The sequence below is a fragment of the Lissotriton vulgaris genome, chromosome 9, assembly GCF_964263255.1.
Source record: "Lissotriton vulgaris chromosome 9, aLisVul1.2, whole genome shotgun sequence".
NCBI classification, from domain to species: Eukaryota; Metazoa; Chordata; class Amphibia; order Caudata; family Salamandridae; genus Lissotriton; species Lissotriton vulgaris.
In genome coordinates, this window is record NC_141697.1 from 130,837,077 (window position 1) to 130,909,165 (window position 72,089).

Genomic DNA, 72,089 nt, shown 5'->3' on the forward strand with positions numbered 1-72,089 from the left:
TACTTGTTGTAAAGTAAAGTGCGTACAGTAAAAGGAGTATTATGAAATAATACTGAAAAAGCATTGAAATGGTTTCTGAGCCATATGATACTTAAAATGTATAAAATATATACAGTTACATACAAGGATAAAAGTTTGACAAAACGTACTCAACTGGTGCTTCTAAATACGTCCACCCCGGTGTACCTAACCTGAGCCTAGTACGTGGGAAGGAGTAGATGAGTTGCAGTTTAAGTTAAGTTAGTTTTGCCAAGTATCGGAGCCAAGAATTCTCTAAGGATCTAATCAGCTCCGTACCTTGGTTTCAGAATGAAGAAGGTCTTGTATCTCGCTTTAAGGACTTGATCTCCCAGTAACCCGCAAGGGTGACTGGAAACACCGGAGCTGGATTTTTTCGCAGGAGAAAAAGACAGTGTCTTTCTCAGTGCGTCAAATGGGAGGGACGGCTTCCTTCGGCACTCGCATCAGCTGGGCTTCGGATAAGTAGATAGCCGCTCTGCTCCACACCACCGTGTGTTGCTTAAGGTAGACGCTGGTATATTTATACCTGGAAGGTGCCGTGTTTGACGTAAGGTTGGACATAAGACGTCAATAAGAAGATGTCACTAAGGACTGGCTGTTCTTTCAGTGCTTGCAGGAGTTCTAGGACAAATCAAAACAAAAGCACGGGGAATTCCCAGGTTGCTGGAGGTTTGGTATGTTGAAAGAACTCGTTGTGCTTTCTAGGAGTCTAAGGAAGTAGCCTTGCCGTCTTTGGTTTGCATTGGCTATTACTAAATATGAAATATTTAATTAGGGTCCTAGATAAAACCACAACAGTACAAAGGTCTACTGCCTATACTAGTGATTAGAGTTATCCCTATCTATATATATATATATATATATATATATATATACATACATAGTAGATTTCCTAAGGTAGAGTTCCATTAAGTGGGGTCGGAGAGGGGACGTAGTCACAACACCAAGGGAGGGTGGGAGGGATTCAGGGGTATGGAGAAAAATCAAAACAGAGAGGGGAAGAAACATTTGAGGATCCTCAAGGGGGAAAAGAGGGAAAAGGGTAAAAGACGAGGGAATGGACAAGATGACGGGTCGGGGATCAGAGAAAAATGCCAGAGAGCAGTAGCAAAATGGCAGGCAGGACAAGAGGAAAAGTAAAGAAGTCCATGAGAGACTGTGGTCAACAATTGCAGTGCCTCAGGTGTATCCCGTACCGGGAGCTGTAATTATGGTCATACGATTCTCCAAAGCGTCTTATAGGAGTGCCCCTAGTCAAAAAAGGTGCCCTGTCCAGCCTGGTGCCTGCTTGTAAAGGTGCACTCTGGTGCTACATGGAGTCGAGCACATCATGTGTGGTCTCGGCCATCTAGGAAACAGGCGGACCTCGTGTCATCTGCCTTTGAGCGTCTGGAGTCCCCCCTTGCTGTCCTTTGTCATTCCTCAGGGTGACGACCGGAGCGGGCTCCCTGGATGCTCCGAGCTGTGCGTGGCCTCCGCTTCAATCAGTATTCAGCCCAAGGGTGCCTTTGTTGCGATGTCAGCCGTCGCCCGCCATCGTAAAGTCAGGCACTGTGTGGGGGCACTACTCCTGTGCCCCAGGCCGCCCCGCAACTGCCCTCCAAGTCTGGCTCACCGCTGCAGCTGGTGTGCGCTCCGTTCCATTTGCTGCGCTGCTGTGGGCCTTATCAGTTGTGCAGGACTGCCACGCCGTTCGATGGCTCCGGGGGGGGGGGGTGCTTCACGTTTGTCTGTGGGCGCCGCGACCCCAACACTAGAATCAGACATTCCCTTCCAGGCTGGTCTGCACCCCAGTAACCGCTGCACAGCTCCGCTTCTAACACCCCTGCAGGGGGTAAGGGGGGCCCCGCCAACCCAGTAGGGCTCCCCTCCATCTTAATCGGGTCGTTCTTGGCCACCGCTCACCTCCTCTCCCTGCAGCGGCGGGCTTCCACTTTCAACCTCGCTGCTAATTTCCACGATTGTCAGGCAGGTCCTCAAGGTCACCGGCTGCAGCTGATCCTGTCCTGGAGCCTCCCACTGCTGCCACGCCAGTCACGGTACCGGGCGATCACGGCTGTTCCCACTTCACAGCACCATCCAGGTTTCCGGTGCTCCAACTCGATCACCAGAGTCCTCAGAAGCCCCTGGTCGCCATCTTGGATACCTTCCGGCTCGGGTTTGTCACGCCGCTCGGCCCCATGTCGCCTGACGAGCTCCAAGTTTTGCCCGCGTCTGCTCCAGCCGCTCTCCAGGTTAGTTTGCCCGTTCCCTGGGCTCCAGCAGTATTTTTGGCTCAATGTTGGAGGAGTATTCATGGGGTCGGCGCGGAGCTCTCAGCTCGCGCGACCGACCCCCACCCTTCACCATTCGATGACCATAAGCAAGTCACGCAATCCCTCGTCCTATCTAGATTAGACTATGGAATCGCCACCCTCATAGGCAAGGCTAAACTACACCTCTCAGAACAACCCTTAATGCAGCAGCCAGAATGGTGACGGGAGTAAAGAAATACAAACACATCTCCCCCGCTCTGAAAGAACTTGAGTGGCTCCCAATAGAAATGCGGGCTAACTTCAGAACTGCTTGTCTCACACACAAAGCTCTGCACAATGGTAAACCCACCTATCTAGCTGCCAAACTCAAGAAAGCGGGACAAACAAGAAACCTCAGAAGCACCAACACTCTGCTACTCATCCCCCCGAAAACCTGCAAACAAAAGACCTTATCTAGGCTCTTCTCCGGAAACGCACCCAGAATTTGGAACGCCATCCCTAAACATATCAGGACAAACCCTTCCTTCAAAGTATCCACAAGCCAGCTCAAAGTGCTCTTCCTCAATCGAGCCCTCACGAAGTGACAACGAACCCACAAGAATATTCCGCCACAAACCAGAGGACCCAGTGACTATGAAAAGACCATTCCTTACAACACCTTCCTTCTGACCCGCACAGTACTCCCTCCTACTTTTACCACGAACTTTACAACTCTGCATTGAATGCTACTTGACTTATACTGATTAATGAACCACCTTTGAACACTGTGTTTACTCTGACACTCTTTGTATACTGGTCTATTACTGACTAATATTGTAAAGCGCTCCGATACCTCCAGGTCTGGCTAGCGCTATATTAAAACTCCAAAATAAAAATAAAATAATAAATGTATGCCTGTATATGTGCGTGTGTATAGTATATATATATATATATATATATATATCTATATGACCGCAAACGCCCGCTCTGAATTCGGTGCGGGCTCCGACACAGCTTTTTTTTGTTCTACTATCTTTATTAGTTTGAGAGAAGAAATATAATCGATTAAAATACCATAATAAGCAATACAACCAAAAAGAGAGTTACACAATAAATAAATAGATAAATAAGCATTCATCAGTATAGATATGTTAGAAGGGGCGATCCCAGAGGCCGGGTTATGTCTACCCGACTCCTCCGTGACCCACCTCTCCCACCAATAATGCTGAGCCTTATGAGGGATCTCCACCGGGGAAGACCTCAAGTAGCGAATTGTACACACAAGGACCACACCACACTTATGAACAGACACAACACCGAAGGGTTCGTTATCAACTTCTTTATAATCACGAAGAAAAGTATTATCACACTTATGTACAATGATCGAGGGATCGCAGAGAGTCTCAAGTCTTTAGGGAGGGGGTAGCGGGGCAGTCTTACAGCCAGATTCATCAAAGACCCGTTTTGCAAGTCTTTAATAGCGATTCATAAGGAATCGCTATTACAGACTCGCAAAACGGGATTCATGTAGGAATCACAAAATAAAATGCGATTCCTACACATTCCTTATTTGCGATTAGCAAATTGCTAATCGCAAATAAGGAATAACTCCCCATTCATTCCTATGGGCCAAAAGGCCCATAGGAATGAATGGGGAGTATTCCTTATTTGCGATTAGCTATTTGCTAATTGCAAATAAGATAGCGATTTGAAGGGTGCCAGGGGTGTCCAAAGGACACCCTGTAGCACCCCTTAAATGCAAATTTAAACAGGAGTTGCGCACACACATGTCCAAAGGACATGTGTGTGTGTGTAACATGCAAAAGAAATAAATGCACTAAAGTGCTTTTTACTCTTTTTTTGCAATTTACCACGAAGTCAGACTTTGTGGTAAATTGCGACCAAATATTGCGAATTCGCAATTTCTAATTGGTTGATGAATTGCATTTAAGGAATCTCTATTAGAGATTACTTAAATCCAATTCCTCGCAAATTTGCGATTTCGCTAATAGCGATTTTTGCATTTGGGATGATGAATCCCAAATGCAAAAATTGCACTCGCAAAGGACCAGATTCTCAGAATCTGTCCCTTTGCGAGCGCGTTTTCGCTTGATGAATCGGGCTGTTAGTCTCGTAGGCCAGTATGTAGCGTACCCTGCGCACAGCTCTCAATCCTCGAGCCGGGGGGATACGGAAGGTGGGAGTCGCACTGGTGATCCTACTCACTTGAGGATGGTTCTCTCGGGTTGCTAGCTTCGATAGTCCAGCCGGACTAGAATATTCCTCGAGCCGCGACAACGTCAGCAGGGCTCGCTCTGGAGGAAGTTCAGGAGGAGCCGCGACCACGTCAGCAGGGCTCAGAAGGTTCGGTAGAGGTCTTCAAGATTCAAGCTCGAGCCGCGACGAGGTCAGCAGGGCTCCAATGGTTCAGTTCCAAGAATGAGCCGCGACAGCGTCAGCAGGGCTCAAAGAGTTCACGAGGTTCAGTTCAGCCGCGATCAGATCATCAGGGCTTTCTTGTCCAAGATACAACTGCCCGCTAGTTCAGGGGTGGCCCTTGATATAGTCCAGTGACCCTTTGATGTCTGGACCCTCGCAGGCGGAGGTCCGAGGCTGTGGGGGCGGTCCGTTGGTGAGGTCCGGCGGTTGGTTCTTTGATCCCTTTGAGGATGCGTCCGGGAATTCCCAGACGCCCAGCAGGTCTGGAGCCAGCGCTCGGGGAGGCCAGAGGTGCAGTCGAAACGGGCCCTCAGGGGGAAGACCAGAGGTGTGATTGAAACCAGTCTCTCAGAGGAGGCCGGAGGTGCCATCGAAACTCCTCGTCTTCTTCACTAGGGTAGCCCTCAACCTCCCAACGGGGGCTGGCGCGTCTGGAGCCTACGCTGCGCTGGGGCTGGGGTCATGCTAGGCCCACGGCATCAGGGATCTCGGGAAGGGAAAATGGCTGCCGATGGGCCTATGGGGCCTTGCGGGTTTGGGGCGGGCGGGCTGGGAAGGTGGACAGGCCGATGCAGGCCATGGGCGTTTGGTCGGACATGAGCAGGGCAGCTAGGGGTTTCTAGGTATGGAGCTGGGCTAACGGGGAGCTGAGTAGCGGGGGGGAACCACGCCACGAGGCCGGGTCCAACAAGATATAATCAATGTCATATATATCACCAACACATCAATTAGTATGGTGGAAAAAAGCAATAAAGAAGCAATACAAGAGAATCAGTTGTATCACTTTTATAAATCAATCAGCAAGATAAAGAGAGAAAGGAAGAAAAAAAGAGAGAAGAAAGTATTGAGGAAGAGAAATAGAAGTAAAAATAAAGCAAACAAGAGAGAGAGGGACAGATCGAGACCCCTGCTACAATATGGAAGGTAAGTTAAGAAGACACAAAGGGATATTGCGCCACCAGGCCTTGTGAGGCTAAGTTCATATATCTATCAAGAGATCTACAGACCCCCCTAGAAACAAAGGGTGTATAGTGTTTCTCCTCCACAGAAGTATGAGCCCCTCGGAGAAAAGATACCCAAGCCCACCATGTATGATAGGATATGGACTGAAAGGATTTCCATTCTGTTAATATAATCTTGACCGCAATTGACAGCAACAAGTCTAGCAATTGCATATCAAGAGGATCCAAAGGCAATGGCGATGTTGTAGCCCATGGGCCCAACAAAATTAGAGGTAACGAGAGCTCAAATTGAATATTGAAAATTAGCCGGAGATGGTTCTGAACCAGCTCCCAAAAGGATTGGAGTAAAGAGCATTCAAAGAACATATGTTGATATGTACCAGCAGCTAAATTACAACTCCAACAGAGATCATTATCCTTGAATTTGAGGGTATACAAACGAGCCAGGGTCCAATGTAAAAGATTGAGAGAGAAACATTTAGCTTGAATAAGAGAAGGAACTATTTTATTTCGTAGAGAAAATTTCCCAATATGTTGCCAGATTTCTGGTGAAATATGTTTAAAAAGGTCATGTTCAAAATGATGTAGCCATTTCTGATGTGTAACTGTAGTTTGCAAAGGCGGCGTGGTGGATAAAAATGTATATATTTTAGAGGCAACATGTCCTGCTTTATACCACATAGACAGAAGGGAAACAGTATGGGAATCCGGGTAAAAGTGGACCTTAGCTAAGGCAACCTTTATTTTTTAAAACGTATAGAAATCCAAATTACTGAGAGTATACTGCCGAGCTAGGGAAGAGAAAGGCAAGGTATCATGATTTGAATCATAAAGGTACTTAACCAATGTGATACCTTTGCTAGTCCAGTATGCCAATGTTGCAGAGTCAATATCAAGTCTAATTTTAGAATTGTGCCACAAAGAAGACCACCAAGACTTATGGGTTGGCTTAAAAACTTTTTTATCTATAACCTTCAAGGCAGCGATGGTATCTAAGATAATACGTTGAGAAAAAGGTACAGTCAATGTGGGCGCAGTTAAAAAAGAAGAGGTAGATAAAGGAGAAGACAATTCCCGCTCAATAGACAATTACGGCGGAATATGTCGAGAGTCTGTAGAGAACCAAAGAGCACCTTGAGAGGCTAAGAATGCCACTTGGTGCAAATTCCAATCTGGTAAATTACATCCTCCTATGTCATAAGGTTTCCTCAGAGGTTTATAGGCTATTCTTGCTCGCTTATCACTCCATAGGAATTTTGAAGTAAGGGCGTCGATCTCATGAAAGAAAGATGAAGACAACTTGATAGGGAGCATTGAAGACAGAAAATTAACAATGAGAGTTATCATCATCTTCAAAGTTTGACGACGTCCCCATCAAGATATATATTTAGGTGACCATGTATCCAACAACTGTTTAATCTTAGCTATAGTTTGAGATTCATTATATAAGACAGTTTCTATTAAATTGTTACAGAACCAAATCCCTAGGTACTTAATGCGCTTTCAGTGCCATTTAAAGCCAACATCCCCCATGTGGGAAGGAAAAAAAACGCGTTGAGAGGAAACATTTCCGTCTTATCCTTCTTCAGAGCATACCCTGAAACATGAGAAAATTCTTTAATATTATCGGAAATGGCAGGAATTGCATTACCTATATCTTCAGAAAAGAAGTGCACTAAGCATGGGCGTAAAATCCGCTCAGCTCGCGGATTTTGCGAATTTTCGGTAAATTCGCAATCCGCGAACTCTCGCGAATTTACCGAAAATCCGCAAATTCGCACTGATTTTTTTTCTTGGTGATACAATATTGCAGCGTGCGGCGTTCACTTACCATCATTCAGCATTTGCCGAGTTGTTTTTCTCGATATTTTGCGAGTGCTGCGCCATTTTGGATCTTGCTGCGGGATCCCGCGGGAGTTTGGCGACCGCGATTACGTAATCGCGGTTTGCCACCTTGCACAGCACGCATCGCGAGAGTTCGCAATTGCGAACACGTAGATGCGGTGGGCAGCAACAATCTCGCACTCACGAAATTACAAAATTTGAAATTCTGCACAAGAAATCCACCAGCAAGCAGCATAAACCTTCTGAAAATGATGATTTTTATGGTATGGAGCTGGGCTAACGGGGAGCTGAGTAGCGGGGGGGGGGGGCCACGCCACGAGGCCGGGTCCAACAAGATATAATCAATGTCATATATATCACCAACATATCAATTAATATGGTGGAAAAAAGCAATAAAGAAGCAATACAAGAGAATCAGTTGTATCGCTTGTATAAATCAATCAGCAAGATAAAGAGAGAAAGGAAGAAAAAAAGAGAGAAGAAAGTATTGAGGAAGAGAAATAGAAGTAAAAATAAAGCAAACAAGAGAGAGAGGGAGAGATCGAGACCACAATATGGAAGGTAAGTTAAGAAGACACAAAGGGATATTGCGCCACCAGGCCTTGTGAGGCTAAGTTCATATATCTATCAAGAGATCTACAGACCCCACTAGAAACAAAGGGTGTATAGTGTTTCTCCTCCACAGAAGTATGAGCCCCTCGGAGAAAAGATACCCAAGCCCACCATGTATGATAGGATATGGACTGAAAGGATTTCCATTCTGTTAATATAATCTTGACCGCAATTGACAGCAACAAGTCTAGCAATTGCATATCAAGAGGATCCAAAGGCAATGGCGATGTTGTAGCCCATGGGCCCAACAAAATTAGAGGTAACGAGAGCTCAAATTGAATATTGAAAATTAGCCGGCGATGGTTCTGAACCAGCTCCCAAAAGGATTGGAGTAAAGAGCATTCAAAGAACATATGTTGATATGTACCAGCAGCTAAATTACAACTCCAACAGAGATCATTATCCTTGAGTTTGAGGGTATACAAACAAGCCAGGGTCCAATGTAAAAGATTGAGAGAGAAACATTTAGCTTGAATAAGAGAAGGAACTATTTTATTTCGTAGAGAAAATTTCCCAATATGTTGCCAGATTTCTGGTGAAATATGTTTAAAAAGGTCATGTTCAAAATGATGTAGCCATTTCTGATGTGTAACCGTAGTTTGCAAAGGCGGCGTGGTGGATAAAAATGTATATATTTTAGAGGCAACATGTCCTGCTTTATACCACATAGACAGAAGGGAAACAGTATGGGAATCCGGGTGAAAGTGGACCTTAGCTAAGGCAACCTTTATTTTTTTAAATGTATAGAAATCCAAATTACTCAGAGTATACTGCCGAGCTAGGGAAGAGAAAGGCAAGGTATCATGATTTGAATCATAAAGGTACTTAACCAATGTGATACCTTTGCTAGTCCAGTATGCCAATGTTGCAGAGTCAATATCAAGTCTAATTTTAGAATTGTGCCACAAAGAAGACCACCAAGACTTATGGGTTGGCTTAAAAACTTTTTTATCTATAGCCTTCAAGGCAGCGATGGTATCTAAGATAATACGTTGAGAAAAAGGTACAGTCAATGTGGGCGCAGTTAAAAAAGAAGAGGTAGATAAAGATTAATGCATAATGTTAGCCTCCGTGTCTTTAATGAAATCCAGATTCTCTGGTCATGTTAATAGGAGAATCGCAATTCCCGCTCAATAGACAATTACGGCGGAATATGTCGAGAGTCTGTAGAGAACCAAAGAGCACCTTGAGAGGCTAAGAATGCCACTTGGTGCAAATTCCAATCTGGGAAATTACATCCTCCTATATCATAAGGTTTCCTCAGAGGTTTATAGGCTATTCTTGCTCGCTTATCACTCCATAGGAATTTTGAAGTAAGGGCGTCGATCTCATGAAAGAAAGATGAAGACAACTTGATAGGGAGCATTGAAGACAGAAAATTAACAATGAGAGTTATCATCATCTTCAAAGTTTGACGACGTCCCCATCAAGATATATATTTAGGTGACCATGTATCCAACAACTGTTTAATCTTAGCTATAGTTTGAGATTCATTATATAAGACAGTTTCTATTAAATTGTTACAGAACCAAATCCCTAGGTACTTAATGCGCTTTCAGTGCCATTTAAAGCCAACATCCCCCATGTGGGAAGGAAAAAAAACGCGTTGAGAGGAAACATTTCCGTCTTATCCTTCTTCAGCGCATACCCTGAAACATGAGAAAATTCTTTAATATTATCGGAAATGGCAGGAATTGCATTACCTATATCTTCAGAAAAGAAGAGCACTAAGCATGGGCGTAAAATCCGTTCCGCTCGCGGATTTTGCGAATTTTCGGTAAATTCGCAATCCGCGAACTCTCGCGAATTTACCGAAAATCCGCAAATTCGCACGGATTTTTTTTCTTGGTGATACAATATTGCAGCGTGCGGCGTTCACTTACCATCATTCAGCATTTGCCGAGTTGTTTTTCTCGATATTTTGCGAGAGCTGCGCCATTTTGGATCTTGCTGCGGGATCCCGCGGGAGTTTGGCGACTGCGATTACTTAATCGCGGTTTGCCACCTTGCACAGCACGCATCGTGAGAGTTCGCAATTGCGAACACGTAGATGCGGTGGGCAGCAACAATCTCGCACTCGCGAAATTACAAAATTCTGCACAAGAAATCCACCAGCAAGCAGCATAAACCTTCTGAAAATGATGATTTTTATCAGAATAACTCCTCAGGTTGACATTTGCCTGTACTTTTTTTTGCAAGGAGTCAATTTTTTTGGGGGTGGGGGTGGGAGGAAGGAAGTGCCCCACAGTCTCCAACTTCCTGTTCCTGTCCAGCAGGCTCCGCCCAGTGCTTTCTTCATGTGCTGGTCACTTTCATTCGGATTCTTGACCTGGAAGGATTACTTTTTGTGGATGCTGCTGGATATTTGGATTTGAGGCCTTTTTGACTTTCTTTGGATCACTTTTGGATTAGAAATTTCACAAGTAAGTTTGTTTGGGGCATTACAGTTGCTGCAACTACAATTTTAGAATTTTCGATTTTTGGGCTGTTGTTGGGGCCTTTTGACCAGGGGTAGTGAGTGGTGCATGGGCCTAGTCTTTCTGTGGGGTGTCTTGAATTTAAACATCATGGAGGGCATGGATGGCATGGGATTGTGCTGATTTTTCTGTGTTTTTCGATTTTTGGGCTGTTGTTGGGGCCTTTTGACCAGGGGTACTGAGTGGTGCATGGGCCTAGTCTTTCTGTGGGGTGTCTTGAATTTAAACATCTTGGAGGGCATGGATGGCATGGGATTGTGCTGATTTTTCTGTGTTTTTCCATTTTTTGGGGTGTTCATGGGGACAGGCCATGTGGGTGGGGGCCATTTTGAGTGCTGGTACAGGCAGGCCCTGGCCATGTGCTGGGAGGCAAGGGGCCATTTTGAATGCAGGCAGTGATCTTAGGCCTGCAACCATTTTGCCTAGCTTTCAACCATTATGCTCAGGGGTAGTGAGTGGTGCATGGGCCTAGTCTTTCTGTGGGGTGTCTTGAATTTAAACATCATGGAGGGCATGGATGGCATGGGATTGTGCTGATTTTTCTGTGTTTTTCGATTTTTGGGCTGTTGTTGTGGCCTTTTGACCAGGGGTAGTGAGTGGTGCATGGGCCTAGTCTTTCTGTGGGGTGTCTTGAATTTAAACATCATGGAGGGCATGGATGGCATGGGATTGTGCTAATTTTTCTGTGTTTTTCGATTTTTTGGGGTGTTGTTGTGGCCTTTTGACTAGGGGTAGTGAGTGGTGCAAGGGCCTAGTCTTTCTGTGGGGTGTCTTGAATTTAAACATCATGGAGGGCATGGATGACATGGGATTGTGCTGATTTTTCTGTGTTTTTCGATTTTTTGGGGTGTTCATTGGGACAGGCCATGTGGGTGGGGGCCATTTTGAGTGCTGGTACAGGCAGGCCCTGGCCATGTGCTGGGAGGCAAGGTGCCATTTTGAATGCAGGCAGTGTTCTTAGGCCTGCAACCATTTTGCCTAGCTTTCAACCATTATGCCTAGGGGTAGTGAGTGGTGCATGGGCCTAGTCTTTCTGTGGGGTGTCTTGAATTTAAACATCATGGAGGGCATGGATGGCATGGGATTGTGCTGATTTTTCTGTGTTTTTCGATTTTTGGGCTGTTGTTGTGGCCTTTTGACCAGGGGTAGTGAGTGGTGCATGGGCCTAGTCTTTCTGTGGGGTGTCTTGAATTTAAACATCATGGAGGGCATGGATGGCATGGGATTGTGCTGATTTTTCTGTGTTTTTCGATTTTTTGGGGTGTTCATGGGGACCGGCCATGTGGGTGGGGGCCATTTTGAGTGCTGGTACAGGCAGGCCCGGGCCATGTGCTGGGAGGCAAGGGGCCATTTTGAATGCAGGCAGTGTTCTTAGGCCTGCAACCATTTTGCCTAGCTTTCAACCATTATGCCCAGGGGTAGTGAGTGGTGCATGGGCCTAGTCTTTCTGTGGGGTGTCTTGAATTTAAACATCATGGAGGGCATGGATGGCATGGGATTGTGCTGATTTTTCTGTGTTTTTCGATTTTTGGGCTGTTGTTGTGGCCTTTTGACCAGGGGTAGTGAGTGGTGCATGGGCCTAGTCTTTCTGTGGGGTGTCTTGAATTTAAACATCATGGAGGGCATGGATGGCATGGGATTGTGCTGATTTTTCTGTGGTTTTCGAGTTTTTGGGGTGTATAACTAAACTGATGTTCCTCTGTTTTCCATTGCTTTTAGGTGCACAAGACTCAAGAGAACCACCAGTGCCAGGAAGAAGTCCTGCAGCGGTGTGTGTGTGCAGCATAACGTCACGCGACGGCACATCTGGCCACAGATAACTCTGCAATTTGTGCAACTGCGGCCTGCTATTCTGACCTCTGAAAAAGATGGCCCCAAAAAAAGTTCCCCGTAGCTCCTCTAGCAAGAAAGTTGCCAGTAAGGAGCAGAAGAAGCAAGTTACCAAGGAGACTGGTGTGCCGCCCGCCATATTTTTTCGGAGTAAAAAAAAAAGTACGCCTGCAGCAGCAGCGGGATCTGCTGGGTACCAAGCTGGGAGCAGCACCCCCGCACCATTGGGCTCAGTGCCACCACCACCACGCCAACGTAAGTCCAAGCCCTTGAGTGCTGCAGAGGCACTTAGTCTAGTTGTTCAATCATTATCGACCAGTGATGTTGGCTCATCGCAAGAAAGTAGCAGCAATGTCCCTTAATCAACACAGGTTGTTGTAACTCATCTGACGAGTGTTGAACAACCACAGCCGCAACAACAACCACATGTGCAAGTACAAGCCCAAGTACATGTGGAAGGAGAGGCAGCGCAAGGAGATGCGCAAGCAGAGGTGCATGGAGGGTCACAAGTGCCCAGAATAGTTGTTCCTCCCGAAGTAGGGGCACATCAGGAAATCGACAATGAAGCCGAGGTATCATTTGAGGAAGCCACTCCTCCTGATGATTCATTGTCTTCCAGAAGATCCCTAGCAAGGAAAAGATCAAGGGTGGTGTCTACATCTTCTTCAAGCCCACCTCCTTCTGATGATACGGAACAAAATTGGGAACCAGCACCACTGCCGTCTGAGAGTGAGGCACACCATGATCTGACAAAGGTAGTTAAGCGTAAAAGGAAGGTCGTCGAAAGTCTCATAGTTATGGAGTGTGATGAGGCTCAACAAGAAGTGGCGGATACCCCTGCTGATGAAGACTCTGCCGACGACGACCCAGTAATCATAAAGGTCACTGCAGCCCCAGCAGGAATGCAGCAAACAGACATTTTGTCCCTAGCCCGAGAAGCTGCTGAGCGTGATGATGTTGTCGACGAGGAGGCAATGGAAACACCACAATCATTGGAGTTAACTAGTACACCAACACCTACCGCTTCCATATTTCTTCCTCACCAGAAGGGACCTCCATCCACCTCGACCTCAATTAGTGGTGGTGAAAATGCACAACGTAGTAAAGTTCGGCAATCCACATCCTCCACTTCATCTGGCATTAGCAGCATGACCACCACCAGTATTGCCGCCTCCTCCGGCCCCCACAGACATTTAAAGTCCGCAGTTTGGGACTTCTTTAGTGTTTGCCCAAAAAAGGAAAACTTCGCCATTTGTAGTATTTGTAAGCATGCAGTTAGTCGTGGTAAATTTGGTACCAACTATGGTACCGGAGGCCAGAGAGGTCATCTTAAGAGACAGCACGCTGTCCAATGGTTTGCGCACCTAATGGAGATCAAGGAAGCCCGAATTGCAAGTCAAGAAAACGTTGATGTTTCATCTGATGATGACGAGGAGGAAGAAGTGTCAAACACTTCACTTACACCCAGTACCCCTGTCAGCAGCACACCCCCTGTGAGCCACACTAAGAGTGTGGGAGAGAGTGAGACACCAATGCGAAAAAGTTCATCAGCGAGCGTAACTGGGTCGAAGAAGTCATCATCATCATCATCCCGTAAAAGCATGGTCCAGGGCAACATTTGAACCATGTTGTTTTCAGCAGCGCCATATGATCGCAACCACCCACTGACGCGTCTGTATAACACTAAGCTGGCTAAAATGCTAGCTCTGGACCTTCTCCCTTTTTCTTTTGTAGAAGGGGTTGGTTTTCTAGAATTAGTGGCAGCACTCTGCCCTAAATGGAAGGTTCCTAGCCGGTTCTATTTTGCCAGAGTTGCGGTTCCAGCACTACATGAAGATGTGCTGGAGGTGATTGGGGCAGCTTTGCAGAAGAGTGCTGTTCACACTATACATATGACAACAGACATGTGGACCAGTGGCGCAGGCGCTGATTACATGTGCATCACTGCACACTGGGTCTCTTTTTCAGGGGTTAAAGCAAAGCTAAACGCAGGTGTTGACCCGGACCAAGTTTTTAAAGCTGCTCGGAAACATGCAACACTAGCCATGTTTATCTTGGAGAAACGTCATACAGCAGAAAACATTTTGAATGAGTTTAACACAAAGGTCTTTCACTGGCTGTCCCCAAAAAACGCCAGATTGGTTATGTTTCCACGGATAATGGCGCCAATGTAGTTAAGGCCATGGATCTGGGTCACTATTTCAGAGTGCCGTGTTTGGCGCACTGTATAAACCTGGTTGTTAAAAAATTCTTGAGTGATGAAGACAGTCCAGCGTGCGAGTTAGTGGCCACCTGCCGAAGAATGTGCAACCATTTCAGCCATTCTTTTAAGGCCCGGAAGCATCTGAGGAGCCTGCTACATGAACGTCGAATGCCAGTGAAAGCACTCATTCAGGAGGTGCCAACACGTTGGAACTCAACCTTCTACATGCTTGAGCGTCTGTATGAGCAGTATACGGTACTCGATCACTATTTCTTAACACTGGGTACAGCTCAGAAGGACCTGAGGCTAGATGCGGCGCAATGGAACCTAGTTAAAAGCCTGACAGACATGCTTCGTCCTTTTGAGGTCTTCACGCGTGCAGTCAGCAAGGAGGACTGTAATTTGGGAAAAGCTATCCCATTGTTGCGCATGCTGGAGCACCAACTGAAGGCGGTGTCTTCTATGTTTCAAAAAGATGAAAAAAAGCAAGACGCTTTTGTTTTGGCAGAGAAATTATTAGAGTGCCTACTTGGCGATGAACGTCTTAAAATGATCCACTCAGAACAGCATTACATTTGTGCTACTATTCTGGTTCCACGCTACAAAAAGGTGCTGGCAGGCCGAGCATTCTTTCCTTTTGATGATGAAGATGTTACAAAGTACAAACGTTGGCTAGCCTTGTCAGCCATGAGGTTTGAAAGAGAACGGCAGCAAATTGAAGGAAAAGGCAGCACATCAGCATCAGCAGGCCATCCCCAGTCAAAAGAATCCACTTCTACACCTGTGGCTGTGGCACAAGTGACCTCTCAGCCGTTAAAGACACCGGCAACCGGATCATCTGCACCAGACACAACAGTAACTTTGGGTGCAGAAGAGGATTGGCTAACTTGGCTTGGGTTTGGTTCTCAAAAGGTCCCAGCAAAAAGTAAGCAAAGTGAAGGAACCTTGGAGGACCTTGAGTCGATGATGCAGGGCTATCTGAATGACTCAACAGAGGTCTATGTTAATGCTGAGCCATTGGCGTATTGGCATGGGAAAAAAGAATTGTGGGCACAGATCTCCAACCTGGCTATAAACTACTTATCTTGCCCACTCGCAAGCGTGTCTTCTGAACGTGTTTTCAGCGCTGCTGGTGGCATTGTAACTTCCAAACGGACCCGCCTCTCGCCCAAAAATGTGGAGAGGTTAACAATGATCAAGATGAATCAGCACCTCATACCACCAGATTACAACGTACGAGAGCAAACGCCGGATGAAGACGAGTAGGACAGCAATTTAGATGAGGGAATTTGTTCTCTGTTAGGTGACACTGACCTACTCCTACCTGAATTCGCTGAGTATGAGGACGAACTCTTATTCTTATTCCTTGACACCGAGCCCTGAAAATGAGCCAATGAATCAATAACTTTCTTTTTCGTCCTTTTTCACTTTTATTCCTGTGTGTCTGTCTTTCTTTGTTTTGCACAGTTAATATAATTAAAACTTTAATCACCTAATCACAAAAACAAGCCCATCAGCAGAACTGTCTTCACTTGTTTGCTTATTGATTTGAAGGTGCCACAGTCTGCATTCCTCAGGTTCACAAGTTCACAAGAACATGCTCCTCTTTCCTCCTCCTCCAGACTCCTATTTCCCTCAAAGCAGAGGGATGGATTACGCCCAATGAAGAAAGACTCTGCACTTGTGGGGGTGTTCTACTTCTTTGCGGGTGAGTTGGCGGGCCTTGGGGCATTGCTGGGAAGCTCTAATACCAGATAAAAGTGGTTTGGACCAAATCGGAGGCGAAATTTGTTTTGCGTTTTTGCTGACTTGCTTGCCTTTGAGGTGCTCTTTGGGGGGGGTTCCGGGTGTTTGTGGGTGAGTTTTGGGGTCTGGGAGCACTGCTGGGACAGTCTAATTTTGATTGCATTTGCTTTTCAGGAAATCTGTGGTGGAAAACGGGAGTTATGACCTAGCTGCACAGCGCGTTTGGACCGAAGGCCGATAAATATTGTAAGTATGAGATTTTCCTTTTTGGCTGTTTGGGGGTGTTGTGCTTTTTTGCGGGTGGGTTGGCGGGTCTTGGGGCATTGCTGGGAAGGTCTAATACCGGATAGAAGTGGTTTGGACAAAATCCATGAGGGAAATGTTTTTGCTATTTCTGACATTTCGCTCAAGTAGCGTTTTCGGGGGCCTGTGTGGGGGGCTTCCTGGTGTTTGTGGGTGGGTTTCAGGGTCTGGGAGCACTGCTGGCTATGGATACTTTTGATTGCAAGAGGTTTGAAGCAAATCCATGGTGGCAGAGGGGAGTTAGGGCCTAGCTGCAGAGCGCGCGGAGTGTTTTTGGAAATTGCCATGAAAATGACTAAGTCCCCATTTTTAGGCCTCGCTGGAGTTAGCATCCGAAGGATGCGTCCAGCTAGAGACGTATAGCTGCCCGTCTCGGGGGAATTAGGGACAGGAGGGTGTTACGAGCTTTTCATATGGATTTGGGTGCGCGAACGCGCACGTCCAGCACAGCGCCTTGCACACTGTCTTAAACACGGGCACCCGCAGTTAGGGAAGCACACGGGGGCGGGGCGGCCACCGGCAATGTGCCCCGATGCCCCCCTCTGCTACCACAACACCGGCCCCACTTACCGGTAGGCTGCCGGTCTGCTCTGGAGCTCCCGTTCTTAGGAGCTCCTGCAGCGGCATCTCCTCATGTAGCGCAGGGCTCGTTCCATCATACAGGAGCCCCGCGCAGCTCCACCGGCTTCCCCTTCACCCGGGCCCCCTCCTGGGACCCGGGGCTTTCTGCAGCAATTCCGGTCTCCCTCCACCGCATGGGAGACCGGCAACGACAGCTAAAGTTTCCCCCAGGCAGGGGGAAGCGGAAACCTCGATCAGGCCCTACCCACGTCTCCTCCGTGCTTGCCTGTCTTCCTGCCTCGGCGACCGCCAATGACCGCGCAGCCCCGAGCAGGGAGGCGGGCACAGCGTCTCCCATCCACAGTACAGCGAGGTAGGCTCTCACTTAGAGAAATCAATTGTTTGCAGCAGCGTCACTAGGGAGGTGGGGGGGTGCGGACCGCAGCGGGTGTCACCTAAGCATGGGCGAATTTTGCGAATCTCGCGTTCGCGAATTTTGCGGATTTGCGAACTCGCAATCCGCAAAATCCGCGAATTCTCGCGAATTTGCAGATTTTTTTTTTGTGTGTTTGCGCGGGTTTCTGCCAGTTCGCGAGGGTTTTGTACACTTTCGCAAATTGCGAACTTACCTGTCGGGTCGCAAGTTTCGCGAACTTGTTGTTTCTACGTGTCCAGCCTGTTTGGGACACTCTTCTTCATCACTGCCACTCTCTGTCACCACTGCCACTCTCTGACTACTCATGCCACCCTCTGGCCCACCCATGCCACCCTCTGTTTCATCACAGCACCCTCTGGTTGTCCAGTCAGTGTACATTATTGTGGCAACGCAAGCACACCTTCCCTGCCTCAAGTGACCTGAATTAATTTGGGGCTGATTAATGTGTCACAGAATATTTTTTTAGCTGGCACCTGCTTCCTTAGTGCTTCCTGATTAGTGATCTTTTGCACTTGCTAAGTGCTTTCATTGTTGCAAAATTAGTTACAACACCTGCCCTGCCCCAACTGACAATAATGAATTAGGGGCTGATTAATGGATTTGAACTTCCAGCCTGGCTCCTGCTTGTCTCCCTTAGCTGTAATTCAGGACCTTTGTGGCATATGTGTAACTATTCTGAGGTTCAGAGCAGGGTCACATAATAGTTGCAACTGGCAACTGAACTCTGGAGGGGCCCCTCAGGAAGCACTACAGGAAATGGCTACAAATGATGAGCCTGAACTTTTGAACCTGGTAAGTAGTTTCAGTTTTGCTAAGATCGTATTTCTGCAATTTTGCACTTATTTGCGGGGCGCGAAGTTGTACTGGGAAGCCGCGAACTCACGCGAACAGTGCGAGCAGTGCGAGCAAAATCCGCTGCTCGCGGATTTGCGGATTTTGCGGGAGATTCGCGAATCTCGCGGATTGCGAATTTACCGAAAATCCGCAAAATCCGCGAGCGAAACGGATTTTCCGCCCATGCTTAGTGTCACCCCATCAAGGTTCTGGTTAAGGCCTTGCTCTGTCGGTGTTTGATATCGCGCGCCGTCGTCTCCCCTTCTTCTGGTAATGGGTCCGGAGGCAGAGGTGAGAAGAAATATTATTTATTTTATGATGAAGTTTACTTTAGAAATGGAAATGTGGCACACAACAATCAGATCGCATTCGCAATCGCATTAGACTCCCAGTCACCAAGGTCAGCCCAAGACAGTCACAGTGGGTGCTATAAAAAAGGAAGCTTAATTATTTATGTGCACGTGGCATTGCTGTCCACTCTTTGGGGGTTGGGGTTGGTACTGAAAGTCACTGCATATGATATCCCTAAATATAAGCAGGCGGCACCACCATGTCCACCATGTCCAGGCACTAAATGTGTGCCACCAAACTCAAAACCCCGTTGAAATAGCAGCAGCACGATGCCGTCTGAGGAGCTGGCCGGCGGTCAGGGCCTGTCTGTTTCGGCTATCTAGCTGCCAAAGTTTCAGATTGCTATGTGTGACATTTTCGTAATTACAGTGTTATTATGAATGACATTTCAATGACTACGACTATAAGTGACACTTTCTCACAAACAAAGTCAAGCAATGAAGACGATTGAAACATATATATGTTAGAAGTCAAACCCATGTGAGGAATAAGAAACTCTAAAAAATAAATCTTAAAACTGCTGCTATACCAGAAATGGAAGGACACTAACTAATATGACACAGAGAGCTCTTGCCCCAAACAGGCCACTTGTTTCTGCTAGGAAGTCTCAGCTTCCATGCTCGCAACAATACCTGAGTGCACATTAGTGCTATTAAAAATGTTTACTTAAAGTACAGAGAAACGCCAATAAGAACAGGGCACTCTGCAGCCAGCCAGCACTTGACTGTAGCGCCTGTAACACAACACTACACAACATTCGGAATTACATAATATTGCAGATGTAAAACAAAATAGGTAACAAAAGATAATGCAAATTTTCTTTTAACTCTTCTATGTAGTATGATAGATGCGATGAAAACATATCGTAATGGAAAAGGTCAGAAGTTCGTAATGTAAAAAAATAATCCTACTGATTATTTAAGTTTTACTTGTCTTTCATTTTAAAGTGTGTGAGCTATGATTTTATATGCAGTTTAAAGTGAACTGTGCCTATACCTTATACTTGGGCACTGCGAACACCGATGCTGACCAGACATGACAGCCAGAATGGGTTGCCCCAGGTGATAGCTGTAATCATTTTCAAACTGGGGCCATACTGCGGGATCACATGGGTGCAGACTGAGGAAGGTCTGCTCTTTGGCTTGGATGGACGGTGTTCAGACACATGGCTTTGCCCAGGAGCACGACCACTTACAGGCCCCAAAGACCTCAAAGAATAGGGTCTCTCTGTGTCACCTTCTCTGGGTGTGGAATTGACAGGCACGCCAGCACACAGCAGAACATGTCCCAATGTTACCTAGGATCACAGTTCTGCCTGATGATGAGGACCCCCCATGTAAATGGGGATATTTGAGGGCATCAAATGCATCTTACAAATGAGAAGTGACTTGTCACGAGTGTCGAGCAGGTGCAGTGTTGTGCTGCTGCCCCAGCCCCACAGATGGTGAGGCACCAGCCACAGCTTGAGTGACCATACTCATTATGGTCACTGTTATAGTGGAGCTACAGGCTTTAAGGCCTCAGGTTTAGCTGCTTCAACTTTAGTTTGCTCAGTATCAGACATGTTTAAAATAATTGGAGAAGAATTGGAGAATTCCCTTGTGACACAGACTTGTACTCTGTAGAAGGCAGCGCCATCAGAGGAAAGGGCCAGCCCACTGCAACGACTTTCTGAAGCCCCGCATAGGGGCTCCTGGCAGCGGCCGCGGTTATTTGCCACCTGTGTCCACTGGCGGACTCGGAGCGGAGAAGGTCCATGCGGTAAGTCGTGAGGGGGTGACACCATGAGTTACCCGCACCGAGTGACACCAACCCTAGTGACGCCACTGATTGTTTGGAAGGCATTGCACCGGGGGATCTTGTTCCATAACAAAGCGCTGCATTTCAGCTGCTCTCCTGGCAGGGGTCACAGGAGACAGCCAAGCTTCTTCCCGCCTTGGCACCAACACAGCTGGGGAAGATGATCACATTAGCATATCTATAGAATCTGGGGAGCAACCCCGCCCCCCATCGAGTCTCCCCTCCCATTCTCCCCCAAGAGACAAACTTTAAGAAGCTGAGAGGGCTTGGGGGTCACAATCCTACAATCCTGAGCGAAAGCAGAGCAAGATGGCGAGCCTTATGACTCTGGCAGGTGGAACCAGCGAAGAGAGGGGGGTCCGCAGGGACCCTGGCGCCAGCACAGAGCCCGAGGTATGGCAGATCTTCATTCCGGTGCTCTCCCTCTCGCCCACCGTGCTGGGCCTCCAGAGACACCAGGGTGCACCAGGGCCAAGGAGCGCACCCGAGAGCCGGTCTTTAGGAGCCAGAGGATGGCACAGAGGTGAGAACCGATGACTGTACACTAGAGGGCAGCCCCGTTCACCACTGACGTCTGGGCAAGTGGGCAGGCCAAGAGGTGCACACTCAGTGCCACATAATTATATGCCACACAATTACACTCTACTGAATACAACATACACTCACACAATACCACTCAGTGCCACGTAATTATATGCTACATAATTACACTGCGCTCAACGCAACATACACTCCAAATACCACTCAATGCCACATCATTACACACCACATAATTACACTCTACTGAATGCAGCACACCCTCCACACAATACCACTCAATGCCACATAATTATATGCTAAATAATTACAATGCAACATACACTCCAAACAATACCACTCAGTGCCACATAATTACACGCCCCACAATTACTTTACTGAATACAACATACACTCCTCATAATACCACTCAGTGCCACATAATTATATGCTACATAATTACTGCGCTCACGCAACATACACTCCAAATACCACTCAGTGCCATATAATTGCACGCCAAATAATTACACTGCACTCAATGCAACATACCTTAAAGTCTCTCTCCTGCCTTCTTTTGATCTGACAGGATCAGATAATGTGATTTTTAAAATGGATGTGGACACTGGATCTTTTCTCGTGATCCTCATCTATCGCCCCCCTCAAAATATGCCTACATTCGCTGCATCCCTATCGGAACAACTTGCCCCCCTTATCATATCTCATGACAAAATTGTACTGCTGGGTGATTTCAATCTCTGGCTGGACTCGGTGGAATCTGACTCTCAAGCAGCCACACTGAAGGACGCTCTCTCTGATCTTAATCTCATCCAACACATTCACCTTCCTACACATGAGAAAGGTCATAGCCTTGACCAAATTTGGTCTCAAAACATCTCTTTGGCAGTTAATTCCATCCTGCCTTGCATTTGGTCGGACCATTCATTGATTAATTTCTCCATGACCATTGCAAAAAATAGCAAATCTTCGCCCCAACTAGGTGGGAAGGCAAGAATGTGGAAGAAGGTTGACATTCCGGCCTTTCTCCAACTGCTGACCTCTACTTGCCCTATACTCGATCCAGACATTGAGAAATCAGAAGAGGTCTTCACCGAATGGCTACTTCAGGCAGCTGAAGTCCATGACCCCTGTGTTAACTTCTCCCGCTCTCGCCCCAACGATGCTCACAGGTGGTTTACACCTCACCTAAAAGCCCTTAAACTTAAAGTCCGCCAAATGGAGCGCAAATGGCGCGTAGCCTATTCAGAACATGACAGAGCCAACTTTCGCAAAGCCCGCAGGGAATACCAAAATCTCCTCCTTACAAGCAAAACTGATTATTTTTCTGATAAAATTCTCAAGGCTCAAAATAAGTCAAAAGAGCTGTTCAACATTGTGGAAAATCTCAGCTCTAGCGACAGAACTTCTCTTCCTATTGTACCTACCCAAGAGCTCTGCAACACACTTAACTCTTTTTTCTTTGATAAAATTTGTAAGATCAAACAAAGTATTCCCACTACTCAACCCCCTCTTTTGTTTGCTGACACTTGTTACAATCCTGTCACTTTAGATTCCTACCCCCTCATAGATAATATCAAGCTACTCAAATTATTAACCAAAGTTAAAACTGGCTCCCCTGATGACATTTGCCCCCCTCACATCCTGAAAGAAGTGGGCACCAATCTTCCTGGATGCTTACTTTCTTTTTTGAATGGATCACTTGTACAGGGCAAAGTCCCATGCAACCTGAAAAAAGCTCTTCTCGTTCCCCTCATAAAAAAGGCAGGAGCTAACCCGCTAGATCCCATCAACTACAGACCCATATCGCTGTTGCCATACTGTGCCAAACTGCTGGAGTCACATGTATGTGAAACTATCTCCAGCTTCCTGGAAAAATCTGAGTATCTGGCACCGAATCAAGCAGGGTTCCGTCCTTGCCATTCCACCGAGGCGGTTATCCTCTCGGTGTTAAATACTTTGAGGCGCAATGCAGATGCAGGAATCCATCAGGCGCTTGTTCTACTGGACCTCTCTGCTGCGTTCGACACGGTCGACCACACCATCTTGGTCGACCGTGTCGAGCAGGCAGGTCTTAGGGGCCCCGCATTGAGCTGGATCCGCTCTTTCATCTCGGGCCGCACACAATCGGTCAGACTAGGTTCATTTTCTGCTCCCACTATACCTACCACCTGCGGGGTGCCACAGGGTTCCTCATTATCTCCCCTCCTCTTTAATGTCTACCTTCGCCCTCTCCTGCACTCCCTGCGGAACGCTAATGTCACCATCTTTAACTACGCGGATGATTTGCAGCTCATCTTCCCTCTCAACACCATGGACTCAGTGGGCGAATTCCAAAGAACTATGTCCCACATACTGAGTTGGATGAGCTGCAATCATCTGAAGCTCAACCCGGGCAAGACTGAGCTGGTCCTGCCCGGACAGAGCCCACTTAGTTGGAATTCCAACTTCTGGCCCACCAACATGGGAGCGCCTCCTACTAAGTCCCCCGTGGTTAAAAGCCTAGGCATTCTCATTAGCGAGGATCTCTCGCTAAAAAGACAGGTTGGAGCGGTGGTATCTTCCAGCATCTTTCAATTGAAGAAAATAAGAAAAATTGCTCGTTTCTTTTCTTCAGCAGCGCTCACTCAGATCGTCCTCTCCTTGGTCCTGTCCAGGCTGGACTTCTCTAACAGCCTTTACCTTGGCCTCCAAATCGGTGAGCTTAAACGTCTCCAGCTTGTCCAGAACCAAGCCGCTAGGCTCCTCCTGAACTTATCCAGGAGGCAATCAATCAGACCTGGCCTCAAGCAGCTACACTGGTTGCCAGTTGAGCAACGTGTGGCCTTCAAGGCTGGGTGCATTCTGTTCAGGTCCCTGAATGACTCTGGCCCTTCTTTTGTCAGAGATCTATTCAAAAAATACTGCCCCTCGCGTCACCTTCGATCCACCTATAAATCACTTCTGACTGTACCTTCATTCAAAAGGAAACGCCTCGGAGGCAGCTGCTTCGACCATCAAGCTGCTGCTCTTTGGAATTCTTTTCCTCTTCATATAAAGCAGAATGATAACATCCTCAGCTTTAGACGATCTCTGAAAACCTGGCTGTTTTCTCAAGCTTACTACTGACAGCACTACTCTGCTTCTTGACTGCCCTGCCTGGTTCTTCCTATAGCGCCATGAAGCCTTCGGGCGTACGAGCGCTCAATAAATCCCAACTAACATTAACATTAACATTAACATACACTCCAAAGACCCCTTAGTGCCACATAATTACATGCTACATAATTACACTGCACTCAATGCAACATACACTCCAAATACCACTCAGTGCCACATAATTACACGCCACATAATTACACTGCTCTCAATGCAACATACACTCCAAATACCACTCAATGCCACATAATTACACTGCACTCAATGCAACATACACTCCAAATACCACTCAGTGCCATATAATTACAAGCCACATAATTACACTGTACTCAATGCAACACACTCCACACAATACCACTCAGTGCCACATAATTATATGTTACATAATTACACTGCACTCAATGCAACATACACTCCAAATACCACTCAGTGCCACATAATTACACGCCACATAATTACACTGCTCTCAATGCAACATACACTCCAAATACCGCTCAATGCCACATAATTACACTGCACTCAATGCAACATACACTCCAAATACCACTCAGTGCCATATAATTACAAGCCACATAATTACACTGTACTCAATGCAACACACACTCCACACAATACCACTCAGTGCCACATAAGTTGGCTCTTTTGTAAGCATCATTGAGGAGTTCCCCCCCATACCCTCTCGTCTTGAAGCGTTCTATGCATTGGCTGGCTGCCATTTGGAATTCCTCGTCATCCGTGCAATTACGCTTTATCCTGAGTAATTCCCCATAGGGGATACTGTTGACAAGACTGACAGGGTGACTGCTGGTGGCTCTCAGGACACAATTACCCGCTGTGGGTTTACGGAAGAGTTTACTTTTGAGTGTTCCTCCCTCTACATAGATCGTCACATCGAGGTAATTGACAGTGGTTTGGCTCACCTCACCTGAGAATTCCAGGTTCACACTATTCTCATTCAGTATCCCCATGTACTGTTTAGCACTCTCAGTTGTGCCGTTCCAGACGATAAATAAATCGTCAATGAAACGATACCAACTAATCAGGTTGTGGGTCCATGATGCGTTGTCTGCCCCCCATGCCACCTGCTCCTCCCACCAGCCTACGAACAAGTTTGCGTAGCTGGGGGCGAGGCAGGTGCCCATCGCAGTCCCTGACAACTGACGAAACAGTTCTGTCTGGAAAAGGAAAATGTTATTGGTCAGGCAGAATTGGACAAATTCCATCAACATTTGACTATGCCTCATAAATTTCAAAGGTCTCTGGTCTAGATAGTACTTTATGGCCAACAGACCATCACCATGATCAATAGCGGTGTAGAGGCTAGTGATGTCCAACACCATCAAGGTATAGCCTTCCTTCCACTCGATCTTAATCAGTTTTTCTAGAAAATCTGTTGTGTCACGGATATGTGACTTCAAAGTCAGAACAAAAGGTAACAAAAAATGATCCACAAACATAGATAAATGTTCTGTGAGGCTCCCCTGCGATGCAACAATTGGTCTCCCTGGGGGTGCAGTGGGGTTCTTATGCACCTTAGGGAGATGATAAAATGTGGGGATGATGGGGTTAAGGCGTCACAGGAACATATATTCATCCATTTCAAGAAGGCCTTCATTATGCCATTTTGTAATAAGCACATGATAGTCATTGACACTTTTCTGGTATTCTCTCTCTGTGATCGTCAGGTACGTAGATTTGCAGCCCAGTTGTCTAGCTGCCTCCTTGTTATAATTCTCTTTTGTTTGTAGCACGATATTCCCGCCTTTATCCGCAGGTTTATACACTGTGTTTTTGTCTTTACACAGGGATTTAAGGGCCAGGTTCTGTGCATTAGAGAAATTACCATCCTGATCTTTTTTTATGAAATGTTGTTTCTTACGAAATGCCGTCAAGTCCTTTATTACGGCATCAGAAAACACATCAATGGCGTCATATACCAATTGTGGATTAAAGGTGGAAACAGGTTTAAACGGGGTGGTTTCTCCTTCTTGTACCACTCCTGTAATAGAAACTTGTTGTGACCCACTCAAAGCAGTGTGGTTCTCCGTCTCACTCCCATCATGCAGGTCCTCCAGTACCATAATCGAACCAAGGTCTCTGATGATGAGGGTATCGGTCTCCAAAGGTCTCCTTAGTTTTCTCTTTTGTATCGTGGATTGCACCTTCGTCTTGAAGAACTTGTGCAATTTGAGCTTGCGGGTGAACTTATAGAGGTCAATCTGGGTCTGTGCAAATTCCATATGTCTACGCGGGCAGAAGTTCAAACCTAACTTCAAGACTGATTCCTAAGTCTCAGACAAAGTTTTGTTGGTCAGGTTTACAATGGTGTGACTCTCTTCCTCCGTCACTTCCGTTTGTTGAACCACCTCCTGCTCCGTGTTACCGGCGGTGAGGTTGATCTTTTTGCGCCCCCTCTGCCCCCGCCTCGTTTTCCTCCTGCTCCTCTTTCCGGAGGAATACACATATATACATACACACACACACACACACACACACACACATATATATATATATATATATGTTTATATAAATATATATATATATATATATATATATATATATATATATATATATATATATATATATATATATATATATATATATATATATATATATATATATATATATATATATATATATATATATATATATATATATATAAAGAGAGAGAGAGAGAGAGAAAATATATATAGGCCAAACTGTCTTGCCTTTAACACCAAAATTTGTACCACTTTTCCAACAGTATGTAGCGGTCCGCCGTTTTTTGGGTTTTGAACATTTTGATAACATCAGTCCATAATGTTTGTAGTCTCCTCCTCAAGTCAAATTAAGCAAAGCATTTGAGCCAACATGCACCCCTAAAAAATCCTGGATACCTATGCAGGCAAGATGGGGATAATTTTATGACAACTGGAGCATTTAGGTCCGGTAGTCAATTACATTTTTCTGCTATTAATCTGCTGCTAGTTTTCGCACTATAAGAACATAGAAATGGTCTTTTTAATGTCACATTGCACTTTGCTACTTGCACTTTTTGCACTTTGAACAGACTGTAATAGGAGCGACACGTTAGTACTAGGTCCATAGGGGCATTAGTATAGTTTGGGTCTCCTAATAATTGGGAGCAATGGCATCCAAAGACAGTCGCCATTTATAAAATAAGACATGCATATGCAAAGCTATCAGGAACACTAATTAGGATATTTAGATCAATGTTCTTAATGTATTTGTAGTTTTTGAGACTGTTAATGATGTAAATGCATTTATGCTTTTATCAACGGTCTGCATTTGTCGTTTAAAATGGCGCATAACCGACCATCCAGTCCTCCATATATATATATATATATATATATATATATATGTATATATATATATATATATATATATATATATATATATATAGAGAGAGAGAGAGAGAGAGAGAGAGAGGGAGAGAAAGAAAGAGAGAGAGAGAGAGAGAGAGAGAGAGAGAGAGAGAGAGAGAGAGAGAGAGAGAGAGAGAGAGAGAGAGAGAGTATATAAAGGCCAACTGTGTGGTATAGGCCGGTATTGCCATAGGTGGGTTGAAGTGACATTTATAAACCAAGAGGCTGTAGGTCGAGCGGTTTATAAATATCACCTGATTCACGAGATGGCATTTGGAACCATATTAGACGTTCCTCGTTTTTTTTTTTATATTAAATGATTTATTTACTGACTATAGTGCAGTTTTGAAAGCTTTAGACTATTTGAGTGTCTTCCATGTATTATTTACTGCTTGCCTGAGACTGCAGATGTGTCTGTCAATGTTTAGAGAACTGTGTAGTTTTGTTGAGGACAGTTTGCTAATATTTAAAATGTGTTTCATGCAACGATGTGCATTATTATAAGTCAAATTTTAGTGCAAAGTGCATTGTGAGGAAATTAAAAAAACATATTCTAAAATGTGTTTTTTCCATTTATAGTACATTGACACTAAAGAGTAAGGTTCAAAATACATATATACAGAAATAACATAGAGTACAATGTTGAACAGTGGAACTTTTTGATTCTGGTATTCTGCGTTTATGATGCTTATGAGCAACACTGAAAGCGTTTTTGTTTTTCCTAGCAATTTTCAAGTGAAACATGTCAATGTTACCCTATGGAAGGAAATTCAAGTTACTGTAACTATGATTAGAATTACTTTTCAGGATCAGTAGTGGGCTAAAAAAAATGCAGCAATGAGATCTCTTCTGATAACAGGTGAGTAAATCGGAATTCGTACTTCGTCTGATTTTAGAGGAATTTTTTTAAGTTCCAAAACTCCACACTTCGAAGAATTTTCAAGTAAAACATGTCAATGTTTGCCTATGGAAGGAAATTCAAGGTACTGTAACCACGATTAGAATTACTTTTCAGTGAGAGGGAGGCAAGATGGCGGCGGCGTGTTAGACCGCTGTGAGGCAGCTCCCAAGCCAGCGCTCTGAAAGCAGCGAAGAGACAGCAAAGAAACGAAGAAACGAAGATGTCTCGCTCAATTAACTAAATAATGGGTGTAAAAGGACTTACCCCTTTCCTCGTTGTTGCTTTTTTATCCCAGATGGCGATCTCGGAGTGATGTCTGGGAACAAAGCGGAAGGTCGACTCTTGATGACTTCACCGGACCCGAGTGCACTACAACTACGTTTTTCATTTTGCACTTCACTGATAGGAGTACTTGTGCTGCGATTAATTGCCTGTGTCCAGACTGGAGAGGCAGCTACGCAAAAGAAGCAAGATAAACTACTGGAGCTAAATCAACCGATTCGGCTCTCTGACGCAGCTCCGCCTTCATGGAGTGACCCCTGTGACATGGCGCCGAAAAACGCCGCTACGATAGCTGCTGCTGCAGCCAAGACCAGAGCAGCGAAGCAGGCTCTCCGTGACAAAGAGCTGGTGGTAAAGCGAGGCGGCACACGTTTGGAAGGTAGTGGTGATTTTGCCGAGTCCGACGCTGTAGCTGATAAACCGGCAAAGGGCTCTAGACAACAGCCTAATACCCCCGTAGCTGGTCCCTCAGTAATTGAACTACTCCGAAAGACTCCCGCTCCTGCTTCTGTTTCTGCTCCGGCCCAGGCTCCGGTCCCTTCAATACAGATACCAGCAGTTCTACCATCAACCTTGGATATCCAGAGTGCTATTCCAGGGTCTACAGCGACACCTAGTGGGCAAATCCAGAATGGCAAAACTGGGGATATGGAAATAATGGGCACTAGTGCAATTACTTCTACAAATACAGGGGAAAAAACCTCTACGATATCCAAGGAACCTACGGCTGCAGTGACAGGAATACTAGACTCCAATGCTGGGGCAGACCCTAACGCTGGAATACAAGGTATGGAGAATCTTTCCTCATGTGATACTCCTGTTTTCTCTACTGCCTCGCTAGCCTTATCAACATCACTGATACAGACCACACCGGTACTTTTACCAGCACCAGCACCAGTAACATTACTCGAAGCTATACCAATGGTCTGTAATACCCCAGTGATTGTGGCCGAGCAGGATGGTCAAACGCCGCAAAATGAGCTCAACCAGCCGATAACCAATGCTCCAGAGAGCGATCTGGGGACATTAGGCGCGAGAGACATTTCAAAAAATCTGGGGGACTGGCTGGGGGTCCCTGAGGGCAATTAGAAACCCGATGGAGATGAGATAACCCCCGACCCTACTGACCCTACTGACACCGACAGGGATCCCTCTGATTTTTATTCAATATCAGAAGGGATAGAAGATGCAAGATGGTCGGATGACTCTGAGCTTGATATTGAAACTAACACTGGTTCCGAGACAGAAAGTGATCACAAGGTGAGAACGGCAGAATCCAGGGAAAATAAAAGAGCTACCATACGGAAGAAAAGGGCCCAGGGATTGACATGGGATTACTCCCCCTCTATAGCATTGGGACCTCAAGAACATGCCACCGGCTCCCGTCCGACACAACGGTGCTCTTCACATCAACAGGATGCTACGCTCTCCACGGTGATGGATACAGTCCTCCAGGCTATCGCTTCCCATCGAGAGGAAACATCAAGGGATGGACGCAAAGCGCAATTAGCTCTACATAAGGTTCAGGGTGTAGTGCGTAAATTATCAAGATCAGTCAATACCTTCAACACCAGAATGACAGAAATGGAAGACCGTATAGTCATCAATGAGGCAGAAGCTACAGCCACACAGGAACAAGTCGAATTACATGAAGCAGAGCTAAGTGACGTCAGATGGAAGCTCGAGGACATGGAAAATTGCCTCCGACGTAATAACCTACTCGTCCTTGGAATACCTGAAAATATTGAAGGTACTGATATCCGAGCTTTCATCATCCAACTCTTTAAAGATACACTTCCTGAGCTCTCTTCATGGAACTGGGAGCTTGAGGTGCAACGGGTGCATAGAACCCCATTTACCTTGAAACCCACCAGGAAGCAAGGAAACTATCCACGAGCAGTCCTTGTATTTTTTGGAAACTTTCTTCTCCGACAAGCTATTTCAGATAGAGTCAGGCCAGAAGCTCAAAGGACTAGGGACTCCATCTCCTATTTTGTGAGACCGGATTTTTGCCAAACTACGGTGGAAAGGAGGTGGCGTCTGCGACAACTTATCAAACCCTTTATGGAGAAGAAAGCACAAGTCTACCTTAATAATCCAGCCAAATTGAAAGTTCTATACAATGGTCAGACCAAATTTTTCACTTCTGAAATAAAAGCCAAAGAATTTCTAGACAGTCTCACCTAATGGCTTACTAGTGATAAAAACCAGTATAGATGATTCTTTAGTGGCTATCGGTTGAGAAAGGGAGAAAAAGGAACTCGGATACTGGACTTGAGAGTAGTGAGAGGAGAATAGAGAGCATATTGGACATTACTGAGACTTTATATAGATATGTTAGGTCAAATCGTCTCTATATGCCTCTTTATATTTTCCTTATTTTCTTTTCTTTTTCTCTTTTTCCATGTTTTGGTTGTTTTCTCTATGTATATCTTCAGCCTAAGTCTGGTTTGGGAGCGTCTCTCCATCACTAAAGACTCTCATAGAGTCTAATTGCCTCACATTGCGGGTGGGGGAGGGTGGGGGGTGGGTTGCAGGGGCTTGGAGGGAGTGGGAGGGGGAGGGTAAAACGGGGGAAAAAACTGCAAAAATGAGCTGGATCTATAGTATAAGAAACTTTAAAGGTTTATTGGTTACTTTAATTTTTTTAAGTAACTGGAGTCCCACATGGCATCTATTTTGATTAACCAGAACTGGGAATGGAATATCAATGTAATTATCGAATTTAAAGCTGGTTGGTGTTGGTGCAAACTATATTGTTTAGATGGTACCGGTTCAATGGGGAATAGTTTTGAATGGGGAGAGTAAAATTGCGATGTTGGAATGTTGCCGGTCTTAATGATGGGAGAAAAAGGGCCCAACTTTTTCAATTATTACATCAGGATCCTGTCGACATCCTTTGCATTCAGGAGACCCATATAGCTGGATGTGATAAAAATGTATTAAAAATTCCTGGATATAATTTGATTGCAGCAACAACTCAAACGTCTAAAGTACGGGGAGTCGCTATTTTGGCAAAACCCGGTTTGGGGAGCCCTAGACGCCGACTTGTTGATAAACATGGTAGGTGGGTTGTGGTTCAACTAGAATCGGATATTACCATCTGTTCACTCTATGGCTCTAATTTGGACGACCCACAACTCTTTATCGAACTTGAATTAGAACTGGCTTCTTGGTCTGGTCCACTCATTCTGTGTGGGGATTTTAACCTAAATATTGGAAAGTTAGTAAACAATAGACTCCCACAGAATTAAAGCGGCCGTAAACCTAAAGTTTACAGGGCAGTATCCCACCTGATGGACAGCCATGATCTATTGGACACTTGGGACGTGTTGAAGCAGAATGATAACGGCTTCACGTATTATTCTTATCCCCACAACAAGTATGTTCGACTAGACTACATTATGACATCATTACATAAGACGGCCCTAATAGACATAATTAAATCCCCCAAAACCATCTCTGACCACAATGCGCTTACGTTAATTTTTAAATTGGATAGTTTTAAAAGACCTAATATCCAATGGTCATTTGACCGTAAGCTTCTTGCTAACCCAGACTATATAAGCCATATTACATCATGGGCTCAATCTTTCTTTGATTGTAATCAATATAGCGCACCCAGATTCACTGTATGGGACTGTTTTAAGGCAACAATGAGGGGAGAGACCATAGCGTTTGTAGCTAACCGTGAGAAAACTCAAGATAGTATTGATAAACAATTAACGTAGAACACATTAACCTGGAAATACTACATGCTAATCAAATACAGCAAGGAATATCAACCTCTGATACACTGCAAAAATTACTGATTTTAAAAACAGAAATTAATATCTCGCTAACTCAAAAAGCGGCGGAAACATATCAAGCCAATAGAGACAGAATTTATGAAGCAGGGGAAAATGTAGGGAGGCAATTAGCTCTTATAACTAGACAAAAACAAACACACAATAAAATAAAGAATATCGAATATGAGGGTCAACAATACACTTCCACTCAAGATATTGTAGGTGTGTTTCAAAAATATTACCAAAAACTATATCAAAATGAAAATGAACATCTACCTACAAGAGATACGAAAATATTTCTCAATGAGTGGTTGCCGGAACTAGAGTTATCTAGAATAATCAATCGAGTAGGTAGAGAAGATCTGGAGAAAGAAATTACAATTGCAGAATTAGAGATTGCATTGTCGGAACTAGCTAATGGGAAGGCGGCTGGTCCTGACAAGATCCCTCTAGAGTTATATAAGTTGTTGGGCAAACAGATACTACCCTACTTATTAGACCTGTTTCTAGGGGTACAATATCACTCAGCTTCACCAGAGTCTTGGAAACACACTAATATAGCGATATTCCCAAAAAAGGGGAAACCCCCCCAGCTTCCATCTTCATATAGGCCTATTTCCCTCATAAACTCTGACTCAAAGTTATACGCCAAGATACTTGGAAATCGGATGAGGGGGGTCATTGAACATCTCGTATCCCCGTGGCAACATGGCTTTATCCCTGGGAGGGGAACGACTGATCATACTCGCAGAGTCATTGCCCTATTTGACATCATGGGCGCCACGGGGGGAGAGATGTCGATGATCTTACTCGATGCCGAAAAGGCATTCGATCGAGTGTCTTGGCGGTACCTATGGGACATTATGGAATTCAACAACTTTGGCCCAGGCTTTATTAAAGCCCTAAAAGCCCTGTATATCAGTCCTAGGGCTAAATTATCCATTGATGGCTTTGAGTCGGAGTTTGTTGAGGTACAAAGAGGCACTAGGCAGGGCTGTCCTTGCTCCCCGATATTATTTGCCCTAGTAATTAATCCTTTAATTTTAAAGCTTCTTAACTCCCCTCAAATACAACCTGTTAAGGTGGGTCCATATTCTACTAAAATATTGGCATACGCCGACGATATTGCCGTGCTCACAACCAATCCGGCCGATGCAGTAGCAGAAATAGAACAAATAACCCAGGTTTTTGGATCTTACTCTGCCTATTCACTTAATAGAGATAAAACCATGGTTCTTTGTACAAATAATATTATATACGACAGTCCCTATAAAGTCAAAAACGCAACCTATCTCGGTGTAAATATTTCTCCTGAGGTGAAAGAGATTAATTGACTTAATTATGATCCTTTGATCAAGGTAATAAAAACTGATCTTAAGAGGGTAGATAATTTACATCTTTCAATAATAGGGAGAGCGAATTATATTAAAATGAGCATATTTCCTAGAATACTCTATTTATTCCGGGCTATTCTATTGATGGCCGACGGTAGTATTATTAAAATCTTCGATTCCACAATATCTAAATTTATATGGAACTATGGTAAAATAAGGAGAGCACTACCATCACTAACTCTCCCCCTACATAGAGGTGGCCTTGGCATCCCGAACCTGACATTTTATCTCTGGGCGACACTACTCCAACAAATGGGCCCGCTCTTTAAAGTTAAACCTTCCAATCTACCCAACATAGACTCTTATATCCCTTCTATTTTTGAACTTGGACTAGGTGATAGATGTCAAGGGTTATTTTTGAAACAACTCGAAGCGTCATATTATAAAAAGACCAAATTTAAGGTGATTGGAGACTCATGGAAAATTTGGAAATTTGACTCTAAACAACTAGGCATACCCAAAATAACTAGATACACCTCTCTATGGCATAGTAAGATCATATCATCATCTTTGATAGATAATGTCTCTAGGAGATGGGAGAATTTAGGCATATATACACTTGGTGATTTTTTTGGACAGAATGTTATTCCATCTTTCGAGGGGCTACAGCAGAGATTTGACATTCCATCCACAGACTATCTAAAATATTTCCAAATCTTTACCAATATTCGTAACTCTAAACTTAATATTAATTTAGATAGTTTTTATTTTTTCTCTATTATTGAGAAACGAGCTACTAGGATAGGTACCTTATATGACATACTTTCTCAATCCTCTAACGACGATCTAGATCGTGTTGAGCGGTCTTGGGCACTAAAACTCGGAAACCCAGATGTGGATATTGACTATTCCCTAACCCTTTACACAACATTATTTTTAGCTCCTAACCTTAAAGCACAATATTATAAAACTATCTACAACCTTTATTTTACTCCGGCTAAGCTCTTCACTTGGGGATTACGAGTAGACGATTGCTACCCAAGATGTAGACAGGGGCAAGCAAATTTAATCCACATGTTTGCCGAATGTCCGAAACTAGATAACTTCCAAACATTGATTGGAGGATTTTGGGCTCAAGTTTTTGGGCGGAATCTTAGATCCTCCGCTACCCTATATCTTCTAGGCCATGACGAATCCTTAGGTTACAGTTTGGAGGAACAGAGGATTGTCTTCCTGGGCACTGCCATCTTTCGTATTATTCTGGCGGCCCGATGGAAAGATCCCAACGTACCCACCTTTCAGATGTGGCTTAGTCGATTTCTTGCCACATATTAACAGGAGATAGCTATATATAGCACAAGAGGTAGAAAAGCTAGAGCCCGGGGTACCCAGATCTGGACCCCAATGTCCAACTGGTACTCCAATGTAAGATCTCCCCCCTGATAAGAGAGGGGCTGACATGATATGATGAGGCAAACTGTATTAATTTTCACTTTATATGTATTTTTTTTCATATCAGCTGTGCATATGTATTGGGTTGTAAAGGTTTTGTTTTTTCTTTTTTCTCCCTCTTTTTTATTTTTGTATGTATTCTCTTCCTATTAACCTTCCTGATGTATTATTGTTTCATTAAGAATTTATTCTTTTGTAAAGAAAATGTTTGATTGAATACTACAGATCATGCTCAATAAAAATAAAAAAAAATAAAAAATATAGAATTACTTTTCAGGATCAGTAGTGGGCTGAAAGATGCAGCACTGAGGTCTCTCTTGATAACAGGTGAGTAAATCGGAATTCGTAGTTCGGCTGATTTTAGAGGAATTTTTTAAAGTTCCAAAACTCCACACTTAGAAGAATTTCCAAGTAAAACATGTCACTGTAAGCCTATGGAAGGAAATTCAAGTTACTGTAAGTATGGTTACATTTACTTTTCAGGGTCCGTCCTGGGCTCAAAGATGCAGCACTGACGTCTCTCGTGATAACAGGTGAGAAAATCGGAATTCGTAGTTCGGCTGATTTTACAGGAATTTTTTAAACTTCCAAAACTCCACACTTACAAGAATTTCCATGTGAAACCAGTCAATGTTAGCCTATGGAAGGAAATTCAAGTTACTGTAACTACGATTAGAATCTTTTTTCAGGATCAGTAGTGGGATGAAAGATGTAGCACTGAGGTCTCTCCTGATAACAGGTGAGAAAATCGGAATTCGTAGTTCGGCTCATTTTACAGGAATTTTTGAAAGTTCCAAAACTCCACATTTATAAAAATTTCCATGTGAAACCAGTCAATGTTTGCCTATGGAAGGAAATTCAAGTTACTGTAAGTATGGTTACATTTACTTTTCAGGGTCGGTCCTGGGCTCAAAGATGCAGCACTGACGTCTCTCGTGATAACAGGTGAGTAAATCGGAATTCGTACTTCGGCTGATTTTAGAGGAATATTTCGCTCAATAGTAAGCATGGGCGAATTTTGCGAATCTCGCGTTCGCGAATTTTGCGGATTTGCGAACTCGCAATTCGCAAAATCCGCGAATTCTCGCGAATTTGCGGATTTTTTTTTTTGTGTTCGCGCGGGTTTCTGCCAGTTCGCGAGGGTTTTGTACAATTTCGCAAACGCGAACTTACCTGTCGGGTCGCAAGTTTTGCGAACTTGTTGTTTCTACGTGTCCAGCCTGTTTGGGACACTCTTCTTCATCACTGCCACTCTCTGTCACCTCTGCCACTCTCTGACTACTCATGCCACCCTCTGGCCCACCCATGCCACCCTCTGTTTCATCACAGCACCCTCTGGTTGTCCAGTCAGTTTACATTATTGTGGCAAAGCAAAGCACACCTTCCCTGCCTCAAGTGACCTGAATTAATTTGGGGCTGATTAATGTGTCACAGAATATTTTTTTAGCTGGCACCTGCTTCCTTAGTGCTTCCTGATTAGTGATCTTTTGCACTTGCTAAGTGCTTTCATTGTTGCAAAATTAGTTACAACACCTGCCCTGCCCCAACTGACAATGATGAATTAGGGGCTGATTAATGGATTTGAACTTCCAGCCTGGCTCCTGCTTGTCTCCCTTAGCTGTAATTCAGGACCTTTGTGGCATATGTGTAACTATTCTGAGGTTCAGAGCAGGGTCACATAATAGTTGCAAGTAGGCAACTGAACTCTGGAGGGGCCCCTCAGGAAGCACTACAGGAAATGGCTACTAATGATGAGCCTGAACTTTTGAACCTGGTAAGTAGTTTCAGTTTTGCTAAGATCGTATTTCTGCAATTTAGCGCTTATTCGCGGGGCGCGAAGTTGTACTGGGAAGCCGCGAACTCACGCGAACAGTGCGAGCAAAATCCGCTGCTCGCGGATTTGCGGATTTTGCGGGAGATTCGCGAATCTCGCGGATTGCGAATTTACCGAAAATCCGCAAAATCCGCGAGCGAAACGGATTTTCCGCCCATGCTTACTCAATAGTGAAGGAGGGGGGGGGAGGCCTGAGGACACATGTGTGCAAACACGCCCTGTGGCGCGTTTTAGGTTGGGGATTATATTCCTCTTCAATCCTGAGGTCACCGGTGTGCCAACTAGCCCATCAGGTACCTCCAGTTTGCGCCAGGGAGCTGCGTTGTAGAGAGGTGTTCAGAGGGCACGCCCCTTTTTACAACACTCTGCAACGCAGCTCCGTGGCACTTACTAGAGGTACCCATTGGACTAGTTGGCCCCTAGGGGACCTCTGGGTTGAGGAAGAACATATTCCCCAACCTAAAACGCGCCACAGGGCGTGTTTGCACACATGTCACCTCAAGCCCCGCCCCCTACCTTCACCACTGTGCGAACATGCCCTGTAACACATTCTAAGTTGGGGGATTAAGCCCCCTTGCATACTGGAGGTCCCTGGGGGCCAACTAGCCCACCAGGAACCTCCAGTATGCGCCAGGGGGCTGCGTTGCAGAGAGGTTTAAAAAGGCCACACCACTTTTTACACCTCTCTGCAATGCAGCCCTCTGGCGCATTTGCAGAGGGGGAAGTAATTCCCCTCGCATGCTGGGGGACTCTGGGGGCCAACTAGCCCACCAGGAACCTCCAATATGCGCCAGGGGGCTGCTTTGCAGAGAGGTGTAAAGAGGTCACGCCCCTTTTTACACCTCTCTGCAACGCAGCCCCATGGTGCTTTTTCAGAGGGGGAAGTAATTCCCCTCGCATACTGGGGTCCCTGGGGACCAACTAGCCCACCAGCAACATCCAGTATGCGCCAAAGGGCTCCATTGCAGAGAGGTGTAAAAAGGGGTGTGGCCTCTTTACACGTCTCTGCAAGGGAGCCCCCTGGCCCATACTGGAGGCTCCTGATGGGCTAGTTGGCCCCCAGAGACCCCCAGTATGCGAGGAGAATTACTTCCCCCTCTGCAAACGCACCAGGGGGCGCGTTTGTAGAGAGGTGCAGGGAGGGGGCGTGGCCTCCTCCCGATCGAGTAGTTTTAAAAAAAAACACTTTTAAGAAGGGGGGCTGTTTAGCCCCCCTTTTTTTTCTTTTTCTTTGGCCCTGGGGACCTCATCCCCCAGGGCCTTCCCCCAATTGTTATTATTATTTTTTTTAAATCAGGAAGGGGGCCACATGGCCCTCCTCCTGTGGCCTTTTTCGTCCCCGGGGACCCCATCCCCGGAGGCATGGCCAATTTTATTATTTATATTGTTGTGGAGGGGGCTGCATAGCCCCCCTCCTATATTACCTTAGGGCCCCGGGGACCCCATCCCCCGGGGCTGCCTTTTTTATTAATTTTTTATTTTTATTTTTTGGGAGGGGGGCCGCGAGGCCCCCCTCCTGAGCCACTTCTGGCCCCGGGGACCCCATTCCCCGGGGCCAAAGAATTTGCGAAGATTCATTCACCGGCGCCAAAGTTATTCCAAATAGAATGTTGCGGATTTCCTATGGAAACTAGGTTTTAACTATAACTACCTACTGGCGACCGAAACGCGTCATGCCAGGCAGGCAGAAGAGAGAAATAAAATAATTCTTTATTGCCACAAAGAGGAGTTCGCTCATTCCTTTTTCGCCGCTTCTGGAGGTTCAGGAATGTTTGGAATCAATATATATATATATATATATATATATATATATATATATATATATATATATATATATATATATATATATATTTTTTTTTTTTTTTTTTCCACCAGCGGAGGCTGGTGGAATCTGAGTGCCGTAAAATTGAATTGCCGTCTGGCCCCGCCGGAGCAACGTGCGAGGAGCACGACTTGGAATTGAAGCGAGATACTGCTAACACAACCCGGGAAGGAACAACTGACCGTGAGGGAACTCGGTGGCCGGGAATTCTGGAACGGGTGAGTGAGCGACGCTGTCATCATTTTCTAAAATATCCGGCAAGAACACGCACAGCCTGAGCGAGAGGTAGAGCCACACGAAGGAAATTTCAACCCCTCGGCACAAGATATGTTCACTGATAGTGAGAGGGAGCAAGGGGCAGACTCTCTGTTTATTCCCCAAACAGGGGCACGGAAGAAAATCACTCAATTACAGGCAGCAAGCACACCTGATACATTGACCAAATTATTTGCCACCCTTGAAAAGACATATGAGCGAGAAATTCGCAAGTGGTGGGAGGCCACCAGCCTTCAAAAATATCTGGAAGTTGGGAGGGTCCCTAGGGGATTGAGAATTTTATTGGTCCCTTCTTACGAAAAACCCAACCATGAACTTTTGAAAGAATGGTCTGAATTTATGAACGATGTTATGCAAGGAATGCTGAAACTGCTGGTAAAACACGCATGGAGTGATCGCAATAAGTTACAGGAAGAAATCAAGGCAATAGAAGCTAAGATTGGCGAAGAGAAAGATACAAAAAAATGCGAGGAGTTACGAGAACATATGAAGAAAAGGCTAATAGACTATGAAAACACCATAAAATTGAGAAAGCAATCCAAATTTATCCGAGATGAAAAGGACTATGCAAATGGGAGAATATTAACATTTGCACGAAAATACGACGCCCCCAGAAGAAAGATACAACAGGATAAACTCAAGAATAGAACCCCAGCTAGTACTGAAGAGTCTGAAATCTCAGAAGACGAGTCAGCCAGAGCAAGGAGCACCGTGGAACTGGGAGGTGCAGTAGGTGGGGAAGTTAGAGACGACCTCACTGAAGACGATCCTTTTTTCGAGGAGTACGAGGTCATCAGAGGACTCAGAGAGCGACCCGCAGCAACAACACACCCTCCAAAAACACCAAAAGGAAAACGAGGAGGGGGAGGCGGGGCCGCCCAAGGAAGATCTACACCGGTGGTAACAAGGAGTACCCGAGGGAAGACCTGGAAAGGACCACAATGAGTACAACAGAGAATACTATCATTAATCTCTCGGACCGGATACTGACTCCCAAAGAAGAAGAACTACTAAAACTTGGACTTACCTTTTGTCCGACTCCTGCATTTAATTATACACAAACAAGGATAGATCTCTTTAGATTTATCAGAAAACTCAAACTGCATAAAATTCATACTCTGAACCCGAAAGCATCTGATGGAACTACTATTGAAGGAGAAGATCCACTTACAATGATCACAGGTCAAGATTTCGAGGCAATTGCGGTAGCACAAACACTCATTGGAATCAGTCATTCCCAGGATTGGGAGATCCAACCTACACAGACTCTGGAAGACTGTGGCATTACTCAACAAGGTTGCAAAAGTGGAATGACCATAAAATCTAAAACAAATCCAAGGACACCACATGACGGGATAGATACTTTCCAGGAAATGGTCATTGAGGAATTAAAGTATCTCCAATCGGAAGGTTTCAATGCCAACAAGAAGAATCTGAGCAAGGAGGAATGGGCGACAATCCAGAATTTGAAAGATGATGACAATATCATCATCAAACCCAGTGATAAAGGGGGTAATATCGTCATTCTAAAACGAGGACAATATGAGGATGAGGCCCTATCCCAACTGAATAACAAGGAACACTACGTGGAGATAAAACGTATAAAATATACTGAAAGTATAAAAGCATTCAATGATCTAATCAATAATTGGAAGGATAAAGGTATCCTTGATTTCAAAGACTGGAAGAATTTGAAGTGCGACCACCCGCAAATTGCGACATTCTATCACCTGCCTAAGGTGCATAAGAGTAAAATTTGGCCTCCAGGCAGACCTATTGTATCTGCCAAAGACAGCCTACTTGAAACAACATCGAGCTATATCGACAGCTTCATTGCCCAAAATTGTACATAAGGCAACTGCAGTACAATTGTGGTAACGTTGAATCATGTGAACATATGCGTTTTTCACGTTGAATTATGAGTGAAACGCGCATTTGTTGGTACCTGCGGCGTGTTTACCGTCTAGAATTACGGTTTAAAAGCGAGAATGAGCACTGTAATTAATTTTTCCTTTTAATTTCTAATAGATGTGACAAATGAACTAGCTATTGGAATTTTCTCGCATTGTGTATATATGTATATATGTAATATAGTGGATTGCACATTGAAAGATGGCCGCCGCAAAAATAAGGAATGTATTGTTTCATGTACCTTCGTTTATGTTAATGCACATGGATTGAGTCACGTGATTAATGACGATCACGTTGTTTCTTGATTTAAATTGATTTTGAAAACAATGTCAGTTACACTGACGAAGGCGGCAACGCCGAAACGCGTTTGTTAACTGACTGCCGAGGAGGTCTTTGATGAATAAAAGACTGGGCTGACCTACGCCGTATTGGCTTTGAGTGCTTTCATTTTCTCTTAAACCCGGGAGCTTTTGGGTTTTTGCGTTTTGCTAATATATATATATATATATATATATATATATATATATATATATATATATATATATATATATATATAAAGGTTACAATCTTCAGGAACACCACACGTCTGCTGTGGAAATGAAGACACGGACCCAGTGGCTGCAGTAAAGGAGATTTTAATAGAAACCTCTCTGGTTACGCGTTTCGAGCAACAAGTGCCCTTGGTCACACACCGCGCACCAGGTCAGCTACAAATTTAAACCATTTTTTTAGAGTGATGCTCCACCCATATTCGTGAGTCACAAGGTGTAGACATAGAAAAAACACGTATTATATTATAACACACGTGTACACCTATATTTACAATCTTAACAACAGTGAAGTTGGCACTGAGAAAAATACTATCTGCATGAATGCATATATCCTAATATGTACATGTACATAAATATATAAGTATAAGTCCTATATGAAAATTATTTTGCTATATTGGTCAAATAAATATATATACACCTAGAAAAATACACTATCTATATCCAGTATTACAAACCAGTATGAAAAAAAATATATATATACACATATAAAAATATATATATATCTATGTCTTAATCCACATAAATACTATTTCCATTTCTATATACAAATTTACATACATTTATACACAATGCTGACCTTCCATCTAACTTTCATAATTTTTAGGACCTGTCCCAAAACTTAATTCATAGTCGTATGAATAGTTTATGACTGGGATATGTACATATACATTTAGCGTGCCTACAACCAAATTGAAAACCCCACTAGTGATTTATCCCACTACAACCTAAAGTGAAAGTGAAAAAATGTGAGCTAAAAACAGTTTGTTTGGTTGATCTAAAATTCAATTAATCACCAATTTTTACTTTGAGTGGAAAGAAAGATAATTATTTACATAAGGCAAAATGTACATCAGGATCTGTTTAATTTAAGACTCCTGGCTGGACTTCCAAACGGTGCCTTGTCGGCGCCCTCAAGTATCAGTTGCTAAGTTCAGAAAGACCTTGAAGGGGAAAATATGAGAAAACCACAAGTGAATATTCTCTGGATATTAATTCTAAGGATTAGTTTTAGAAAACCAGAAAAAGTACAGAATTTAATAGTACTACAACAGATGATGCAAGTCTTCAGTGGTGTTTAACCCATTTGGATATTTGCTGTCTAGTTCAATGATATACTCGGTTTCCTTTTTTCGTAGCAGTTTTTCTCTGTCGCCACCTCGTACGAGGGGCGCCACCACATCAATTACATAATATGTTAAGTTTGACAGGTCATTATTATGTGTGGATTTGAAGTGACGTGCTACTGGGTATGAACTGTCACTGTTCACTATAGCACGCAAGTGTTGCAAGATCCTGGCGTGCACCTGTAGCTTCGTACTTCCCACATAGCGAAGGCCACAGGTGCACGTCAGGACATATATTGCAAACTCGCTGTGACAGGTATAATACCCTCGGATGGCTTTCCTCCTAGAACTGAATGGTGTAAAGTAATGTGAAGTATTCACACCGAATTTACAAGCCCTACAGGAGGAACATTTAAAGAAACCTTTTTGTTTGAGCCAGGTACTGCCACTACCTAGTTCTGGGCTATTCTTAACTAGACAATTGTGCATGCTTGGTGCTCTTTTTTAGGTTATGGTGGGAGCACAGGGGATAATATCACCCAGGACACTATCGGTTTGCAGGATAGGCCAGTGCTTTCTCACGATAGACCTTATTCGTCTCTCTTGTTTGCTGAATGCCAATATGAGACGAGGAGCAGGGTTGTCTGGCTCCAGAGTTACAGGGTCAGGTGTCAGGAGTGTTTCCCTAGGCTTAGTTCGACACCTCCTAAGCGCGCTATTTAAGACCTTGTCTTTATAACCCCTGGCTTTCAGTCTTTTCATAGTGATCTGTGCCTCATGTTCAAAAATTTCCGGAGTGCTGCTGATCCTTTTAACTCTCAGAAGTTCTCCGTACGGAATATTGGAAATTACGTGTTGGGGATGCTTGCTACTAGCGTGTAATATACTGTTACCAGCCGTGGGTTTGCGGTATAACGATGTGGTGACAGTGTTATCAGCAATGGTAACATGAACATCTAAAAAATCAGCTTGCTCTTTGCTAATGTTCGCCGTAAAGAACAGATTGTCATTATTCTGATTGAGAGCATCAACAAATACACAAGCGCTTTCCTCATCTCCCTCCCAAACACAAAACACGTCATCAATAAACCGTTTCTAGTATTGAACATTATGGAATCCAGGTGTGTTGATGAGACCGCGCTCCTCCCACCAGCCCACATGTAAACATGCGTAGCTGGGGGAGAAGCACGATCCCATCGCCACACCACGCACCTGTCTCCAGACATTCTTGGCAAACATAAAGTAATTGTTATGCAAACACCAATGCACTAACTCACTTAACATCTTGTTGTGTGCGTAATATTCACAAGATCGTGATCCAAGATAGTGTTTAATTGCGTTCAAACCTTTTGAATGATCTATGGAGGTGTATAGTGACTCTATGTCTAAAGTCAAAATACACCAATTGTCACGCCACTGGATGGAATTAAGTTTGTTTAAAAAGTCCCCCGTGTCTTTCAGGTAACTGGGCAGATCTTTGACAATGTCCTGCAGAAAATAGTCTATATACTGAGAAATATTCTCCCCCACACTGTTGATGGCTGCTATTATGGGGTAGGAGTTTTCTGCTTATGAATTTTAGGGATCAAATACAATATCGGTATTACCGGATGTTCTATATGAAGATAATCAAATTCAGCCTGGGAGATCAAGTTGTTTCTTTTATAAGACATTAGCATTTTTTTCAACGTGTCTTTGGCTCGTTTATAGGCCATCCCATTTGATCTTTCATAACATGCGGGGTCACTTAGCTGTCTCATGGCTTCGGCCGTGTACTCTTCCTTTCTCCACAAGACAATATTACCCCCCTTGTCAGACTTGTTAATGACCACTTCTTGATTTTGACTTAATTTCTTCATTAAAGTATTGTACTGTATGATCCTGGCATTGTTCTTGTGTGTTTGTGCCTGCATAGTACGGTTCAATTTTTTCAAATCTTCTGTCACGCATTCGTGATAAATGTCAATTGCATCTTTCGGCATGACAGGTAAAAAAGTGCTTACCGGCTTGAAGGGACTTTCTCCAGCTCCTTTTTGGCAGATGTCCACATTAGTCAATTCAATTTGAGTGTTCGACACACCTTCATCATTAGATGTTGAATCCACAGCCTCTCCAAGATCACATAGGGTGAGTAAGAGTCTTGCATCTCTCGCTGCTGGGGCTGGTGGAACTGTGGCTGTGGTCCTGCTGTTAGAGGTGGTATTAGCAGTACGCTCCTTGTTTTTAGTCACAGTTTTGGATGCAAAAAACTTTCTAAGTTTAAGTTTGCGAATAAACTTAAAAACATCCGCTCTCGTACTGGTGTAGTTAAAAGAACTCTCTGGACAGAAATTAAGTCCTAAGGCTAGTAGTTGCTCTTCTGCTGTGGAAAGGGTGACATCGGAAAGATTAGTAATGGTACAGTCCTTTATTGTTTCTTCTTGTTGAACCATTGTTTCTTTTTCTTTTGCTGCTGCTGCTGCGGCTGCTGTGGCTTTCCTCTTTTTGCGTCTTGCATGGCGTCTTGCGTTGCGCCTTTTGAGTTGTAATTCTTTTTGTGTCTGGGACGCAATGTTTGCAGCCGGTCCTCTACTAAAAAATCGATTTCTTCGCCGATTTCCAAAATTCTTCCCGGTTGACCTTCTGAGTTACTGATTTCTGACAGCGACATGCTGGAGGAACTTGCCAGCGAGACTGTGTCCGGATCCGAGTTTTCCATCAACTCATCCTGTTGAATGGTTCTAGCCACATTGCCACCGCCTGCACCTACACTGGCTGCAGTTTGTTTCGTCAATTTGACTTGCTTGGCTCGGTCGTACTTTCTGGCAAACGTGTAAATTTGCCCAGTCTCATAATCTTTTAGGTCCCTTGCGAATTTGTGCACCTTTCTGATCTTAATACGCTCTTCGTGTTTGTGCAGTCTCTCGCTAATTTCCTTACGCGTGTTGGTTATCAGTAACTTTGTATCCGGGTCTGTAGTGGCGTCCAGCTGCTCATTGATACCCTTAATTTCCTCCAGCAGTTTTTCGCGATCTATGACCGCATATTTGATGAGCACTCTTACTAAGTTCATCGAGGCATCCAAATTTAGCTCACCCCACTCCTTCAACATTGCTGGATTGGGGTCCTCAAAGCTGGGTGCCAGCATGATCCGCAGACCACGCGGAACCCGGCCGGCTTCAACATACTTGGTGAGCGACTTATGCTCCCACCACTTGGTAATCTCCGATTTGGTTTTCTTCTCCAGGACTTTCAACAGTTGTTTGGCGTCCTGTTGTGCACCGTTAGGTTGACTGCTCGCTGCGTTGCTTGTTGGAGCACCTTTCCGTATGTTATTGAAAAGTGTCTCAGCGGCGTCCTCTCTCTCTCTCTCCAAACTTGCTGACATAGTGCGACTGGAGAGTTTCAATAGTTAAAATACGTAACTCGGCGGCTTGCGCCGCTGCCGGTCTCTTTACTGCACGCCAACTCTCTCCACCTGAGAATTCCAAAATGGTAGCCTCGCTGTGGTTGGACGCCACTCACCGACTGCCAGCCGCTCAAACCCGCCGTAAGTGAGTAGTAGTCCGCCAACACGAAGGCTCTCGCTGTCGGCTCAGGGGGTCAGGTGAAAATTTTCCTCCTGGGAAACGAACGTAGCTTTCAGCTGTTCTTATCCTGACCTCTTGTTGGAGAGCGGGTTCCGTAAACGAGGACAGCTGCTCCTCGTATAATATAAAGGTTACAATCTTCAGGAACACCACACGTCTGCTGTGGAAATGAAGACACGGACCCAGTGGCTGCAGTAAAGGAGATTTTAATAGAAACCTCTCTGGTTACGCGTTTCGAGCAACAAGTGCCCTTGGTCACACACCGCGCACCAGGTCAGCTACAAATTTAAACCATTTTTTTAGAGTGATGCTCCACCCATATTCGTGAGTCACAAGGTGTAGACATAGAAAAAACACGTATTATATTATAACACACGTGTACACCTATATTTACAATCTTAACAACAGTTAAGATTGCGGTCGCCAGTAGGTATATATAGTTAGGACCTAGTTACCATAGGAAATTCCGAACATTCTATTGGGAATAACCGATTGAGGGATCTGCCTGTAATTTTCCTTAAATTTGCCTCGCTGCGCTCCGCTCCTTCCCTGAAAGTTTCGAGGGGATTCGTCAAGCGGGGGCCGAGAAAAAAGGGGGGTCTCAAAACGTGTTTTCCCCATGTTAATTTCCATAGGGAAATTCTGACAAGGCTACAGCTCGAACGGCTGAACGGAATTACACCAGATTTGGCAAAATGATAGGGACTGGTATGCAGCAGTGCCTTTGCTATGATTGGTAAAAATCCCTCCAGTAGTTCTTGAGAAAATTGAATTTGAAATTTTTCAAATGGCATTTTCAATGGGACATTTAGACACGGCTACAGCCCGAACGGCTGAACGGAATTACACCAAACTTGGCAAAATGGTAGGGACAGGTATGCAATAGTGCCTTTTCTATATTTGGTGAAAATCCCTCCAGTAGTTGTTGAGAAAATTGAATTTGAGCAAATTATATATCTATATGCGCTCACCGTACTCGCACCGTACGCGTACAGTATGCGTACCGTACGCGTACGTGCGCGTACCCTTACGTGTGCGAGTGAGTTTCTGATTGGCTGGCAGTCGACTGTCAACATTCCAAACTGTCCAAACCAGGAAGTGTTGGCCACCATCTTGTTTTTCAGGAGAACTGAGGCACAAGAGAGCCCAGAACAAGAGTGGAAAACACGAAAAGGGGGCAGGGTAGTGACCCCCCAACCCTCTAGCCCTTCTCAAGGGGTCCCAGAAGGACCCCCAAGGGCAAAAAAATAAAATAAGAAATTCAAAGAAATCGAGGGGTTTGCACTTGGTGGTCCTTCTGGGACCCCCTGAGAAGGGCTAGGGGGTCAGGGGGTCTCTACCCTCCCCCCTTTTTGTGTTTTCCACTCTTGTTTTGTGCTCTCTTGTGCCTCACTTCTCCTGAGAAACAAGATGGCTGCTCAGGTGGTCCCAGAAGGATAATAACATATATAAACGTTATCCGCTAATAGAATTAGCATTTACAAAACCTTTGAAATTTATTGAAAAAAAATATAGGTTTCACGCCTGATATAGTTAGGAATTAGCATTTAAAAAACCTTGCAAATTCACTGAAAAAACCATAGGTTTCAGGCCTTATATAGTTAGGAATTAGCATTTAAAAAAACCTTGCAAATTCACTTAAAAAACCATAGGTCTCAGGCCTTATATAGTATTATAGTTAGGAATTAGCATTTAAAAAACCTTGCAAATTCACTTAAAATACCATAAGTTTCAGGCCTTATATAGTTAGGAATTAGCATTTTAAAAACCTTGCAAATCCACTTAAAAAACCATAGGTTTCAGGCCTTATATAGTTAGGAATTAGCATTTAAAAAACCATTGAAATTGCTCCTATATAGTTAGTACTAACTATATTTCGCGCACCCGCAATCCACTGCTGATGATGTCACATATTACATCATTCATGACATGGTCAGTGACATCACTGATGACATCACTGATGACATCTCAAATGACATCACTGATGACATCACTGATGACATCTCATTTGACATCACTGATATATATATATATATATATATATTACCTACTGGCGGTCGCCAGTAGGTAGTTATTAGTTAGGATTATTTTCAATGCTAAATCTCAACATTCTATTGTGAATAACTTTGGCGCCGGTTGAGGAATCTGCCTGAAAATTTCCTCAAATTTGCCTCGCGGCGCTCCGGTCCTACCCGGAAAGTTTGGGGGGGATTAGTCAAGCGGGGGCCGAGATAAAAGGGGGTCCCAAAACGTGTTTTCCCATGTTAATTTCCATAGGGCGGTCGACCTCACTTTTAGCCCGAACGGCTGAATGGATTTCCACCAAACTTGGCAAAATTGTAGGGACGGGTAGCCCGATGTGCCTTTGCTATGTCTCAAGATATGTGCTCCTGTGGATTTTGAGTAATTTAGGTTAAAAATATATATAATATCTATAGCCGCGCCCCGGTACGCGCACCGGGGAGCGCACCGGGCGCGCTACGCGACTTGCACGCGGAAAGCTGATTGGCTCTTGGGTGTCTGTCAACATTCCAAACAGTCCGGAGCGACCACCATCTTGTGTCTCGGTAGGATCGAGACATAAGAGGTAGCAAAAACAAAGGTGGAAATGACCATAAGGGGGCAGAGTAGACCCCCCTTGACCCCCTAGGTTTGATGTGGGGGCTATAAAAGGGCCCCGCGGGGCAAAAAAAAATATTTTTTTTTTCGATTTGCGCGGAGGGAGCGCCCGGTGCGCGCACCGGGAAGCGCACCGGGGAGCGTACCATAAGGAATAAAGAATGACAGAGTTTTCAAAAAATGTAGATTTTTTTTATAATTTGGAGGTAGTTCTAAAAATAACTGTTTTTTTTCTTCTTTTTGTTGTTTTTTTCAGAACAAAAACAAAAACAGGGAATGCAAAACTGCTCAACAGGAGCAAAAAAAGGGGGAAAAATTAGGGCTGGGGAAGGCAGCGGTGTTCTTGCCTCTTGCGTGCAATGAGCTTGATGCTCTGCTCACCATAGCAAAGCAGTTCATCGCATTGCTTGCACTTTATAGTAATGTCACTAAAAACAGGTTGAATGTTCGGAATCATCCCCAATTCCGCTGCACGTCCTCTCCCTGATGTTGTGGCTCCTCCTGTAGATGTAGAGGCACCATCCCTTGGGGGATTACGTGCCAGGTCTTGGACACTCTCCCGGGCATAGTTCTGGGGGTGCCTGCGTTGGACGTGGCGAATCATTGTCGAATTGCCAAAACTGTACTTCCTTTTTGGGTCTCCTCGGGAAAGCACAGTTTGGCAGATTAGGCTTTCTACTTTGGGAGCATTCACCTTTTTAAATCCTTCAGGTATTGAAAAAAAATTCCAAATAAAATGCTTCTTGATCTTGGGCTGAGGAGGCTGTGCCTCAATGAAGCCATCTGAGTCCTCACTACTGCTGGATGGTCTAGCTGCCATTCTTTGCACAAAATGGTAGGACAGAAAAAAACAGGTCTTGAAGTCTCCAAAGTGAAAGAAGAAATGAAGGAAATGGGTGGGGTTTTCATTAGTTGTAAAAAAAACTGATAACAACCAATGAAAAGAGTTATTTTAAGGCCACATGACCAGGGCTTTCATCATTTGGAAACCAAAACTGTCCTGAACCAATAAAAAGTGTCATTTTTAGGTCACATGACCCGACGCGGCCCGGGGCGCGCCCAGGGGCGCTTCGCGTAAGCGCGTCGAATGCTTACGTTGCGCGATCGTATTCGCTCGAGTGCTTCCGTGTGCGCTTACGCCGTGCGTATCACGAGGACGCGGCTACGCGATACGTCAAAATGATGTTTTCGTTCGTGGCAATAGCGCTAAAGGGACGCTCACCGGTGCATGCCCCGGGCGCGCCGGAAAAGTGCGCTTTCCGGTGCGCTCACCGGGGCGCGCACCGGGAGCGCACCAGGGCAAAAAAAATAAAAATATTTTTTAAAAATGATTATATAAATGTACAATATAGGATTCATTATAAAAAATATTACATTTCATAAGTTTGAGGCCCTATATATAGTTAGGAATTAGCATTTAAAAAACCTATGAAATTCACTGAAAAAAACATAGGTTTCAGACCAGTTATAGTTAGGAATTAGCATTTAAAAAACCTATTAAATTCACTGAAAAAACCATAGGTTTCAAACCAGTTATAGTTAGCTGGAAATTTTACTGACATAAAACCATTGAAATTCCAATGTTATAGTTAGTTGGACTCACTATAACAAGTGCGCCTGCAATGCACTGATGACGTCACATATTACATCACTCATGACATCGTCAGTGACATCACTCATGACATCACTTATGACACCATCCTTGTGACAGAGTGACAGACCTCCTTTTAGTGTAATGTAACCCTTGAAATAGATATTAAAAAATAGAAACTAACATTTTCAAAAAAATGGAGATACCCATACCAGTTACAACAACCAATTCAGTAATTCCACCATCTATATACACATCCACTCATTTACCAACAATTCTATATAGTCACATCCTGTTATACACCGACAGTCATCCAAAAGTTACTCACACACATACTCACACATGCAAATAAATTATTGAACATCCATTTATTTGCATATAAAACTATACACACACTACCTCTTTACTTCTAAGGAAACTTACACATACTTACTCTCTTAAACAATCATTTATATAAAGATATACTTATTTAAACAGGAACTCTTAAAATCTCTTACTCTCACATATACTCACTTATACACATCAAAACTCACATACACTAGAATAAAATATATGTCGTTACTAAAAAACACAATAGAGACAGTCATTCACTCACTAACACACACATATACACACTCATCCACCCATACAGTCCTGCACATATGCTGTCTTCAAAACACATACAAACAGTGAGTCAGTCACCAACCCATGCAGCTACTTATTCACAAAGTGAAACACTGATACATATATTTCAATATTTAAAAGTTACTCGCTAATATATGTATTAAATAAAATACACTTAATAAAGCAGTTAACCAATCATTTATTTTTTTTAAAACATCCATTTACACACTTATTTAACCATTTATTCTTCCATCAACCTTTACAAAAACAAATATTAAACATATTCATTTTAAAGAAAGACACACATTCACTGGCTGGTGTCATCAGTGATGTCATGAGTGATGTCACTGACGATGTCATGAGTGATGTAAATATGTGACGTCATCAGCAGTGCATTGCAGGCGCGCTTGTTATAGTGAGTCCAACTAACTATAACGTTGGAATTTCAATGGTTTTATGTCAGTAAAATTTCCAGCTAACTATAACTGGTGTGAAACCTATGGTTTTTTCAGTGAATATATATATATCTATATATATATATATATATATATATATATGTATATATATATATCCACACAGCTTCTGTTTCACCGGTATCGCACCACAGAATAACGGACCACCAAGCAGCGCGTAAGTATTCAAGTTAGGTTTATTATCCTTCCAGAGTCATTTCGGCATGACGCGTTTCGGGTAAAGACTACCCTTGATCACATAGCGACCATGCAGTACAACATCACATTTAAATACTTTTTTTTCTCATTCGTTAACCACCACGTGACAATAGAAAGTGAAAATATACTAAAGTGCTTAATAGCAATGTTTAGACACTTTAAAAGGTGATTTAACCGGTTTGAATTTGCATCCATTTTTGTTGGTCTTGTTTCATTTGCAGTTATATTTTAGCAGCATAAATGCGAAAATACTTTTGTGCACCATATTGCAATAAATATAGAATAAATACAATAATAAATAATTATCATACTATTTACACTATTTACAATTAAGAGAATCTGTCTTAAAACATACCATCTCATAGTTATTGTAAAAACATGATGCTAAAATTTCATCAATGTCAGCTTAAATGCTGTGATTGACCTGTGCAAATTTATGCATGATTTAGTGTACATTTATTTTCCACTGCCTTAATGCAGGTCTTTATGTGCAAATATCGCAAAATTAGCTGCTCATTCGATTTTGCCGATATGCATGTAATGTTTACCGATTTACCTTTATAAAGTGCATTTCATAAGTTTCAAATAAGAATAACGCAGGGATCCGATCCCGGATGTCACTCCACATTAACTCAGTTAAACATTCTATTTTATCATTGCCCAAAGCGTTCAGTGAAAAAAGTGAGAAAAGATTTACAATCATAAATAAGTGATGATAAGAAAATTTACGATAAAATAATGCGTTAGCATTTTGATCTAAGGGATTAATCCACTTATTTTTGACTCTCTCAGTTCTACAGTGTCAATTATTTTTTAGACTGAATTAGTTTTTTTCTTTTTCCTTTTTTATATTTCTCTTTAATTTCAAACACTGTAGATTCCAGAAGCTTTACTGTGCCTGTCCTGTATTAATTTTAAGTACTTGAGGAAATTTCTAAAGGAATGTGTGTAGATCTTCCGTGTTATTCAAGTCATTCGGAGACTTGCTGTTTAGGTTTAAAATGTATTTAGTTTCCAATTGCCTCAATAGTTTCTCTCTATCCCTGCCTCTTTTGGGTACCAGTACCATGTCAATGACAAAGTACGAAAGACAGTTAATGTCTTTATCGTGCGTTGTCTTAAAATGTCTTGCTATCGGATAGGTAGGGTCGCAGTTAATTATTGCTCTGATGTGTTGTAAGATCCTCACGTGCACCGGGTGCTTAGTACTTCCCACGTATCTAAGCCCACAGGTGCCCGTGAGGACATATACCGCAAATTCAGTGCGGCAGTTGTAATTTCCCTTGATATCCATTTCATAGTCTTTAAAAGGCGTGCTGTATTTGGTAGTGTTCCTCCCAAAGTTGCACGCCCGACAGGTAGCGCATTTAAAGAACCCCTGTTTGACAGGTAACCAAGTTTTAGAGACAGGAGCCCCTGTTACTAGGGTTTTAGATAAATAAGGGGCCATATTTTTGCATTTCCTAAAGGTTACACTGGGCTTGTCAAGTAAACTCTCTTTTAAAATGCTATCAGTTAACACAATTGGCCAATTCTTATTTAAGATAGTTCTTATTTTGCGCTCCTGCCTACTAAATGTAGTTATTAATCTAGGTGCCTCATTATTTACATGGAGCTAATTTTCTACATTATTGGTCATTGGCAATAGCTCCAATCTGGGCCTTTCACTAACTTTAAATATGGCTTTCGTTAAGATGTCCTCTATGTAGCCCCTTCTCTTCATTCTTTCTAAACTTTCCTTTTTACATTTTTCAAATTCTTCAGGGGTGCTGCATATGCGCTTCAATCACATGATCTCTCCATAGATATGTATATATATCCATACCAAAGATTTGCCTGCAGTGAGAGGAGCCCGCACAGGTAAGTTGAATCAGCACATCAATTTAATGGGGGAAACAGCCATTCAAAAGCAGAGTGTCTTGCTCGATTAAAAGTCACGCCCGACGCGTTTCGTGCTTCAGACAGCACTTCCTCATGGGCCAACAACTTGCTCAACAACTGCTCTCACTGGGTGTTGCGTGTTCTGCAAAGCATATAGGAAACGCGGAAGGGACATCATTTTAAATAGGGCTGCAGGCCCTAACAATGAGAGTGGAAGTGACTTCCAGTGCAAGACATCATTCCTGAGTCTTTGCAGCGGGGGGGGGGGGAGGGGTGGAGCTTACGCTTGTGAAAGAGAGTCAGAATTTTAAACATGTGGATCCCTAGGTATTTAAATCCTGTTGTGACTTCAGCAATGGGGAACCCCTTAGGTAAGGTAGGCGATTTTCCACTGAGTATGTAAAGAACAGACTTGGACCAGTTATTTGTATATCCTGAAAACTTATCAAAGACTATAAAAATATGTAGCCCTCTGTTCAGGGAAGCCGCCGGCGATTACATATATAGTAGAATATCGTCGGCATACAATGAAATACGGTCCTCCCATTCATCAGCCCATCTGAGGTTTTGCAGTGTGGTAACCTGGCCTATTTTTAGACAATCCCGGTTCAAGATTTGCTCCAGCGTGGTATCGATAAAGGTAGGGCATGTTTAACAAATAACCACGCAGGGCAGTAAGTCACCCTCCTGTGCTGTCACTGGGGGTGAGTGTCTGAAAAGTATCATCTCCTTGTGTTTGCGCATTACGGAAAGGGCAGGAACGTGCCATAACAATATATGACGCACTCCTGTCATTTCCAGGGCTTATGCACAATGTGCCACCTAGCGTCAATGCAGACACCTTTGCTTTATGGAGCAAGTGTACCTACATTGTGAGCTGGATTGTTTTGTGCAGGAAGGGATACCTTTCTGCACAAAAACAACCCCCTGGAGCATATTCCTCTTTCTATATGTGCTGCATTTTGAGAAAGAGGAAGTAACAAGGAGAATTAAAGATATTTCTCTTCATTACACCTACCCTAGAAAGGGTAGCATCTTTACCCATTCCCAGGTCTACCAGTAATGGTAAATCTGGGAATGCGCCAAAATCTGTGGGTGTTCGTGGGAACATCCACGTTCCACCCATGGAACGCCTCCCTGGGGCAGAGTAACGCAACACAGCTACTTGCGCTGTGTTCATTACTCTAGATTTATCAAACCACGCAAGGCCCCGCAAGGTGGCCTTGCAATGCTTGATAAATCAAGCTTAAGAGCTGCATCGCACTTGCGCCCCGTAGTGTAGTGCAATGGCGACACAACTCTTTCATAAATATGCCCCTTGGTTAGGTAGGGCATGGGCCTGGTGCTCATGTCTCTAAGAAGAGTAACTAGATTCGGAAACTGGAAAATGCATGTCAGGTCTGAGATTTTGCATTAGTATCGACAATCAGTGCTCAAGTTGTAAAAGAAAGAGTGACGGTGCACAAGGCGCTGCACAGAATCCCGCGGCCAGCGCAGGATACCAAGTCTTCATGTGACTTGGAAGGTACAATTAATATTAATTAGGTCATTCTTTGGGGCCACACGAAAGAGTTCAATATTTTTTACGGCATCACCAAAAAATAGACACATTTTTCAAAGTTTTTGGTGTTGTTGATGGTGACAAGACCGACGCCTTGTGATTCACAAAGTTGAAGGCCCAGAAGAAGGCCAAATATCCAAATAAATGTGGCTTTCCGGAGAAGGGTTTTTATAAACTTGACTGAATAAACGAGAGCTTGAGAGTAAGTTACACTGTAGGTGGCCCCAAATGGCACCTTCCACACTGTTGATGAAGATGGGTGATCATTTTATAGGCTAGCCATTTTAACCTTGGGTGTTCAGGTAAATGTGGCGTATTTGTATAGCGCGAACAGTGACCCGGAGGCATCCCGGCGCTTGTACTCCTACCACAAGGGAACCCCTCCTGGCTTTTCCTTGTGGGGTGTCCACTCCTGGGCATCCCATGGTGAAACCAGGCATCCCTTGTGCATCGGGGTCCTTTGTGGAGACTAAGAAAGCTATTGCCCAGAGTTGCAGCGTGGGACCCAAGCTTAGAATCGGCACTGAGGCGAGAATATCCGGTCAGAGGAATTTAAGCCCGAAACCCGCCGAGGCGGGAATCGAACCCTGATCCCTGGCCAGCGTTCTGCATCAAGGTCTGCCGCTCTAAGCATTGAGCCACACTTCTCCACTGGTATAATGGATCTCTGTCTGGCTTTCTCAGCTGGCATTGAATAATGTGCTTTGTGTAAGCCTGTGGGACACAAATAGATAGATGCAAGTGATGAGTTAAAGATCTTCTGATCTATGAGTTTGTGAACAGTTTCCTCTACGAGCAGATTTAGCACCGACTTGGTTTTGACATAATCAGTGCCACTCCAGAGAGCGTGGCCTCATTAAAATCAGTAGATTTTACTCGGCGCAGATTTGCAAGTTGTGTGTAAGACATTTCTGTGGTGTGCTGCCTTCTCTGCAAACTTTTCACCAAGAAAAAACCGGGTTAAACATGACCAGGAAAAATAACACATTTCGAGCCAGATGTACGACCATTCATTTTTGCAAGTCGTAAATTGCGTCAAATTGCGACTCGCAAAAATGAATGTACAACAGTGTCTCAGACACGGTTTGCGATTCCTAATGGGGTCGCAAATTGCATGCCTCAATAATATTCATGAGGCTGTCGCAATTCGAGACCCCATTGGGAATAGCTCCCACTCACAGTGATGGTGGCCTACTGGGGTCAGCAGACCGCCATGTCTGTGACTGCTTTTTAATAAAGCAGGTGTTTTTTAATGCAGCCTTTTTTCCTTAGAGGAAAACGGGATGCATTTCAAAAACAGAAAAATGAAACTTTTCCTTTCCCTGAGACCACTGCCTGCTCTTAAAAATATTTACACACCCATTCATAAAAGGGAAGGGGTCCCCTGGGAACACCTGGGGACCCCTTCCTGTTTGCGAGTGGCTTACCACCCTTTCGAAAAGGGTGGTAAACTGCAAATGTTTCAGTCGCAAAACAATCTTACATTGCGGTCAGACTCGCTATTAGGAAGGGATGCCTTTGGCACACCCCTTCCTAATAGCGAGTCGCAAACCATATTTTGTGAGTTGCTAACAGGTTAGTGAGTCGCAAAATATGGTTTGTACATTGGGCTGACCAATTTTGCGGTCGCAAGCGGGCCATTTTCTCGTTTGTGACCGTAAAAAACGATCGCACATCTGCACCTTCATTCCCAATTTTGCATTTTCAGAATAGAGAACAACTGCTGGGTTCCCGTGTGGTTAACCACATCTTCTTGTTAGTTCTCATTCGAATGTTTTTACTCACAGTGAGGAGTTGTTTCACAAAAAGGAGACACTTAACCTGTGCACCCGGTAATTCTTATAAGTGTCCATGTTTTCTATGCCAGGTTATCCGTTTACCAAAGTATGGGAGCTAATCTTTTTGAGGCGTAGAGGAAATACGTAATGCAGGCGTTTCCGCTTTTGCCAGGTTTCAAAAGCACCTGTTTCCAAGCATTAAAAAGCTGAACTTCAAGGAGAACAAATTAAAATGTTGCAATTGGCGCCATCTAGTGTATGTTAGTATGAGTTGCCTCATTATTAATAGATATCAAGATGGAAGCCTAGACGACCTTCCTACAAGGGTCAGCTTCTATTAATCTCCTTTCCCTCTTTACCCTCTGTCTGTACTATCCTTTCCTTCTTTATCACTCTCCTAAGAGTTAACCAGACCGTAACAAGAAATGTATATGACTGCTGTAAAAACTCATAAAATCCCAATAAAAATTATTAATAAAAGAAAGACAAGTCATCCATGTTGTTGGGATTTTAAAATCGAGCGTACTTTTACTCAGGACGTGGGTAGGCCAAATGAGCTTTATTTCCAGCTAATAGGTTGATGAGATGAGGAATGAAATCATTGGGGTTTCAGGAACTCTAAGATGCAGCATCCAGCATAATTGTCGCGAATAATATAAAAGTAAGCATAGTCTCTATACAATAACCTATCACTAAAATAATAGACCTGGCTTAGTTAAGCATGCAGGTGATGCAGCGGACACTACTTTAAAATTAAATTAAGATGGAAGTTTCCGATTTTGGGTCCAATTAGAAAGGTTTTTTGTGCACAATAACAAGTATGGAAATATGTGGTAACAGTGGTGAAAACTCCGCTATCGCCCCACTGCTTTTAGAGCAGGGAAAAGGGGTAAAATAAAACGATAATAACAAGGTTATTATCGTTTTATTTTTGGTTTCTGTGGGCTGGGTTAAAGCGGGCGGGGCTGGTGGCTCAGGGTGGGAGGAGTAGTGGACGGTGCACACTAAGGGCCCCATTAGGATGGCGGGCGGATTGCCCCCGCCGGTCGAAATGTCAACCGGGAGGAAAGGGGTTCAATGTGGTGGCGGTGTCTGATAGACACCGCCAGCCATATTACTTTGTGGCCTCGAACATGCCTTTCCGTGGCGGCATTGCTGCCACATAAAGGCATGTGGAGTCTGCTTGGGGGCCCGTTGCGGCCCCCAGGGACTCCGGTGGGGTGGGGGAGCGCACACGGTGGGTACCTGTGGTACCCCCTGCAGCTCCATGCACAACCGCATGGTGCCTGCCATGTTGTGCATGGAAGTGCACAACATGCTTTCCTGGTATTGTGGCGGGCGGTGCTGAGTGCACCGCCCGCCACAATGTTAGGAATACAGGATGCGCCCGCCACTGTGGTGGGCGCATCCTAATGGCACCAACGGGACCTCCGCCCTTATGGCGGGTGGTCACTTTTTATGACGGGATGGCGGGCGGACCTAATGTGCCCCTAAGTGCGCATGACTGCTTTGCCAGCTGTTTTGCCCTGGAACTTCTGAAGCTCCTTCCGGGCTGGAGTCAGGAAGAGCAGAGAAGCGAAGGAACAATGCAGCTGGCAGAGAAAAGGTAAGTGCGATTTTATAAAAAAAATCTAGCAGCCCGCCCCAGCGTTGCCTGGGGCACAAAGGGGCTGGGGGCAGCATTTTTTTTAGCTGCCGTTGTTCAGGGCCAACCTCCCGCCCACTTCCCCCTCCCGCCCCGGCCCGGCTCGGCCCCGGCCCGCTCCCGCCCCGGCCCGGCCTCCTCCCACCCGTGTCCCGGAGAGCCTGATCTTTAACTGAGCCGCAGGTCCCGATACAGGCGCCCCGCCCGCACAGGCCGCCACTTCGCCCAGCAGCAAGCAGGACCACTGCAGTCTTCCCAGCAGGTCGCGATCTTCGCCGCCATTTCATGAAGTGTTCAGGAAGTGTTGGGACCGCAAATGATGTCATCACGCAGACGTCGCGCCCGGCGCTACTTGCAAGGGACTACTTTATTTTTATTTGAAAATTTTTTAAACAACGTATATATTTTATTTTTAATAGCCTATGTCCTTCTGCTTGCCCTGAGGTTTTTAAAGATGTCTTGGGTGTTTTGATTGGTGGTGTACTTTTCGAGTTTACCTGGCTCAAAGGACACAGTTCTCTCTTTATAATAGTTGTATAGATCAAAACCACCGCTACCCTCCCACCCGTCGTCTTCTCCCTCCTCGCCCCATCCCCCCATTCCCTACTAGCCGCCACTGCGACCACATTTTTTAAGATTCTTGACTCGCAGATTTCCACTGTCAATCTTCCAGGAAGAATTTCCGTCATCAGTAAAAGTCAATTTCCTGATGGTGGGACTAGCTACACAGGGAGCAATCATCTGAGAAGGCACAGTATGCAGTAGACAAGAAGGTGGTAAAGACTGTCATATGCCTGGTCTCATTTTTGCTTCAAAGACAACCATTTGTTGCATAATACATATTATTGTATCCACTTCCTTTTCTATGAATCCACAATGTAAAACTGTTATAGATTCTCGGGGCCTGATTCACAAAGGTAACTTACACTTTTGAGTACGTTTACTACTTTTCGGTATTCACAAACTGCACATTTGTAGTGCCTACACATTTGTAATAACTTACACTTACACTTTTGTGGTAAGTCCAGCACTACATAAAACCAACACTATTACACACTATAACACTATAATGCCTGTGAAACGCTCAGATACACAGTGCACTGCTGATGCACTTAAGAGTGCACGTTCAGTAGTGTGTGAACTCGAGTTTCCCTACTTTATTTTTCCATGCAATATTATATAGCCCAAACTTGACAACAAGGCATGAGCACAATTTACATTACAGAAGAACACATTCATTTTTGGTAGGCACGGGGAGACAAAGCGATTTGCCTGGCATCACAGGATGTTGAGCTGATGCCGAGATTCGAACGTAGCTCCCCAGCTCTAAAGTTCACAATTCTATAACTTGTGGCGGAAGGTGTGTCTAAAAGTGTATATCGCTGCTGGCCATCAATGAGAGAGACCTGTGCATTTTTCAAACGGGTGGTTAAAAAATATGAGTATGTTGCTGGAGATATGGGCCGCCGTGCCACCAGTGTACTTACCGGGGGAGGGTAAACACGCCCACAGCACAACGCAGACACGCCCACAAGGGACAACTTTGCTGGCACAGTTCTTTTAGCTTTTAAATGTATATGGTGGGTGTCTGCATAGCCTATGTCCTTCTGCTGCAACTGCCCTTTCCAACGCTGTATTGGGTGTTGTGATTGGTGCTGTGGTTCCTGAGATTACCCGCCTCAAAGGTTTGGGCTCTCTCTTTATTATATTAGTATGGATGTACTATTTCTGTATTTTTTTACATTTATTTATATTGTTAACTATTTTAAATAATTTAACATAAATTAAAGTTATTTCTTACAGCCTTTTAAGTCCCTTCCTCCAATATTTTCTAAGGGACGGTGTTGCTGTAGCAGTGGCTGGCCGTGTGTAGTGCTTGATGTACTATACAAGTGTAAATTACTACAAAAGTGTACGTTACCACAAAAGTGCAGTTAGTGAATACCGAAAAGTAGTAAACTTACTCAAAAGTGTAAACTTACTCAAAAAGAAAGTTTGTGAATAAGACCCATAGTGTACCAATATTATATCTAATACTCATAAAGTTTGGTGTTTAAGGAAAGGCTTGCAGTGGAATTGACACATTTTACTCATAGCATACATCATGAATCATGGGGTCAAGTTTCTCAAAATAATGTTGACAATTATTATATAAAGCCTGTTTAAGAGCTTGTCAAGTTGAGAGGAGCTGTAGAAACTCAAGAAGGAGCCTCTGCAACAGAGAGTCTGACAGATCCCATTCTTTTTCTCTCTCTTGAGAACTGCAACACATCAGAAATAAAGAACGTTCATATCTACAGACAGATGATAGAATGGCAAAATGTGAATATAGTGAGCAGGTAAGTATGTATGCCATCCTATTTTGGAAAGCTTGTGGTGCTTATGTTGACATTAGTTTGGGCGAGGGAATAAAGGCACTGATTCCTCACATATTACAACCTATCAATCATGTTTCCAATGTTTAACTTATTTACCTGTATTATTGTCTTTATTATGCTTCACGGTAATATTTATATCTGTATTTGTACTTTTCTCATATATTTTGCAGTACAACTGGGCTTTAATATATTAATAAAACAGTTTAAATGTATAGTGTGTATTTCTCTTCTGTGCCTCCTTTGTTGAAGGGTGTTCCAGTAAACCACTAAAATAAGAGAAGCAAGTCTGATTTGTATCTGAAATTTCCTTTAATGCTCTTTCCACTGCTGCAGGTTCAGTGGTTGCAGAAAGAAGACATATGTGGATGAGGTCCTGAATTGCAGATATTTCCCAGAAAGCCTGTTGAGTCAGCTCCCTTTCAATGGTTCCTGATTGTTTGTATCTCAAGTTGATAAAATAGTTAAGAAATCAATAGAAGACTCAAGTTACTGGTTCCTGTACAGAGTACATACATGGGCAGGGTGGTTGATTTTTGTAGATCATTTGCTCCTTTTAAAACTTCTTCTCAGCTCTTTCTAGTCAGGGCTTGTGGCTGGGGAGGCGTCAATGTCGACACACTAGCAAATAATCCCCTACCCAAAATCCCAACTATGGCGAGAAAGTGAGAGGAAGGATTTTGGACCTTTACTGCACATGACAGGATTCTCTCTCAGACTTCTTGGGTTTACAGATCATCAGAACCTGCTACAAGATCTCTTGTCCAAAAGACCTCAGAGACTTTTTTCCTGGAAACCGCCTCATCGTGCTACCATTGTCACCTTTTAGGTGTTCTGAAAAGCATACATGACTTGATCTGTTAGCAAGCTGTCATTCTGGTGCCCTGGAAAGAGCGGGGGATTAGCTGCTGACCAATTATGTTCATGGTCCAAAAGCTTCCAAGAGACCTTTGGTCTATATTCAGCCTAAGGAGAGTGAAGGTTTTGCTTCCTTGACAGCCCTTCAAAATAGTAAACCTTCAAAAAAATGTATAACTCATCTTTCCCAGAATTGTCTTTGTCTCTTTAGATTTGCTAGATACCTATCAGCTTGAATCCATCCAGCCAGTCCCAGATGCTTCTGTGGTTCTATGTGATGGACATGGACTATCAGTTTTAGGTCCTTCCATCTGGGCTAGCTTTTGCCCCAAGGATATTCACCAAAGCAATGGCTCCTCTGGTGGCTATTCTATGGGACAAAGGTTTGTTGATCTTCTCATACCTGAATGTCTGGCCAATTTGTGCATCTTTATTCTTGAAGGTAGCAGAAGCTGTTCGACAAGTGTGCAAAGTGTGACTGCTTATGGATTCTTTCTAAACCAATTTCTTCTCATCTACTTTTAGTGCAGAATCTACAGTACATGCTGGTGTCCTTCCAGACAAATCTCTGAAAGGTGTTCCTTCCCCGTTGAACAAGATCAAGTTCATGAGTCATCTAAGGACTCTACTGAACTCACCAGAAGCATATGCCAGGGATTGACTTAGGGTTCTGGAGGACATGCCGCTTCCATACTGCTCGTTCCCTGGGCTCACCTGCACTTCATCTTTTGGAAAACTATCTGCTGGTTCATTGGAACCTAACATCAGAAAACTACAAACCAATGATTCAGATAAACCCCCGATCCATCAAGACCTCCTGGCGGTCGATGCCAGCTCACTTTTCATCTGTAGCCCTTCCACCTCCAGTACTCATAACAAAGTATGCCAGAAAACTAGGGTGTGAAGCCACTCTGGAAGATCCATTCGTTTTAGGATTTTGAACTGCCCAGGAGTTGGTCACTTCTCCAATCAGAGAAGTTAGCCATAGTCTACAAAACCTTTGTTGCCTTTGCTCCACAGATTTAGGCGCAGGCAGTCCAAGCACATACTAACAAATAGATGACTTGGACTTCCAGCAGCCATCTGAGGGGGCACTAGAATTCCAAATATAAATTATCTGGCAAGGCTTAGAGGGTTTTGGAGGAATCCAATTGTCTCTCCCTGGGTGCGATCTAACCTGTGGGGATATAGAATGGACATGCGAATCAGCTTCATTGGGTCTTCACATCTTGAATTTTCTTTGTTCACATCTGTTTCAGTCCATTCAGATGAAGTTTGGATCCCATTTGTTGGACCTTTTGCCTTGTAATAGAACTATCTTCTTCCCAAGATTTGTTCCCTCCTGCCATCTCTGAAAGCTCGGGGAATAGATGTGATGTCTCTTTCATGGCCAAGATGCATTTCCACCTTTCTCCCTTGCTGGGCTCATTGTTCAAGAAGATTAGAGAGTGTCAGCAAAGGTCCTTTGCATACCTCAGTTTTCCCCCCAAATGTGTTGATTTCCTCTCCTATACCAGATGGCAGTACAACTTCCCTGGAGCTTCCCATTAAATCTGTCTTCTTTCAGGTTTCCTTCCCTGTCAGAGACATCTCTTCAGTACCGTTTCTTGGCGGTTGGCAATTGAAAGATTAAGATTAGAATCCTTGGAATGCTCCCTGAAATTGACCCCGTCCATTCAATAGTACAAGCAACAAAGCACTAAGAAAGTTTATTGAGCAATCATAATAATATTACAATATCCCACGTATCAGGCATCCGCATTGATTAATCTGTTACAATCGTCCATGTGTCATGCGTCTATGTTAACTAATCTGTTACAATCACCCATATATCATGTGTCAACGTTAACTAATGTCAAATTTAGGCATGGGCGGAAAATCCGTTCCGCTCGCGGATTTTGCGGATTTTCGGGAAATCCGCAATCCGCGAGATTCGCGAATCTCCCGCAAAATCCGCAAATCCGCGAGCAGCGGATTTTGCTCGCACTGCTCGCACTGTTCGCGTGAGTTCGCGCCCCGCGAATAAGTGCAAAATTGCAGAAATACGATCTAAGCAAAACTGAAAGTAACTACTTACCAGGTTCAAAAGTTCAGGCTCATCATTAGTAGCCATTTCCTGTAGTGCTTCCTGAGGGGCCCCTCCAGAGTTCAGTTGCCAGTTGAAACTATTATGTGACCCTGCTCTGAACCTCAGAATAGTTACACATATGCCACAAAGGTCCTGAATTACAGCTAAGGGAGACAAGCAGGAGCCAGGCTGGAAGTTAAAATCCATTAATCAGCCCCTAATTCATTATTGTCAGTTGGGGCAGGGCAGGTGTTGTAACTAATTTTGCAACAATGAAAGCACTTAGCAAGTGCAAAAGATCACTAATCAGGGCGCACTAAGGAAGCAGGTGCCAGCTAAAAAAATATTCTGTGACACATTAATCAGCCCCAAATTAATTCAGGTCACTTGAGGCAGGGAAGGTGTGCTTTGCTTTGCCGAAAATAATGTACACTGGACAACCAGAGGGTGTGGTGATGAAACAGAGGGTGGCATGGGTGGGCCAGAGGGTGGCATGAGTAGTCAGAGAGTGGCAGTGGTGACAGAGAGTGGCAGTGATGAAGAAGAGTGTCCCAAACAGGCTGGACACGTAGAAACAACAAGTTCGCAAAACTTGCGACCCGACAGGTAAGTTCGCAAATTGCGAAATTGTAAAAACCCTCGCGAACTGGCAGAAACACGGGCGAACACAAAAAAAAAAAATCCGCAAATTCGCGGGAATTCGCGGATTTTGCGGATTGCGAATCCGCAAATCCGCAAAATTCGCGAACGTGAGATCCGCAAAATTCGCTCATGCTTAGTCAAATTATTCCACGTATCTTGTGACTATGTTAATTAATCTGTTACTGTTAGAAATGGGATTCCTGGTTGGCGAGGCATGCACCCAGGCCAGGCAGTAACCACCACTCTAGTCAGGGTAAGCTAAGTTGTGCTCACTCTCTGGTAGCGTGACACAGAGCAGTCAGACTTATCAACAAAGGCAATGTGTAAAGTATATATGCAACTTGCACACACACACACACACACAAACAGTAACACAATGAATACACAACATAAAGACTCCACACAGGTTTAAAAATACAAATGATATATTTATGAATAAAAAAAAAACAAAATTACAAAAATCCAATAAGTAGAACCAGGGTTATTTTTTAAAAAATAAACAAAAAATAGCACTTAGAAGTCAGTAGCGCTAAAAGGTTACTTTAGGCCATGCTAGACTGGGGTAAATCCAAAATTTAGGCCAACCACAATGGAGTGCAGGTCGGATACAGTTCTAAACAGGTCCTGCTGAAGTTTTACCTTCTCAAGCTGAGCCATGAGCCCTGCTCGTGGGAAAAAACGATCACCTGGAGAAAGTAGAGCACACTAGCAATGATCCTGCAGGGCGTTGCAGATGAAGGACGGGGCCTTGCAGTCATGGGCGGCAATGCTTGCTGTGCGAGGGGGCAATGTTGCGGCGGCTCGCGCTGATCCTTTGAGCAAGGAGCACAGTCCCAGTGCGAACTGGCCTGTTTGGGTTGAGAAGAACCCAAAAGGTTGATTTCAGGGGTCCAGGAGTTGTAGGTGATGAAAGAAGCTACAGAACCCACATCTCAGGCCCAGAGCTTGGAGATGGCACTTCAGGCAACTGTAGGACTCACAGAAGGCAGAGTCCCACAGCACCAGCAGAATTGTAGGAAGTCTTTCATGTCCCTGAGATTGCAGAAAACAGGAGGCAAGTCAGCAAGCCCATGGAGATCACTTGGAGGGAAGGCGGAATCCAGCTCTCCTTCCAGCAGAGTCAGGGAACAGCAGGCCACAGGACAACAAGAAGAAAAGGAGTATAGTTGAGTCCTTTAAGCAGCTCAGTAGTCCTTCCAACAGAGAGTCAGTTCAAGATCCAGAAGTGTCTGATTTTAGGGGATCAGAGACCCAGTACTTGTACCCAAGAGTGCCTTTGATGTATGGGGTGACTTCAAAGGAACTCTCTGAAGTGCACTTGGATCCCTTTCAACCCAGTCCTGTGTGCCAGGCTAACCCTGGGGGGTAAATCAGTGCTTTGTGTGAGGACAGGACACAGCCTATTCAGATGTGTGAGCCACCTCTCCCCCTTCCTGCCCAGGAAGGCTATCAGAATGCAAATGAATGTAGATGAATCTCCTGTCACACCCATCCCTTTCTGTGTTATGGCTGTTTAGAGGGAATGCACAAAGTGTAGCTGTCACTCCGTCCAGATGTGTATTGAAGACAGTGTTAATTAATCTGGTACAATCTTCCATGTATCATGTGTCTATGTTAATTAATCTGTACAATCTTCCATATACAATGTGTCTACTTAATTAATCTGTTGCAGACTCCCATGTATCACTTCTCTATGTTAATTGATGTTACAATCTTCTGTGTATCATGCATCCACCTTAATGTTACAATGTGCCATGTATCATGCCTCCACGTTAATTAAACTATTACAATCATCTGTGTATCATGCGTCTACGTTAATTAATCTGTTACAATCCTCCATGTATCATTCGTCTACATTGATTAATGTTACACCCTCCCATGTATCATCTGTCTACGTTAATTAATGATGCGTCCAGTGTAATTAATGTGTTACAATCTTCCATGTATCATGGGTCTACTTTAACTAATCTATTACAATCTTCCATGTATCATGCGTCTGCATAATTAATGTGAGAATCTGTCATTTAGTGTAGCATTTATTAAAATGCCTTCAGTTGATGTTTGCATTGACGTCAGTGGCACATCATTTCAATCATCGACCAGTATCATTATTGAAAAGCAATCTAGTTGATGCAGTTGGCAGATGTATCTTAGAATCCATATTACAAAAATCCATCATCGTATCAATGCAGTAGTCAATTTCTTGTGAATGGTTTCAATAAAGGCTTGAATAAACACAAGTTACTTGGAAAAATGGAAATCAATGACTCTACCCTCCCTGACAATTGACTTTTTCACCAGGCTCTCGTTCAGCATGCCAAGTATCTGCCAACCTTGTCTCTGCCAAGCCCTAAACCCCAGTCATCGCGCTTAGCTCCACCCATATCAAATTTGATCTCACACCGCAGTTCCTTGGCTTTCTTCCATGTTATGTTAAATGTATTTATATAGGGTGCATGCAGCCATTGGGACAGCTTCTTGGCACTATCGGAGTCTGGTACCTTCCAGCTATTGTTGCTGACATCCCTCACAGACAGCTGCTTCTTTTGTCCATCAGTGGTAAGTTCTCTGCATAAGCGTGTTTATAGTTCCGTGCAGCGGATGAGTCTTAGCGTTGATCATTTGATGGGGTCTAGTTTGTTGGGTGTGGCCAAGGCCTTGCCAAGATGCTTAGGGGCAGCCTGTGCTGTTTGATTGCACTTTGCCCAGCATGTGGCATTTGAAGTCATTATGTGGTGCCAGTGTGTGGTGCTCGTGGGCCCTGCTATCCATTTACTGGCCTATCTGCACTGTGTTGAGTGGGGATGCTGGGGGTTCTGTTTAATTATGCTGCTGCTTGCTGCTGTGGGTGTTGCTGTGGGTGCTTCTGTTGCCTGTTGCTGTGGAAGACCGCTCTTGAAAGTGTGGTGAGATCCAGCAGACTGAATCATTCTGGGTCGGACAGAAAGGAGAGTTTCCCCCCAAATGGCATTTCCCAAATATAGAGTAATTTCCCCTATTTTACATTTCACAAGGAAAAACAGGGTGAAATGTGCACTAATGCTGCAGCTTGTAATTTAGCGTCCTAGTGGTATTGATAATATCAGGTGCGGAATTGCTGCATACATTTACACGGGAACTCAGAAGAAGCCCCTCTGGGAAATGTGTATGCAGTTCTGCATGTAGGGGAAGTGTCCTTCGAAATGTGTGTTGTCAGTCGTTCGTGTGTGCTTCTTCGTTCTAGGCGCTATTGTGAGTAAATATAGAGCATATCTTCAGTGCTTTGGTTATGTCCACAGTGTTTAGTGTAATATGTCCTTTAGGGTGTTGCAGTTTGTGGCACCATGATAGCCATCTTGGCGCTATGTTTGATGCGTAATTCTGCTCAAAGGGATGTACTGGTATTGGGCTTGCCTATGGAACAATACTATACAGTGGTAGATGACTAGGCATCCCACCAAGAAACCTGGGCCCATGTCTTGAGTAACTGTAATGTAAACTGTACATATGTATCTCTCTATCCCGTATGTATCCAACACCCCCCCTTCCAATCGATGGTATACTCTTATGATTCCATGCCTTTTGTACAACTCTATGATTCTGTAAAGCTCTCTGATACCCTAAAGGGTCAAGTTTGCACTCTATAAAACACAAAAATAAATAAATAATAAATATATAATCATTTTTGAATAGGGGGCACTGAATTTGAGAGATGTTAGGTTACCCGCCCTCTAACACAAGGGAAGGGTAGATAAGATGATATTTTCAGCGTTTGCACCCCATGATCTACTCAGTCCCTGCATAATTTTCAGAACGACATTAGACAAAAAAATCCCACCTCCCCAAAATAATAAAGAATTGCTAAACCATCCTTCCGTATTTTCACAATATTTTCCCAATATAAAGAATTCCTATGGAGTCCTACATATATGTCAACAAACTTAACCCCTTCCATGCTGATGACGGCCCCCAGCCGCCATGCATCATGGTGCTCGTGTGCTGATGACGGCTGGGGGCCGTCATGAACCTGCCCATTCTTAAAAACAGCCGCACAGGCGCAGAATCGCGGCCGCGCCCAAGGGGTTAATTAATTTTCATTTATCATGGCAAGATTACATTATCCCATCTCAATTACATATACGTCTTTATTTACAAATATTCGTACTCAATAAATATTCTTACTTTATTTAAAACAAATCCCAAGGTGCAAAAACAAGATCTATTTATCAACTTTTGCACCCTTTTTGGTGACTTTTTGCACCTTGATACATGGGTGACTTTTGCACCCTGATCTAGGAACTTTGTCCTCCTTTTGATAAATAGATTTATATTAGGAGCATGGACACTGGGCCTTTATAGCTCCTTGGTCCCCCCCACTTTGTTTAACACGCAAAAACAAGATCAACACTGTCTCCCCACATAACACCCAGCCATCCCCTACATAAAAACCCAATCTCACTCATACTTCACACATCCTCAAACATACCCAACCATAAAATCTTTACTATGTGTATAACAGCAGTGCCTACCAGAGGTATAGTTTCTTTTTTCAAATTGTCGAAAACATCAGATCATATATATTCCATGTTACATTAAGATAAACATTGTAATGTTTCCTCTATCCTGGTTATCAGTTCACGTTCACCATATTAGTACTTTTGACTTTGTATACGTCTAGTACCTGTTTTCTCATAGATAGATGTTCATAGATAGATGTTATATTGATCTTAAGATTGATTTCAGTCTCGTGCCGACACGTGTTTCGATGTAACCCGACAAGTGCCTTACACCTCCCTCAGGGCACAATAAGCTCTGTGTTCAATCCAAAAGCAACTGGGGTTGACTAGGACAGTGATAACAATTACATAAAAAAAGAATAAACTTTCATAAGCAAAAACATTCATATCTACAAAATATCAGCACCAAGGCACTCCCACAACCACTTGTGTAAATACTAAGGGTCTCATTTACGAGAAGTGGCGCATTGCTGCGTGAAAGCAGCGATGCGCCACTTCTCAGTGCGCCCTCCTTGCGACACCAATGATGCGTCATATTTATAATATGACGCATCATGTCGCAAGGAAGGACAGATACGTCAGTATAACTGACGTACCTGTCAGAAAAAAGTGGCACATTGCTGGAATTGTGTCAGAAGCCTGACACAACTCCAGCAATGTTCCTTTCACATGGGGCAAGCCCCATGGGAAAGGGCCTGCATCACCCTTACGCCTGCCATGAGGCAGGCGTAAGATATTGACGCATTTGCGTCCTAGAAGTGGTGCAGTGAAATCTCATAGATTTCGCTGCGCCACTCCTACAACCATTTGTTGCGGGAGTACACCCACCCTGCATACATTATACCTGGCGCAGGTATAATGTAGCGCAGGGGTTTACGAAGTGACGCATCTACCTAGATGCGTCACTTCATAAATATGGCGCAAAATGGCGCATAATTTACGCCACTGGTGCGTCACAAAAAGTGACGCAGCAGTGGCGCAAAAGTGACGCATGGGCTCATAAATGAGCCCCCAAATCTCGTGGCGGAGGCCCTGCAGTCTGGGGGGAGTGAATATCTGCAATCAGAATTCCCATTGCAGGGATTCTACCCTTCTATCCATAAATGCTTATTTACGGTGCCTGTTTAATCTCTCTCAGGATGCTGGAAGTGCAAGGACAAAGCTGTGTGTAATACGAAAATAGTGACCATTTTGGAAAAGTGATGGCCCTCATTTGGTACATAAAAGTTCACTCCAAAATCATGTTTTTTAAATAAAGAAAAACACTTTGCATGCTTAATACTAAACTGTGCTGTTATAAAAGCACCGGTGGAAGTAGATTGCTTTCCCTCTAACTGCACTTGGGTGATTGTAATTTCAGAATTTAATAAGTAAGGGGTTTGTACATGAACAATAATAGGCAACAGATTTTTGTCCCAAATAACATGTTCCCTGAAAATATCAGACGAGGGGTCACTTTATAATATATATATTTATTTATTTGTAAATTACTACCTTACAAAATGGCAACTATAGTTATTCAGGGTCAAAGGCCAATACATGGCCTGATTGAGGGTTTGGGGGACGGGTTACTCCGTCACAAACATTTCAGCTATCCCGCCCACTTTACTAGATGTGCATTGTATCCTACAACAATTGTTATAAGGGGGTAGCGCCCCCTTGTGGCACTGAAGGATTCCCAACCATTTAGGGCCCCCCATTACATCAAATGTGCGTCATTCCATCCCAGGCATATGAATGTCTGTAAAATATGGGAGTCTCAGGGGCCCATCTTCACATTCTGCAAGAAGCTCATCCTTTTACGTTACTTTACTGAAGGGGAAGACCCGTCTACGGAACTCTAATTAGATTCAGTCTCAAAAGTACCAGACTCTGGATTAGAAAGGTTTCAAACAAGTTGTCGTCTCCAGGAACGACCACAACCAGCAGCAAGTGTTTCTGCCAGTGCTTCATTTGAAAAATAATAAGTGCCACTGTATAAGTTTTTCTCAGACGTTCCTGGCCAGCGAGGCTGAATATCTGGGTTGCCGAATGCCAAGGAGTCTAGTCTTGACTTTATCTCATATCTCTTTCATCCACCACCACCCTACCCTCCTTTTATGTCACTCGTCCACGTTATTTTTCATTCTTGCTTTCTCTCTTTCTCACTGTTTTTCCTTGAATCTCTTTGTTCTTCTTTCGCCCTTTCTGCCTTGTTCTCTCTTGTTGTACGTCAAAGTCTGATGTATGGAAAGTAAGTCCGGGTTCTCGAAAGTGAGTGCAGGTGGACATGCCTGCAAGCGCCGATTCAAAACAAGCACAGGTTTCCCCAAAGACAAAAACTTTTTACTGCTTAGCATGAAACTAAGAAGAAGCCCACTGGGCCTGCACCTTCCAGAGAAACACCAACACAAGCAAATCCAATGCCATGTTGATATAAGGAAATTTACAAGAAGCTATAGGAATATTTGAGCTTATAACTCACACTGAAGCAAATTAAAAAGCTAATTACTTTGGTTAGCACTTTCGCTGTCAATAAGTAAATAAGGGGCATATGTACAAGGAAATTTTGCAGCACTGCGTCATTTAAAAAAATGCAGGGATGCACCGTATTTTCAAGAATACGGCGCACCCATGGGTTTTCCCATGTGTTGGCTCTAAAAATAGCTCCTTGCACCAACACAGACACCCTTGTGCCACAGTACAAGGGTGCCTGCGTTGCAGGGATTATTGTTTATGAGCAGGAAGGGATCCCTCCCGGCACACAAATAATCAATAATGGCGATTTGCTACTTCTACCTGAGCAGCATTCTGCAGCACACAAAGAAGTAGCAAATTGCCAGTATTTGC